At 40.0% G+C, this 72,089-nt stretch overlaps 2 protein-coding genes across 2 annotated transcripts; both read left to right on the top strand.

Moving 5' to 3' along the window:
• Nucleotides 1-18,559: 18,559 nt before the first annotated feature.
• Nucleotides 18,560-48,747, top strand: LOC122617256 (protein bunched, class 2/F/G isoform-like). Its single transcript, XM_043793067.1, has 5 exons — nt 18,560-18,694; nt 23,708-26,907; nt 26,971-27,017; nt 27,209-28,320; nt 47,955-48,747. Exons 2-5 carry the CDS (start codon nt 25,002-25,004, stop codon nt 48,745-48,747), a joined length of 3,858 nt encoding a protein of 1,285 aa, XP_043649002.1. The 5' UTR covers nt 18,560-18,694; nt 23,708-25,001.
• A 20,141-nt stretch (nt 48,748-68,888) lies between these two features.
• Nucleotides 68,889-70,213, top strand: LOC122626046 (membrane steroid-binding protein 2). Its single transcript, XM_043806152.1, has one exon. It carries the CDS (start codon nt 69,381-69,383, stop codon nt 70,050-70,052), a length of 672 nt encoding a protein of 223 aa, XP_043662087.1. The 5' UTR covers nt 68,889-69,380; the 3' UTR covers nt 70,053-70,213.
• Nucleotides 70,214-72,089: the final 1,876 nt, after the last annotated feature.

Below are 72,089 nucleotides of genomic sequence, written 5' to 3' on the forward strand. Positions count from 1 at the left end.
GCGGATATGGTGGAAATGTCTGGGTTTTCCTTCGCATTTCACCTTTTGTGGTGCGCAGAAAGTTTCTGCCAAAAGCGGCAACAATGAATCACAAGCGGAGTCCACCCACAACCCACTCGCAGGCTCCAATGAAGCGTTGGAAGTGCCAAGTTTGCAGAAATCCTTGGATAGAGGGATATAATATGAACGTATATCTCCGTTTGCCTTGCATGCATAATAATAACAATCATAAAAATTGCGGACAGAGTACGAGGGAAGCACATTATGCATACAATAATCATGGTTCATGGCTTCCTTTGCTCGCCAAAGTTTTCTTCGCCATTTGAATTTATGACTAATCAAATGTATATAATTTTTACTAGCCAAAGATTTATGGTTGCTGATTTGGTGAAATACTTGGGTGGACTTCACCCCTATGTAAAATTATGCCACCCTTCATTTAAATGCAAATGAAGCGCCAGAGTGATCGGGGTTAGCCACAAGCTCAATCCCATGGAAGGGTGTTTTGAGTTTAGAATTTGAATGTGAACACATTTTTAAATGGCGTTTGAGTTTAGAATTTGAATGTGAACACATTTTTAAATGGCGAACTCCAAAAATGGATCTACTTTGCGCATGCCTTTTCTTTTTGTGGAGGAAAATATTTATAAAATGGCTGGATATTACATTTAAGTTGGAAGTGCAGTTCAAGTAAGGAGCACAGATTTTTATTATCCTAATAACTTATTATATATTATTTGAATTGATACAATTGTTTATATATAAGTGCTATTTATATATAATTTTTCAATATCGTTTTGGGGTAATCTTACAAGCAATGCAAGCTGAAACCTCTTCATAATGCACACAGTCCAGGAAATATGTATATCCAAATGCTTCTAGACAGGGCAAATAAAATCGATTTTATGTCACTTGCCACGGTGGCTTTTTCCTCCATGTGTGCAGCCGGCAAAAAGATAGACTAAACGAGAAAATACTCTTTGCTCTCGGGGCTTCCCCCTTTCCCCTTTCCCCATTCCCCTTTTCGGAGGTAAAACTTTCCTTTCTGGGGAAGAGTATTGCTTTGCATGTGCGGTGGTATGGGACATTTTCGTGGGGATTGTAGTTGTAGTGGCTGCCTCGGGCAGGAGTTGGAACAGCTTCCAGACTGTGCGTGCAAGATAAGAAGTCGGAAAAGAGGAAAAGTCCTGCGAAAGTACGACAAAAGGGGCGTCTGCCTCGCAGTTTCCTGCTGCAAGTGTACTTGTGTGTGTGGCAACGTGTGTGAGGTCTGTCTGCCCTGCAGCAGGATATCCGGTTTGCAATGTATTCACACAGACAGTCGGGGGAGGGGGTCCTGCGATTGGTTTTGGCCATCAGGCGATTGGAAATGAAGATACGCTATTAAAATAGCCTTAGTTAGAAATGTGGCAGATTAAAACTTGCGACTTTAGGTAGGTAAATTAATTCGAAATAGTTTAATTCATAAATGATCCCTATTGTGGTTTTAAAATGATTTTTTTTAATTAACTAGTAAATTGAAGTTGTTCATTTACCAGCAAAGAGTTAGCATATTAGCATTCAAATACGTTTTACAAATAGAGTTCTTTATCTTATGTTTTTTAAGAAATGTATTAAACTTTTATTAGAGAATAATATATACAGGCATTAGTTAATCACATCATCTAATGTCTGTGATTCAAATGTAAATTCGATTGCCTAAAACCAACCGCCAAAAAATTGTAAACAAAAACATTAGAGACACATAAAAAGTAATTTATGTAGCCCGCTTTTAGGCGAAACTATCAATTTACAAAGAAGTAAAGAAAGCTTATTAAACGTAAAGAGCGCAATTTAGCCATTGAATTTAATGCGCAGAGCAGCGTAAAAATTACACGAAAAATTACCGAGTGATGACATGCTTTTAGTGATAATGCTTCAAATGTCCAAGGATATTTGCTGACCACAGCGAATCCAAAAAAATACAACTCCGCCGGCGAGTGGCGAAAAAACAGGACATAAAATCTACAGCTGCATAAAAGCCGCTTTCGATTAACATAAAATTAGCATTCCAATTCAATTTATTTTTATATACGGCCTGCCATTTCCCCCCTTTCTGGACAAATGGGTTGAAGTTATTTACGCGATTTTGGCTGCCTTGCCACCAACAGCAACAACAACAGGCAAGAGCCAAGGCAACATTTACATTCGCAAAATGTGGCTAAAAAAGAAGAGGGCTAAATTCATGGGAATCCGTGAGGGTGTGTGTGAGAGTGTGGATGTGTGTGATTGTGGGAGGGTGCCGGGAAATGTAAGTGGTCATAATAATAAAAATAATGATGCCAGCAATAAAGCTGATTCAAGTCCTCTCGGCGGGCGTCCAGGAGCGAGCTGGTTATTGGCTCGATAGGCCTGGAGTGCCGGCGACGATTTGCGTAAAAAATGGCAGGGTCCTTGCGCAGATAAAAAAGCAAACACCAGCAAACGAAATGGCAAAGGCCGGAAAAGCAGTCGAAAAGCAGAAGGAGAAGGGGAGGGGAGAGTGAAAATGGTCAAACGGCACGAGCGAAGAAATTTTCCTGCGAATCAGCGTATTTTTCATGCTGCAGCGATTATTCACCACTGTGTCGGAAGGGAAATGCACTGGAAATAAGCTAACTGGTAGTTCATTTGGTAAGGGAAATCAAAAAGCAAGTAGTTATTATCATGCACCATGTATCTTAAGGAAAGTTAGATATATATAATTATTTAATAGTGAGATACAAACAGAAATGTATAAATTATAACTGCATAAATATTGTGTTATTAAACTATAAATCACAATTAAAACTAAAAGAAAATACATACCAAATTAATATTAACATTTTTTGATTAAGGATACATATAATGTCATAAACCAGTCCTGATAAATAGTAATCCTAAGTGAATTTCCTACATTATCTGACCGTTACCTATGATTTTTTTACGTGTAGAGGAAGTACCGCCTCACCCACTCAATCCGCAACCCATGCGCCTCGTACATCTCGGCAAAGTGTCATAAATTCATAATAACGCAAATAAGCACCGGCACTAGAGGAACGCAAAACTTATCGGGGGCATCTAAATCGGTGGCACCAGCAGCGGCGGAATCGGCTAAAGCCGTGGCCAAAGGCATCCTGCCAATAACAACATCGATGGCCTCGTCCTGTGTGTTTGCCAATGTGTGTGTGTACGTATGTGCATGGCGGCGGCAAATACGTTTTTTACGACTTTATGCTAAGCACTTTTTATGCATAAAAAGCAAAAAAAAGGAAGAAAAAAATATCAGCAGGAGGCACAGGAGGAAAACCACCACCGATGGGCCGAAGATGATGGGAAAACCACCACGCAGACTCCACCGCACCACCAGCAACAGACATAACCGTTATTTTCCTCTCGGACGGGTCCTTATTTATGCGTTTTTTAGTATGGAAAGCACAAGGATACACACACACACCCAAAGATATCCTTTCAGCATCGCGTATGTAAAGAACAAGTGCGCTTTCGCCTTTTATGCCTCGGGTAATATATTGAAAATAGCTGTCCAGCGTAATAAAATGTATCTTCACTTGAGTGTTTGTGTGCGCAAGGACCTCTCCCAGTGCCTCTGTATGCGTGTGTTTGTATGCATGCCAATAAAACTGGCAAACGTGGAAAGCAAAAGCAACGGCCACAAACAAAACTCAATTTGCTTACTCAGTCACAGTGGTCGCAGAAGAAAAGAATATACAAAAGTTGTATATAACAATTTATAAAGTATTAATTTTTACTCTCTGAAAATTTTGAGCACAAGCCAAACAAATGGGTTATTTTGTGAAATCTATTTTATAATAGATTTTATTTCAAACCCAATAGATAACAAATAGATTAGTAAGGCTACAAAAAAATATATGTTTCTCCAATAAGTCGCTAGAAGTGTGTCACTGTCCTTCCTCTTGAGACACCCTCCTCTCTTTGGCTTCATCCATTGTCATCATCCATTTGACCATTTGGCAATCTCCCTGTCCGAGGCTATGCTTTTGAATTGCTGCTCAATGAAATTGCATCGATGATTATGTTGATTTTTCTTTTTATTTCCCTCTTTTTGTTCCATTTTGCTTGGCTCTTCAATATTCCTTTTTCTATGGCCTTTCACGATGCAACTGTTTTCATGTTCATAAATAAGAAATGCTCATATGTACGAACTAAAATACGCAAATGGAAATGCGAAGCTTTGAATAATTGATGGCATTGAAACTATCAAGCAGAACAAAGAGATATCTGCACAAAATGCGTCATGAAAGGCGATCAATTTTGTATAAAACATACAAATGAAAATGTTTTAGAGTCTAAAAAAGAAATGGTTCTTTAGAAGTTCTTCATTTTGAATTAATTAAGAACATCTATTTAGTTAATAAAACGGGGCATATTATTTCAGGCAAAGCTTTCGACTGATGTATTTTTCTAAGCCACAACAACAGAATGTTAAATTCACATAAATTCAATACAAACATTTTCTTTGAAAACACCCCCGCTTGTGAAAAGCCCACTCACATATGCCATGTGCACGTAACTAATACAAAATAGATTTAAATTCCATTTGGGTCACAAAAGGGCATTCGGCACTCGGCACAAATCCCCCCAGAGACCGAATTGGGTGTAAACAAAAATTATGCCGTAAGTGTTTTCCATAAAAAAGTGCTCAGCAATGCAAGGAATGTCATGTGGTAAAAATGGCGAGTAATTTGAAACATTTTCCAAATATTTCAAATAAATATTGGTCTGCGAGCGCGTAACGAATGTACAACTTCATTTATGCGAGAGAGTAATTCTATTTTTCTAATGTACAACGAATTCGCAATTCATGCCCAACCCTACGTATGTATTAACAAATAAAAAGGCCAGAGGTCCATGAAGGTGGAAACAATCTAGCCGCAAAAATAAAGTACAAAATTTCAAATGTCCAACATTTTCGAGGGTGTCTGCCTGCAAATCCCACATGAAAGATTACCCAGCGAAAACCCCTAAAACCACTTGATGCCAGACGCACATACTCGAATGTACATACATATGTGGACAAGAGGGTAGAAAAAGATGAATAAAATCTAAAAAATATCCTCAAAAAATGTATAATTTTGATGAGTGTTTATGTGTGTGTGAGTGGCCACGGGCGAGTTTTTCCATGTTAACAGTGTTGTTTTTTCCGGCTTCGCGAACCCAAAGGGGCTGCAAGCAGCGAGAGGGGGAGTTTTGACATGTTATTATGCTGAAATAATTTTATAATTTATTTATTTTTCTTGTGCCCTCATGTGTTGCCGTTGTGTGCGTTGCCTTTGTGCTCAGCTCCGTTTGCCATTCGTTACGCCTGCCATCTTCCAGGGGACTTCCAGCAGATGACATCTGAGTAAGCTGCTCCATTTGGGGAGCCCCTGTTCCTGGTGCCACATCCCGACATATCCGTCGCCTCACAATGTTGCTGCTGAATGGGGAATGCTGATGGCAGCATCGCACTGACATTTCCACAATTCCACATTTCCTGTTTTCCTTGTCTGCAAAAAATCTGAGTGGGTTGAATTACAGAGAAGAACACAAAGCTTTTTTTTTCTGGAAGCAGACAATTTTATAAAGTTACATTCACAAATTCTACATTTATTTAAAATGAGATTTAAAAATATAAGGATTTATAAAACTACTTTCTGTACAAGAAATCAAATGAAGAGTACTGCATTACATCTTGTAATTTTTTCCTTCCACAAACTTGTCTTTATTTAAGTTTTTTCCCAAGAAAAGTGAAATCTTTTATTAAACGCACCCTTCTCAAAGCTTTTGACATACCAAAAGAAGCCATAACTTTTCAAATCAAATTACCAACTCTACGAAGTAAACCAATTCCATACGCAGCATTACGCAATTGAAAATCGAATTGTGTTTTCATTTTCCATTTTCCATTTCAGGCCGACGCAAAATGTTCGCAACAAATTAGATTTTACAATTCCAGATAGGCTGGGCGGCCATAAAAAATTGCATTTATGTGTAAGGAAACGAATCGAACCCCAGAGCACGATAAAAATGAAACTCCCACTGATTAGATTGGCCAGCAACAACAGCAGGATGTTCTGGAGGCTTTGGAAATGGTGGAAGTTTTTTTGGGGGGGAGTTTAAGTGGCCGCTTGTCGCAAATTTACATAAAGTCAATCAATCACGGCCTTCGCCAGAGCCATTTTGCATGTGAGGCAGACACTTGTGAGATTTCATTAATATCAACTCGGTGGTGGATTCTGGACTCTGTTCTCTGGGCTCCAGACTCTTGTCTCTGGACTCTGAACTGGGGGCTCTATACTCTGGACTCCCCTGTCTCGAGATTAGCATTTCGTCGCTCATACGCCCCGGTGGCCCCGGCATGAGCTTGCATAATAAACGAGGACGATGTCCTTCTTTCCCGCCGAAGGGTGTCATGATGAATGACCGGGCTGTCCCCGGGTCTCTTCTGGTGCGCACTTGATCCTCCGCCATTGTCCGGCTCGCAGGACCATCATTTTTCATGCGTTTAAAAAAGGCAAAGGCGGGGGCGAGCCACACAAATAGAAAATAAAGCAACAGTATTCGCAACAGTAGCTGAAAAACTGTTCAAATTTGATTTACTCACTTGATTACACGAACGGCGATGGCGATGGCGATGGCGATGGCAATTCCCCTGTCCATTTTCACTCTGATTTAGCAATGTATCGCATGGATATGGCCCCCAAGGCCGTTGTTTGCCCAATTGTCGAGTGGCGTGTAATTTGCGTAAAAATGTCATATTCATATTCGGCTGGAGCTGCTGATGTTGATTGATGAGCCAGCAGCTCAAGTGGCAAGCGCCTCGAATTATTCCAAGAGCTAAGACACTTTAACGGAGAAGGTTAAAGATTGATTTAGTTTCGGTTACTGCGCAGAAATCTGTGGCACTTTTATGAGTATCATTCTTTAGGTTTAAGTGACTGGATTTAAGTTACAGCTCTGCTTACCAATTTGTAATCCTTTAAAAGTGATTGTAAGGTTTTGTTTAGGCTTACCAGTGTATTACTTCCAATGACATTCTATATACATAAAAAACATCCACAATATACAAACCATAGGCCGCTGGCAAAACAAACACAAGAAAATCAAATGAAAATTTTGCAGCGCAGAAAGCGAAAGTTTGACTGGAGGGTTCTTGTGAATTTGATGTGTGTTTGTGCCAGGAGCAGGAACTTTTGACCCCAAGAGCAGAAGGCCAGGAAAACAGCGCATGGCAAAACTTAATTTAAAATTTAGAAACGAAAGCTACACCCGCAATGCCCATGTAAGTCCTAAAGAGAACACACGCCTGATTGGCACGCACATGACACAGGCAGAAGTATATGTGCCACATACCACCTACCACATACCTCTTGCCACATGCCACATACAATACAAAGTCAAATATTTGATGTTGGCGCATTTCTGTTTCAACTTTCTATTTGGCATTTCGTTCTCCGCACTTTTGTGTTCATTTAAAAAGAAAGCAGCCAGAATTTTGGGCTACTCCTGCCCTCAAAACGAAGTAAAGAAATTGACATATACTCGCATACATGTGCGAAAGTGTGTAAACTGTCTTATCTGCAGGCCAAACATACTCCTCCAGTCCAAAACCATCCTGATCCTGGAAAACTCCCCCTTCATTGCCCCCCTCCCCCTCTCCGCTGCCATTCGACACTCGTGCGTCCATTCAAGTCTGTGCTAATTTCTACGCATTTTCCTCTGCCGTCGACTTTGCGTGGGCATCAAATGAAAAATCCAACTTGATTGCTCGGGCATTCAAAAGGCATTTTGATTAGTCGAAAAGTGGCATGGCTGACAAGTGGAGCTGCTGCCATTTCACTTTTATTTCGAACTTTTGATGGGGGCGATGGCAAATGGAAGAGGTTTTTAGCCACCAGGTTAATACTTCAAAGCTGTTCCAAGGAATTTTCAAGGAATAAACGGAATTTGGCGTGGTCTTTGGCAATGACAAGCCAAAGTTATGCAGTTCTCTTTAAAAAGATAAGATTGCTATATATAATCATTTTCATTATTGAAATGGGTTGAATAAAGTGTCAAAAATCATTATCAATTTCATTTTCAATTTCGGTGCCTTGCTGGCTTTTATTTATTTCCATGAATATTTGTTCCCCATTTGAGTTCCTTCGATATTACAAAGTTTTACTTGTGTTTATCTGCCCCATTTTGGGAACTGTGTATGTACATTTGAAACGTTAAATAAACATGAAAAAAGAAGAAAAGCACCCGAGTCGCCAACTTGAGTTCATCAGCATTGAAATTAAACTGATGTTTCGTTCCCTCTTATTTATCTCGTATTTAAAATGCAGGAGGGCATATATTGGCACAAGACAAATAATCACAGCGCCCATTCCCAACTTTGTCCCGTGTCTCAGTGTAAATAGAATGTTGCAAAATGTAGCCCCTTTTTTCTATTTCGTGTGGAGAATCCGTCGAATTCGAGAGGATGCGATACTGTGGGTCTGGGGCTCTGAGGTTCTTCCCCTGTTTGCCACGGTTCGTTGCACGTTGCCACTGATTGGACACATGTCCGCAGTGAAAAATCTACGGTCAGGTGGGTAGCTCCCAACTAAACCGGAAGGCGGCACGTGTGTGGGCGGCGAGCGGTGGGCGTGGCAGCCATATAATGAGACATTTATTTAAAAAGAACATTCGAACATTCGAACATTTGAACATTTTTGATGGGCCATATCTTGGCTTGTCAAGCTGCAGGGCAGACACATTTTCCTCACCTCCGGCGCTTTTTTTATTTGAATGGAGTCGGTGTATGGCCAAAAACGTGTCCTGCCTTGCTGAGCAGCACGAAGGATATGAGCCATTAAATTAGTTAATCTGGAGTGCATTCCTTTTTAAATAAGTGTTGGAAAGGGCATGGAAAAGCGATTGATGCACAAAATGTTGCAGACACATCATTTGTAGTGTAATGATCATGCAGAGAATGTTAAATTCGGAAATTGGGAATATGCAGTGAATATTTTATATATACACTTATTTTTGTACCTGAGTGATTTATGATATTGAGCAATAAACCCTTTCGTTCATCATGACAAAAACATAATCCTGCAACATTTTCTTTCCCAATCCTCAACCGATTCATAGTATTCGCAGAAACTAATATGAAATCAATCATGTATAATTTCCATTCACGTTATGCCGATTTGGTTTCGTCGATTTGCGGGCTCATCGTCGCCATTGTGTTAATGGAAAAGTTATGCTTTCCGCAAGGAAAAGAGTTGAAAATTCCGATTTTTGTCATGCTCGTCGGGGGAAAGTTTCTCGGTAATTTGAGCCGGCCAAACGTTAACCCCTTATCGCCCCCGCAAGCATTCATTAACTGCCCCCCGAGTGTAATTAATCTCCTGCTCGCAGAATTTGCTTCACTGCCACGTCTTTGGCGAAAGCCACCCCCCAAAGTGGCAGTTGCATGTTGTAAATTAGATTTTCGTCTGTCATGGTGGCAACCCTCGTGCGAGGGTTGCTGCAGCATTTGAATGCAAAACTGCTGTTGGTCATTAACCTGTCTGCGGCACTTTGCTGCAAAACTTCTATTAGAATTCAACTCGACTCGGGATTTCTTCCCCCAAACTCAGCGATGGGTACAGCGAAATGCTTTCAGCTACCGAAGTTTTGCAACCCCAAAGTGCAGAGTTTCCACGTTGTCACGATTCCAAAGCGGCGCCATTTTTGGCTCACGCAAAACTTATTAATGAACTTTAAGCAGACTGCGAGGAATGGGGCATAATGGCCACACAAAAGGGTTAAGCAAGTGTTAAGGGTTAAGCAAGGTGGGCGGGGGAAGTCATCAATCATATTTCCTGCATAGCTGAATCATTTACGCCGATCAGTTGGGGTCACTTAATGGGTTTATTTCGCGAAGGAAGCTGTGGGAAACTGACTTAGGCGAAAGTAAAATGAAAATTTACCTGCAGAAGATTTAGAAAATGTTGAAAAAGTGTTAAGCTTATTAAACTGCAATATATGTTACATATATGCACATATATGTAAGTATAAAATTTTCAAATAATAAGCAAAATGTTAGATTCAAATAAAGTACAAGTTCAAAGTTACTGTATTAATCATGTCATTAATTATTGTAAAAATCACAATAAAAAACACGCTTCTATGCGAAGTCCGACAAATCCCAAGGCGGTAATTTGTGTATTTCCCAGCTCATTGGAAGAATCTTACAAATACATTTCGAATATCCCCAGGCTCAGCGTGCAAATAAATCTTTGGGATCTTTGTAAATGCGAAATGCTTACTTTTATGCGTTTTCAATGCCAATTCCGAGGCGAGACCAACAAAATCACATGGAAATAATGGAAAAGCAATTTCCATTTCTGCCAGGGAGCCGGAGAGACAATTCCCCAGCAGCGATTTGACCATTAAAATTATACCCACAGGACGAGCAGGCATAAAAAGCGAAGGACTTCCGAGGACTGCAGAGGATGCGAGGTGTTCGGGGACCGTCTATATCTCCAACTTGAATATGAAATCGTTTGGAAATGCCCAGCGTCCAAATTGGCATTTGGAAAAGTGCACAACGGCAGAAGAAGATGTTTGAAAAGAGTTTCCTTTATTTTTTTGGTCATATGCTTGGTCACATTTGGGTTCTCGTTAACTGCGTGGGCGGTGGAGCAATGGATGGTGGAGCACTGGGCTACGACGCAACTTCCTTACGTGTTGGTTGGTCATATTTTAGAAACTAATGTGACATTTCGATTATTCGATTGGATTTAATGTGTTTTATGAGCTTTACGCGCTCCAAACGTTTCCCCTTCCCTTTCCTAACGAGTGCGTGTGCCCGTCGAAAGGGATGACAACCCTGGCAGGAGCAGGACGCACAAATGGTTAGGCCTGTCATCGCCTTGACTCAGAGACAAATGTCCTGGGCGTGGAGGACACGACCAATAAGAGAAACGTTGCCTACAGAATGCTCGATATCTTGTTTCCAATTTTAATATATTTTCCCACTATTACCGTTCTATTTTTAAAGGCATAAGGTAAGTCAAGACCAACATCATGTTTAAATATATTTACTTTATGTATTTACAGTATCCCACACTTGTTAAACATATTCGAACAACCAAAATTACGCGATAAGCCAGTTAAAAAGTCTGTGGTTCTTCAATGATAAATCAGATAAGTGGAATAATTATATTATTTTTATAAAAAACTTGTATGAGAAAAGGAAATTTTTAAGAAATTTAATCAAGGATAAATCAGAAAAGTGAACAATTATTATTTTATAAAAAACTTGTAAGGAAAAAAGGAATATATTTTTAAAAAGAATAATCAGTGATAAATCAGTGAAGTGAAACAAATGATATTATTTCTATTAAAAACTTTTATAGAAAAAAGAAATTATTTATTTTTGAGAAAAACATATGCAATACGTCACTTAAGCTTATTAGTTAGTTATAGATTAGAATCTTTTTCAAAACTACATCTTTTTACCTCAAAGAACATAATTTAAAATCAAACGAAATAATTTATTGCACTCTCTATGTTTTTGTTTATTGGCAATAACAATCCCCGCACAGACCGCAAAGTGTGTACTTGCCAGAATTCACTTATGCAGCTCCCCATCATCGTCACGATCTGCGGAGAAGGAACCCCAAAAAAGTGGTCATTTCCCAGAAAGTTCCCCCCTGCCAGCCTCATCCTAGCCACCCCCCCTTCAGCAACTGCCATTCAAAGTTTAACTCATTTGTATGCCAAACAGCAACAGAACTAAAAGTTTTTTCATGTGCCTCCCCCACTTGGATTTATTTATTTTACTTTTTCCCTCATCTCTTTTTGCGCCGCTCGGCACTTATTACTTATTACTGGACACACACACCCACACACACACAGGAAGGCGAGGGAAAAACCCCAGACATGCGAGACATGGAAATTCATCATCAAAAATGAATAATGTCTACACTTAATGCGGCCCTGGACCCTGGACCCATGTAGCAACCAAACCAGGAGAGCCCAAACCCGAATCCGAACTGGAATCCAACTCGAACCCCCAGTAGTTGCTACTTTCTTCCCTCGGACAGCACAACTCCACGGATAAGTCGCATCGCACCCTGCTGAATCGCAATTCGCACCCCATCAAATGGCGGGGCGTGAAGCCAATGGAAGGTCCTGCGAAGGCGAGTAGATCGGAGATGGGTCCTGCGGAAGGTCCTTTTGGGGGGAGGAGTGGGGGAAGCGGTTGCTTGAATATTAATTGTGCATATGTAGACGAGGCCGGGATGAAAGAGATGAAAGAGCCCAGCACACAAAAGGGAAACAAATGCGCAGACTTACGAATGCAGGCGACGTGCATGGGTCCTGCCAGGATTGATGCAGTGTGTCCTGGCACTGGAAATGGAAATGGGAGTGGGAATGGGGACGGGATGTGCTCAGATCTCTGACTCAGAATCTAATAGATTTCTGCCAAGTGTCGAGATAAAAACATAATACGAAGGCGGCGAGCTGTCAAAGGGAAATTACTTATGCGATTTGGAAGGGCCGATTCGGATGACGAGCAAGTCTCTCAAGGGAAAACATGTAGCTATAGACCGATGCATTAAATACCTTTCGAAACTTTAATTAGACGACTGGGATGGAGTTATAGTAACTGTGAGGAAATGAAAATAATTAAAATAACTATTAAAATGGGCTTCCCATTATATACCAAGCCTAAATAAGTTTTTAAATGAATTTTTTGAAAGCATAACAATCATTTCTGCTGTTTCATAACACCTTCATTGTTGTAAATCTTATCCAAAGCACCTATTTCATGTTGATCCCTATGAAACACCATTGGTTGCTGCATTTTCATAGCATAACTTTCATTTTCTGCTGTTTCATAACACTTACATACATTGTTTTTAATCCCATCCAAAGCAACTATTTCATGTCGATCCCTATGAAGCACAATTTGTTGCGCCTTACGTGTTGCAATCATTCAACAACTGCGACACTCGTGATTATGTGCACGCCCTCAGGACCCGTCAACCCCCACCAAGATCAGATGATAGATATCCATAGATTCCATATCCACGAAAAAGTCTGGCTGGTGGACAACCCTCGGGCCAAAGAAGCAGCCAAAAATATTTAGCCATAGTTTGCGACTAGACTTATCCACTTCGAGAATGAAAAAAGTGAGCAATTTAATGAGCTTTGAAATTGTTTTTTTCCTAGGTTTATGTACGCCTAATTTAGTTCTGCAAAGTGAAAAGCATTCTGCGGGGTTTGAAGATAGGTTGGAAAATAGAAGAGAGCACCACACAAATCAGGGAGAGTTGTTGCTCCGTAATGCCAGTCATAAATTATGGGCAATTAATATGTAACACGTTAGATTCGAATTCGATTGAACAGCCTCTAATGGCCAAGTCCGTTGGCCATTTGTCAGCCTGGATTTGGCCATAAAAAAGGGCCTACGCCCCGGAAAACTCCTTCACTTTCGCTTTCGGTTTCGCTTTCGCTTGCGGTGCCTCCAGATAAATCACCATTAAAAAAAGGAACGCGTTTCGCAGCGGACAATCCGCTGGCCAAGGGACATGGGGACATAAAATAAAATTAACTTAAAAAGCAAATTCTCGCAGACATATTTTATGTGGCAATGTCCAATTGGGCTTTGTGGGCTCATAACTCAATGGGCTAATCCTTTAAATAGGACATTCATGTTATCCCGCCTAGACGTTGCGGCCATTAAAATTAAATTTATATCTAAAAAAGCTGCGCAGCTAGTCAACTGTCTCTCATATTGATATTTATGACATTTGCAATGCATTGTAAATCCTATTGGATTGTTATTAATGCGTAATACGCGTATACGATTTTGTTTACTTGGCGCAATTCAGGCAGTTGGATTATCTAAAAAAATATTTGTTTTTTTATTGCTGATACCTCAAGTGTTTAACTGAAGCATAAAATATTTTGTTGCCTCTGTCTGCAGATCATCGCAGCATATTTTAAAAAGTTCATTAGGAAGTAGTAACAGCTAATAAAATATGAACTTTCCCACTTCAAAATTATGTCAAAATTGATAGACTTTTCTACGAAAATTAAACCTCTTTACATCGGTTAATTTTCTTTTTTACATTACTAACTCAATTTACAATTCATTACTTTTCGTAATTTCTGCCTTTTATGCCGAAGGATTTGGCAAGGACTTTCCCTCAAAGCAGCTGCTCAAAAATCCCACGCAGCACAAATTTGTGAGGGTTGATTGGAAAGTTTTTGCAGCCAGGCCAAATCTAATTGGACGCCTTCGCCTTCGTTTGACATTTTGCCCTCTAAAGAAAATGTTTTGCTTAAATTGTTGAAATCCGCTTACGTTTCAAAAAGGACCTCGGCCATTTTGTGTGTGCCCAACACGTTTTCCACTCAGTTTCGAATTTCGCCCGCCATTCGAAAATCAAATTGATCGGTTTAAGTTCTATGCTAAGCTACTTAAATGTCCCTAAGTTTCTATAAATGTAAGATGAGCCTGCTCGCTGTGCTTTAAGGATGTTTCTTCCTTTATCAGAATGGATGTGTACTCCTTACACTATTTCCCCCTCCCAAAATAACCCAAGCACCCAAAATCGATAATATGCAAATATCTTTTGCATCCCCCACTGACACACACTCACACACACACGCGCGTAAAACAAACATAAACGCGACGAGTCCTGTGTCCCCTAGCCACCCCTCCCCCTTCCACCAACCAAGCGCACACACACACACAAACTAAATAACTAAATACGCATTAGCATCCTGTCGGATTTTCCTTTATTATTGCCACGGCCGTCGGCGAAACGAGAAGAAACGAGATGCGTGGGAGGCAGGCAGGCGTGGCACGTTGCACGCGCAGCTCCTGCGGCACAGTGGGGCAAAATCAATTGTATGCCGGACTTTTGGAAAGGTGGAAAATACTACCAAATACCATTCATCAAATGCAGTTTCACGAACAGCATAGGGTTTAAAAGATGCATTCTTACTTTATTAAATTTGGGAGTAAATAAAAACACCTAATCCGTTAAAAAAAAAAGATTTGATTTCTCTACAAAGTTCGAAAAATAGATATGTATATGTATAATATCAATACCATAAACATTCTTTATTAACACATGCACATTGCAAAATGCCAATATTAATAATGGCTCTATTTAATTATATTTTTAACAAATCATGTAGAACATTTCAATAAGTTTGCCCCACTGTTCAGTAGCTAGGAAAATACCAACAGTCCGTTCCGAATGGCAACAAATTCAAACGAACTTGTATGCAGAGTGTGACTGAAAGCATTATTAATAGAGAATGTCGGCGGCTGAACTCAACCACATATACTGAGAGCACTCACACACACGCAAAAGGGATATAAAAGCAATAAGGACATTCATCTTCATAATTACGGGCAGCGAAATGAGGAGAAAGTGCGAGAGGAGAAAGAGGAGACGACGTGGGATGCGCAGGGAGGAAATTCAAATGAAACGCCAAAGTTTTGCATATGCGGTGGGGATGTGTGTGCTTCCAAGGGAGTTGGGCAGTTCCGCCTACACTGAGGAAAATAAGTTGATTTTTAGAGTAACAAATATCGAAAATAAAACTTCACAGGTAAAAAAAGATACTATGAGATACCAAGTAGATCTGAAAGATATAGCGATCAGTGGAAGGCGATTGAAAAATGTACCACAAGAAAACGAATTAAATAGTAAGTTTAGCTTTATCTTAATCCAAAATATGTTTGATTTCTTATCTTTAATACACACAAATGAATACAAAATAAATAAAAAATAGGGTTTATTTGCTGACTGTAAGCCATACATTTTCTTTCGCTCAGGAAAATACTCAGTATGTGCTTGACCAAATGGGCGTCTTATGGAAATGACAGTTAAGCCCGTCGACGTTGGTCACCCTAATGAATGCCGCAGCCAGCATTTCCCCCCACGAATGCAATCAAATGGAAATTGTTAAAGAAGAGCAAGAATGCGGGAAAAGCTGGAGAGAGTGGGTGAAAAGCACGACTGAGTGGATCGCAGGACTTTCGCCATCCGACGAGGGTGCAACGCACACGCATCGGTCTGCACTAATTACGCACGAAACATGTCCGGCAAATCGCAAACCTTTGAATGTCCGGCGCAAAAACGGGGCAGTTTTTGGGGGAAACCCAGGAAAACTGGTGCTCGGCCTCAGGCGTCTGCGTTTGCCAATGTTTTTCCTGCCTGCTGCAATTTAAATGAGACGTCGGCCAAACGCGAGGGTGTCGCCTGCAGTCGGCGGGTGGGTGAAAGTGGGCGGGGCGGCTGGGGTCAGTGGAATTAATTCTAATCCCGAACACGTTTCGCTGCAAACCAAGTGGTCAGCTGGAAAATATAATTATATACATATATTTATATATATATGGATATGTATCTCAACTGGTGGAGGGTGCGTCGATCATTAGCGTGATTTCTTTCCGCTTTGACAAGGAAATCAGAACGCTTCAATGAACTCCACCAGGAAAATAAGTAAAAAAACACAAGGGAATGTTACTCAGGTGAAGGATGTGCGAGGAAGTTGGTTGTATTCAAAAACTAAAGGTAGCTTGCAGCAAAACACGACTATCAGATACCTGTTACTCAGGTATATGTGCTTTAGTTGAAAGGTACAACTTTCGAGCTAGAGCATGAAATACTCAAGTTTTGTAACACATTTGACAATAATTAAATGTTATATTTAGGCTTTAAGTAACAGCAACAACAGCAACAACAGCCACAACAGCAAAAAGTTTTAGAAAGTGACTAGTAATTGTTAGACAGTTCTTACTAGCTGAATTTGTTATTTTATTAGAAAAAAAAGAACCATGTATAGGCAAGGCAAAGAAGCGAAAAAATAAAAAAAATTTTAAAGTATTAATTTTTTAGGACTTTATCAATTATTTAAATATTTTTGAAAACAATCGCATTTTGGTCGAAGTTTGCTTGTCGTTTCAATTCGCTTTTGTTCGTTGGAATTCGCTTCAAAATCATCATCAAGCAAAGAACCAAACCAAGCTTAAATGTATTATACATACATTATGCATGTAAAATATGTAACTTCGTACTTCTACGTAAGTTTTTTCCTCGAGAAACAAAATTTGCATCAATAAATCGTTATTGCAATATTTGAGAATATGCATTACAAGACAAAAAGAAAAAAGTTATTTAAAAGATAATAATTGACTTTTAAAGAATTCAGAATTCGTTCGTTGGTCAGAATTTCAATCAGAACCTTTCGACACTGTGTCGCATGTAAACAATAGTCCGTACTTACTAGAGTGCTCCAAATGTCAAAAAATTGCGGGGTTGTTAGCTTGGCTAGCAGCTCAGGTGGTCATTCTGGATTTTTAATTAAATGTAGGGATACATTATTTCACCCATTATTGCCACCAAGTATAAGAGAAAAATAAGTTCAGTGTCCATTTAACTTTCCAGTCATACAAAGAATAATAAGTAATTATTTCTAATTCAGCCATCAACTTTGTTAGGTTTTGAAAAATAAGAAAACGATTTTTACTCGATATCCGATATCGCACGACAATCGTCTACGTGTAGAACTATCACAACCGATTAATTTGCTTAGCACGGAACCAATCCAAATAATACTAAAAATATCCATTTTAAGCGGCATAGTGTGACCGTTTAAACGGCCAAAAAATCCCGTTTTCGGTATTTGGTATTATTAGTTGATATTATATTTTTATTGGCATTTGAGTTGGGACAAAAACGCAAGGCAAGTTGTTGGTCTTTTTCGCTGTCTGCAGACGGACAAAAAGTAAAAGAACGCAAATCGAAAGCGCCGCGAACGTGTTGCAAAATCGCTTAATTCGCGGCGCCCTTGAAATCGAGGAGGAAAAGCGAAAAAAGGCTGCGAGAGCTAGCGCAAAATCGAAGAAAAAACTGTGTATGTGCGTGCGTGTGAGTGTATGAGTGTGACGTGTGCGTCGCTGTGTGTGTGAGCGAGCTGGCATGCAGATATAGAGATGTGTGTGTCGCTGCTGCTGCGGCTGTGTGTGCGTGTAAATTGAATAAGAAAACGGAGCACAAAAGGCACTGATGGAAAATTTATATGTGCGCTGAAAAATTAATTTATTTGCAAAAAGCCAAAGAGCTGCGAAAAGTAAAGTGACAAGCGGAGAGATGTGCAAAATCGAAAGAACGAAAAAATTGTGGATTGCCGACTCTCTACCGATTTGAAGAGAGTGGGAGAGAGAGAGACACATTGGGAGTTTGTGTATGTGTGGGTGTGAGCCGCCTTTGCCAGGAAAACTAAAAAGAAATAAGTCCCTGGCGTTGAAATTTGCAACAAAAATTGTTGAATTCGATTGTTTGCTTTCCGCTGTTCGGCGTATCGTTTTTTTTTTTTGCACAAAACTTTTTTTGCCAATCTTTCATGCACGCTTTTTCGTTTATTTAATACCTCTCTCTCTTTGGCTCTCTCGCTGTCGCTCTCTTGAACGACTCTCGCGCTCTCCGAATCGGCTCTCTCGCGCTGCTCTCCGCTTTTTGCTTATGCCCAGCCAACTGTCAAAACTGTCATTTACCTTCCTTTTGTCCGATTAGCAAAACGCAACGAAAAACTAATATCCCATCCAAATTTAAATCGTGGCCGTTCGCTTGTTTTTAGTTTATTACTTTATGCCGAGAAACGCAGTACTTTTAATTCGTTTGTCCTACGCGTAAGTGTTGAAAACAGGGGGAGGTGGAGAAAAGAGAGTCCCCTGCCGCAACGGTGCAACAAATCGATCAGAAAATAACCAATAAAAAGGCAAAGCAAATCGAAACATGTTTATAAAAGAAGGAAAAATCAGAGAAATTCAATGAAACAAAAGTGCAAAACAGTCGCGTAATTGTTTGTGTGTGTGCGTGAGTGAGTGTGTGTGTGTCAGCGTGTGTGCCCATCCTTTTGGTCTGCGTCTTCACTTTCGCTCAGTTGTTGTTGCAGCTTGCACTTTGTACCTTAGATTTTCCCATTTCCTCTTCCCGTTCCCTCTTCCCATTTCTCCAAAACAGCTGGCCAAGCATTTGATTAACTCCAATATTCCTTCGTTTTCTACTGTATTCTTTGTGCCATTTGCTTTTGTTTATAATGTCAGCTGGTCCGGCATTGTTGTTTATTTTCTGTTCTGCTTCGCCTTGATTGTTTAGTCAAGTGTTAGTTTTGTTTTTGTGCCATTTTGCAATTTTCTGCTTATTTGCCATCCGATATTATCGGTACTTTTTTTTCAAATGTGATTTTCCGTAGAAATTCAAATACAAAATTGTGTGTTTTGTTTCGTTTAACGGTAACTCGAATTACACACAAGTGTTTAGAATTATGGATACGTATTAAATAACACCGACGTGCAGAAACAAACCAGGCTTTTATAATAACTATTAGGGTTTCGTTCACTTAATGTTCCTCTAAAAGTAATGGCGTTTGTAAACATTTCTGAGAATATTCAGTTAAATATTATATCAAAGAACTAAGAATTATTAACTATAAACTTCACTTGGTATATGAGTCGTTTTTGTACCAACTTGAAACGAATAAATCTGATTAGCTTTGAATGCCCTTGAACCAATCTACAGTATCTTCACGATCATAATGATCATCCCTTTTAACGCATCTCCGATTTCAAAGCAAAACAAAATAAACCTCAGGCCAGATCGCCTTTCTTGTCAAGCCAAGCCGCGTGGCAAATTTTTCTGCTCACCCTGCACCATTTTGTACCTATCACTGGACTATATGTTTGCGGATACACTTCAGACTTATGCCAACTCTTTGGTGCGACCGATGACACAATTGTTAGCCATAAAGGTTTGGATTGTTCTGAAAGATACATTAGTATTGATTGGAAAGAGTTCGAGAAATAAGCTGGGTTTTCTGGAACAGGGATCTATGGGCAAACAATAAATGCGTGTGCAGGCAGTCACGTCTACCAAACCAGAATTCAATCAGTGCAACTTTTTTCTTCTCTTTTGTAATTTGGAATTTCGGGGTTGGTCTTTTAGCAACTGGTTAGCCTTTTCGATTTTTAAGAAAATTGTACTTTTCCATTCAAATGTTTTGAATAAAACCTTAATAAAATGAAAACTAACTAAGATGAAATCTAGGGTATTCCGAGTTTCGGTACATTTAACACCTATTTGCCTAATTTTCGTTGATGTCTTGTTGATTTATTTACATTCTGCGACTCAATTCAATTGAGAAATTATATTCGATTTCAAATTGTATCTGAGTATCTCATGGATGCATTGTCATTGTAATCTCTAGCTTGTTGTTCCTTTTGCAGCCGCCTCCTCCTCATCTTCGTCGCTGCTCTTTTCTCGTTTGATAAACATTTTCATTGCCTTCTCTCGGCATCTCTCTCTCTCGCTCTTTCGGGTTCTTTTACTTCCTCCTACAACGCCTTCGTTTTTCTTTTCCTTTTCCCTTGCCATTTTTTGCATTGTGAATCATTTCCTTGCGAAAAGGAAAAGAGAGAAAGAGGTGGGAAGTGCCTGTGGGTGAAATACAGGAAAGGAAAGTCACTGATTGAAAAGTTATTAATTCGGTTCAATTTTCTTTATGCATTAGTTAACACTCTGGTGTCATTAAAGTTCAGTATTATATTTGTCAGCAAGGTTTAAAAAGGAAATTCATTTCAATCTTAGCAGGATTCTCGAGACCTGAATGTTAAAAATTTAAAAACAATTTGGTTCATCAAAAAGGATTCTAATTCAATCTTTCAATTGATTGCCGATGATTTGGTTCTATTCTTTGCTTCTAAGCATTTGCTATTTGGCTATTAAACCATTACACATATTTTATTTTGAAGTATATTTTAAAGATTTTATTTTCAACCGAAGGTATTCTAGTCTAGTGCAGTTGGGTCAAGTTTTTGTTGCTTTAGCTGAGGAAGCAGCAGTGGGTTTTATGATCATATTGTGTACTAGCAATATGTCCTGGCTTACCTTTGATACACTGCAAACAAGAGGGACACCTTTCCTTTTGGTTTTCATCTTCTTCGGGTGCTGCTATCATCATCAATATTGATTACCGGCAGCTGTCCGCTGCCAGAGAGAGCGAGAGAGGGTTGGCAGCCGCTCTCCTTTTGCGGTTTGTTTGGTATGCGGCCCCCACCCCGTCCCGCCCACTTGTAGGCGCCCACGTTGGAAGGAAGGAGCGTGTGGATGTGGATGGGGATGCGGATGCAGAGAGGTAGGGGGCCAACAGGCTGCTCTCGCTCTTTTGCAGCTCCCGCTCTCCGATTGCAATTTTCTCAACGCGCATTCGCTCGCTCACACTCACTCACTCTCTCTGTGTCGCTCGCTCTAGCCTCTTTCTGTACTATCTGTTGTAGTTGCTTTTCATTACATTTGTTGTTGTTGGCTTGCCATCGATTTTATGCTTTGTCGTTGCAATTAGTTCTTCTTCTGTTGCTCGCTTCTTGTCTGCACTTTTGGTTCTCATTTTCTTTTCACCCCATCTCCCACCTCCTTGTTGTTGCTTTTGCTATTGAGGAAGGCAGTGAGCAGAGGCAGAAATCCTCCTTTCCATTCGCCGATTTGTTTGTGTGTGAAATCTGGTGCCTACAGCGATACTTTGATTATTGACTGCCGGGGGTTAAAAGGGGGCTCCAAGTTTATTGTCCAGAAGATGAGTTACAGGAATGGATACTCCACTTCCAGTGGTCCCTAATGGGTTGGGCCTTTTAACTCGGTTTGTGAGTGCGCTTTTCAATGGATTAATTCCCAATTGCGCCACTTTTGTCTAGTTTATACAGATTTGTAATGCCTAAATAAATTGATGTTGTAGGCTATTGAGTTTTAAATGCGTGTTACAGTCATTTAAAATAACTGATGTCCAATCAACACTCCTTTACTCCCCCATATGATATCCGAAATCTACCCAAGATCGAGAAGAAGAAGCTTTGGACCAACACCTGCGTGGCTCAAGAACAAGGCCAATAGACTCTTAAAGACCCAACAAACAACGTGCAAAAACAAAAACAACAACAAATAAAACCCAAAATATCCACCTTGACAGAGTGCTACGACCACTGTTGACCTATAACTGATTTTTTGTTGCTCAGTTGTTCTTCTGGTTTGCTGGTTTTGTTGCTTGTCTCTTTTCCACGACTAATTCCTCTTCTAGCCGCGGAATAATCAGATTTTTTTGCGTCGTTTATAACTCGATTAGGCAAAAGAAATAAAACAAACTTAAGCGAGAGAGAAAGAATAAAAGAGCAGCGTCAAGGTCTTGACTTTGCCTTCTGGCAGGGCACACGCAGAGTTCAAACGCCACTACAGTAATCACTCACAAGTCTATCTTTGAATCATTAGATAATGCACAAGCTATTAGTATTCAGGTCAAAAAAATCCTACTCCAATGAAAATGTATTTCCTTAGGATTTTAGTTCATATATAGTTTTAATAGCTGAGTATTAAATAGCTAAATATTAAATAGCTAATATTCCATTTTATCTTCTTTTAGTTTAAGAGAAAAACATTAATTTTATAATTATGAAATTTTTGCAAAATACTTTGAGTGATGAATCCTTATCGAGAGCCCACTATACTTACAAATACAAGTACACTCTCTTCCAAACAGTCCACGCAATTTATGAATGATCGTCGAAAAGCTTACGGTTATTAAACAACACAAGTGCGGAAAAAACGGCGCGTGTGCCCGAAAATATTTGCAAAACTTTTTCGGCAAAATGTTTTTGGCGAATCATTTTGTGGGCTGCCTTTTTTATCTCTTTCTCTTTGGTTGGCGGACTCATTTCTGATTTCCGTAAACGAAATCGATTAAATAATGAGTGAGGGCGAAAAAATCAATGCCGAGAGCAAATAAATATTTGTATATTCAACTGCAAATGCAAAAGATAATAAGACAATCAGCTAAAGAGGAAAGGCGACTAAAAAGTATTTAAAAGCAAACATTCGGTTTTTTTTTTCACTGATTCGGAAGGAAACCCCCTCCGCAAAAATCTCCTTCCTCTAATGTATGTAGCACTTAACTAATTCAACAAAACTACGACGTACCCACAACACCGACAACTCGATGAAATCAATAATAAAAAAAGAACGAGGCGAAACAAAAAATAATGAAAAGCACACAAAAGCATCATCAACATCGTCATGATGATAATATACGAACATGAACTACGCAGTTATGAAATTTAACTAGATACTTATAGAAAATCAGTTAATACCCAGTAGCCGAAGGTTGGGCTTAACTTCAGGGGAATACTAAAAAGTAGAATTTAAGCTCCTTTGTTAATTTACTTAGCAGATTTATGTGCTGAAAGTCAGGCTAAAGCCGAATAACCCTTTACCATTAGCCCATCTTACCTTTGAAAAATTTAAATTTAATAATTTCAAATAAATTGAAATGTACCCTTTATTGAGTGGCACATAAATTATTTTTGGTTATAATTAAATGCATTAATTACCCAAACGAACTCATGACAAATGTTATTTCTTTCACATATTACGTATACGTCGCGTTGTTCTGTGCAATTATTTACCTCTTTCGTTTTCCACTTACCCACCTCCCCCCGCGATCTTTGTGCTCGGCGTCGTTTTGTGTGCTTTTAATTTAATAAACAAATAATGGGAAATAATATTCATGTTTGTTCTTAATCGAATTTCGTACCTATTGCACTCATATTAATTGAAATGAATTCTAATGGTATTTCTCGTTCTGCTCTGCCGTTTTGCAGGAATTTCATTTCTACAACTTACTGCAATGTGCTAGTAAAACTGAACCGAAGAAATTGATTAATTCTACGAGATAAAGCTGCAGAAAAACCAACAAATTGAAAACCTATGCGTGAACGCGTGTGACGACAAAGTGGAGAAGTGCAACCAATATATGAATATATGAATAGATATAGAAATAGATGAATAGATAAATAGAAATCCCAAGTTAACCAAGATCACCAAAATATTTTCATAATTTATAAGAAATATTTCAAGTGTGATACCAAGTTCTGAAACCACTCCAAGCCAAGCAAGCCTACTTTCGAAAACGAATCATCCAAGTGCAGAAACTGAATCAAATCGAATTGATTCGATTAACAGCTGTGCTGTACACATGCACCGGTGTGTGTGAGGGGGCGCGCGCGTGTGTGCGTGTACGACGTGAGTGAACCGTGTGTGTGCGGCGCGTATGTGTTAGTGTTAGTGTGTGTCTCGGTGTTGGTGCTGGTGGCGAAAATTGAAACGCCCGCTAAACAAAGTCAAGCGCTAGATGGCGCTGTCGCTGCCGCCTGAGACCAGTGACGTTGTTGTTGTTGTCGTCGGTGTGCCGCACATTGTTGTAGTTGTTGTTGATGCTGATGCTGATTCTGCAGCAGCAAACATAACGCGGAAAGTCAAATTATAACCGCCCACCAGCCCCCCGCAACACGAAAAACCACCTGGCCACCACCCAATAAATTACAATTTATCAGCCCAACAAATCAACAAAATCAACTCCCCCAACAAATAAAATACACAAAAATTAATAAAGGAAAAATAAGTAATAGTCAGTCAAGAGTTTCGCATTACCCATCGTCGGTCGGTTCAAATTGCGTCGCGGCGCGTCGCGAACGGTGCTAGTCCTCGGATCGTATCGTATCGTATCGTAACGGATCGTAACGGATCGGATCGGAACGGAAGCCTATAGTACGGACGGTTACGGATCAGATCGGATCAGTTGGCAGTCGGTGGCACCTGACAACGCAACGCAACGCTAACCGCTATTATGCATCGGCGTCGTCGGTTGGCCAGTGCAACAATCGCATTCGAATTGGCGGGCGAGCAGCAGCAGCTAATGCAACAACTGACAGAACTTAATTAAACTGGCTAATAACTAAGGCTGTAGACAGTGTATCGTAGTCCGTAGTGGATAAACCCCGAAGAAACCGCAAGGTGTAGAGTAACTTTTTTCCGTGACCCCAAATAATCCAAGAATCGTTAGCAATCCTGGATTATTTGCTAAAGACTTTGCGCACGCTGAAATCCAATTCGATTATGGCCGAGAATCAAAGTGCGGCCAGCGAAGATTCCGGTCACCAACAGCAACAGCAACATCAGCAGCAACAGCAACACCAGCAACATCAGCAACCACTAGCCACCACATCAGTCACGGCCGCATCAACCACATCGGTCCTCGCTAACCAATCGCCCACTAACTCGCAGGCCTCATCCCCTGAAAATTCCCAGGAAGCACTGCCCTTGCTGCGACGCCAGCAATCAGCCGCAGCAGCCACAGTAGCAGCCGCCGTCGCAACAGTTGCAGCCACAACCAGCAGCACATCGCAGCAGCAGCATCGCAACAGCATCAGCAACATGTTCGATCGCACGGTGAATGCCAAGTTCAAGCCGGCGTCCTCAAATGCCGGACCAGGAAACAATCCGGGACGCCGGAACTCAATGCTGACACCATCCCGAGGAGTCAGTATCGGTGGCGCTGGCGGAAATATCCGCAAGCTGACCAAGGTCAGCTCGCTGACCAGCAACCATCACTTTGCTGTGTGCTATCCACCCAGCAACATCTATCAGAACAGCAACAATGCCGGCAGCAATTCGGCTCTGCAGCGCACCACCAGCGAAAGTTTGCGTCTGAACTCGCTGAGTCGCGTGGCAGCTGCCGCGACACCCAACACGGTGTCCAGAGCCAGTAGTAACTCCAGCCTGGCCACATCCACCTCCACATCGCTGGCACCCAAGTCCAGCAGCAGCAGTGGTGGCAGCAACTCGACATCGCAGCAGCAACAGCAGCCGGTGAGCAGTAACAACAGCAGCGGCAGCAGCAACAACAGCTTCACCAAGGCCAGTTCGCCCAACAATAATGGAGCACGTTCGGTGGGCGGAGCAGCTGCTGCAGCTGCAACTGGCACAGGCACAGGCACTGGCCCTGCCACTGCCACTGCAGCAGGCAGTCACCACCATCAGCCACATCACCACCATCATCATCATCATCACCACCATCAGCATCACAACCACCAGCAGCAGCAGCAACAGACTAGCCTCAGCCAAGGACACGCCTCGTTAACCGTCGCCGGTGGATCAGCTGCAGCTGGTGGTGGTGTTGGTGGTAGTGGCAGCTCCTCGGGGACCGCCGCTGGTGGCACCAATCGCAAACCAAAGACGACTTCCTCATTCGAGATCACCTCGGTGACGGTGGGCCATCCCAAGCTGAATGCTGCCGGCGATACTGGGGACGAGTCGGCCGACGATCTGGACGAATCTCACACGGATGACAACAGTCGGATAACGGACCTGGAGAACGAGACGCCCTCCATGTCGGAAGACACGTTCTCCAAGGAGGAGGTGTACTATGCCAACAATGCCCTCAGCACCAATGCGCCGGTGATACCGACTAGCTCGCAATACGGCCTCGTCGTGGTGGATCCCATCGCCCCATCGTTGGGCCAGACGATCCAGAACGTCCAGGTCAACGTGTCGGATAACATTATCAATGTGGTGAGCGGTGCCGTCACACCGGGCGGCACAAAGAAGAAGGACGACATCAAGGAGACGCAGCACCGCAGCGAGCGGTTCAAGGTGGTCAAAATTGAGTCCACGGAGCCGTTCAAGCGCGGCCGCTGGATGTGCATGGATTACCTGGATCACTCGAGTGTGGGTAATGGCGGTAATAACAACGAAAAGACTGGCTCTTCTACTTCCGAGGCGCACGCAGCCACAACGGATGGTGCAGCAGGTGTTGCCGTTGGGTCTGAGGCTCCGCCTCCCGCCCACAAGACCACACAGAGTATGATTCTGCCACCCACCCAGAAGCTGAACGAGAACCATTTGGAGGCCAACTCGACCGATGCCAACTGGAACTATGCCGAGCAGCAGCAGCAGCAGCAGCAGCAACAAACAATAGTTGGCAATGCCCTGACCAAGACATTGCCCGTGGCTCTTCGCAACGGTTAGTTTCTATTCGCGAAATGGTCGGTTTCAGTCACTAATTTTCCCTTTTTCGTTTAATCAGTGAGTCGCAGTTCCTCGGTAACCCCAAGTCCTAATGCCTCCGTCGAGGTAAGTTGATCCATTGTTTACTTAATACTTTGATAGCTTCAATAGTTATTAGTAGTAGTTGAGGAAGTAGAAATGTTAAGGGAACTGCTTATTAATCTAAAGAGACTAAACATCAGACCCGCTAACATTATATTTGTGTCTGTTCCCCGCTCGTTTCTTTTCATGCCACCACCTCCACCATCGTGCCACAGTTCTTGTCTCCCAATTTGCTCGCCCAGCAGCAACAGCAGCAGCAGCAGCTCTTCGACAGCGTCAATGCCAATGCTGCCAGTTCACCAAATCCCGCCGGTGACCCCAACAACATGGACTATGCGCGAACGGCGGCGATGCAGCTGCATCAAACGTTGCAGCAGCTCAAGCAGCGCGAAGACGCCATGGACGTGCCGCCAGGGGGTTATACGAACTACCAAAACGGTGGAGATTCCGCTGGTGGGGCGGCCAGCAACAACAACAGCGCCGGAGCAGCAGCTGGAGAGTCGCAGCTGAGCACCAGTTATGTTGAGCAGCAGCAGCCATTATCCCCAGCACCAATAACGCCCCAGGCCGCACCCACATTCGCGGCTGTTGCTGCCGGGCAGTCGCCCAACTTCCAATTGGAGACACAACAACAACAGCAGCAGCAACAGCAGCAAGCTACATCCCAGATAGATGGAATAGTCCCACAGCCATTTAACCCACAACAGCAACAGCAGCAGCAGCAACAGGCCCCACAGCAATCAACAGCTCAGCAAGCAGCAGCAACTGCAACATCTGCAGTGGCTGCCGTACCACCACAACAGACTTCAAACACTTCCAATGCAGCGGTAACCACTGGCCAGGGCCAGACAATGCCGCTTTTATCACACATGACCAGCTACGAGCAGCAGCAGCCTAATCTGGGAGCAGCAGCAACAGGAGGCACAGCAGCAACATCGGTGGCTGCACCGCAAGCGATTCCCACGATGCAATTGCAGAGTGCTCCCTCTACGATTGCCGATCCGCAGCAACTGATGGTGCCACAGCAGCAGCAGCAACAGCAGGAGGAGCAGCAGCAACAGCCAACGCAGCAGCAGCAACAACAACAACAACCGCTTCCGCCAGCAAATATCGCGAGTGCTAGTGCCAATAATAGTAATCTAAACCTAACGAATACGAATGTTGTGGCCAACGCCGAGGCAACAACAAACGCGCTGACCTTGACCGATGAACAGGCGACCGCGACCGCGGCAGTTGCAGCTGCAGTTGCGACCGGCGCAGCAGCAGCCACGCAGCAGCAAATCCAACAGCTACAACAGCAACCAAATGCAGAGTCCGAGACTGAAAGGTGAGTCACAAGCGAAATATGTCACTTACTGAATGGCAAAACAAAGACATTGTAGTTACCTATCTCATCTTTGGAATGTGTAGATCATATAAGTAAAAAAAGCAGAGGTTAAATTGTTCAATTTTCGACGTTTTAAAAGATACAATTATCTCGTCACTTTGGGAAATCAAATAGTATTTAGTTCAATGGGTTAATGTATTTGCCCGCTATCTTATCGACTTTTCCATTTTCCTCTTCAAATTCATTCACAAAAACGGGTGCCTTGGCTTTCCACATTTACGAGAACCTGGCATTTGGCGTCTTATCTCAAATAGTATTGGGCTGATCAAATATTTACACGATTAAACACAAACTGCCGCTCTGTCTACTTTTCTTACCGCGGACGGCGGGGACCTAATCAATTAACTCAAAGACTGAGGTTCCGTTCCGAAAGTTATTTATGGGCAGAGCCGGGGTTTGTCTTTGTTTTGCATTCGACTATATTTAGAACGCATAAACGTTGTTTGAACAAGTTTTGAGAATGTCCGCTGGCCTGACAGCCCCCTGGTGCCCTCCACTGCCCCCCTCCCCTCCCTGGAATACTATCAGCTAGGGCTAGTTTCAGGTTCATTCCGAGCTGCTAAAGTGCCAACACGCGCCGCCTTCTCTTTCTCATTGTGTTTCGGCGTCTCTTTCGGCCGCACGAAATAATTTCGCCACTCAAATAATTTGTTGTTGCCTCTTTATAGTTTTTTTTTTTTTGCTTGGTAGTTTTGTTTGTTTGCAAATTTGCTACGTCCATTTGCTGGAATTGCTTGCTTAGGCGGGAAGCGTTCAAAAAGAAGAGAGGGAAAGACCCCTAGAAGAGGGTAAACCTCATTACAATAATTTATTTAATAAAAATTCATCAATGAAATTAGCCATGGAATGTTTGCGCAGAAAGCGAGCGGTGTAAACTGCTTTTCATTTTTCGGGAACCGATGGGAAAGCTATGGGAAAAGGGGGCATGGGGCGGATGGGTGGGTTTTTGTGGGGGCGGTGGCTTCACGAATACAACAAAATGAACGTGACACAAAAGGTCGCTTTAATTAAGTTCGTTTTAAAGCGTACAACAGTTTACTCAATTGCCATACACTGCGAAAATACGAATCTGCTCTCATGCTGCACTTAATTGAAATCAAGTTTTTTAAAGGCGTTTTAAATTTCAAATTACATAGGAGACTGTACATATATGCAATTAGTATGTTTGAAATTATGTCTTATATTATATTGCAATGCATTTAAATGATGATAAGCTAATTTGTTATTTGTATTCATTCATTGTTCACTCATTGCATTTATCCAACTTCTTCGCCAAACGAAATCGTTTTTATTAAGCTTTTTTTTTTATTGGTAATAGAGTATTTCAAAACTAACTCATTGACCAACTTTTTTCGCGCTAAATGCTAGTGACAGTTTTTGTTTTTATTGGTACCCCCGTAAGGTTGATGACTAATTTGTTTGCCATAGAAAAAGTTTATTGGGTGACTCACTATTTGGGGTTTTGCATGTGATTGAACCAGGGAAATGCATACAGAAATGGGGGATCTTTTTCATTAGTTTATACATTGAGCATATGCCAACAGATTAGAGAGAGACTAAAGTCAAGGCAAATGAAACATGTGTGGATACAGATACCGATACAGATACAGATACGGATACGGATACAGATGCAGATGCAGATACATATACGAAAGATATGTGTACATATTATATTCTTGGCAGATTGCGCATTTGCGTGTGACGAGGAGCTAGTCAAGTGCCCGCCAACCCCTTCCAACCACGCCACCCTTTGGCACTCCCCACATTTCAGAACGATCGTTTCTCCTTTTCGTTGCCCCATGAAATGCAACTGGAAAATGTAAAAAAAAAAAGGGGCAGACTGTGGCAGCAAAAGGCAAATTACAATGAATTATGTGGCTTGGGTATTAAAAATAGCCCGCACCCAGGGCCGTGGGCTGCAGAGGGGGTTTCATGGAGGGGTCGGGGGGCGACAATGCGTCGTATGAGTAATACCTCCCCATATGTGCGCTGTAAGTGGTTTGTTCGTGTTTGCGTTTGTCGGCTTAGCAACAACTTGAAGAACCAACAGGGCCTGCACTTGACAACTTCCCCACAGCCCACAACTCCCCGTTCAATCTTCATTTCACATTTGTTTCCTCTGCAACTCGTCTTCCTCGGCCAGACAATTTGTCCATGCTTTCTTTATTAGAGCAACTGATTGATGCACTGGGCCCCAAGGGCACCTCACCCATGGCTTGCCACATTTTCCTAAGCCCCACTCCCTACTCCTCACTCCCCTGGAGATCCACTTACGTCACTTACTGTGGACAAGTGGCCATAAAGGAAAAGGAGTGAGGAAAACCAGTTTGAGCCCTGTCTAATGAAAAGGAAAGTCTTTGCTGAGTGACACTCAATGTGGTTTGTTGCAACAATGGCAATTGTGTATCACTTTACCTTATAAAACGAAGACGAGGATTTTCTCCGTTGGAAATTGAATAATAAATCAATTACAACTGGTTAAGGGAGTTCAACCGCAATTGGAAGAAGGGTGTTTATAAAGTTAATCATGCAAAAATAAACAGAACTGCAATGTAAGCTAGTAGTTATCTCGTATTATCAACAACTATATAACATATGTTGCAACCACTCCTTGGATATTTATATACATATCAATCTGAAATGTGTATACCCACTGATTAATCATCAATATTCTCTTGAAATCATCGAACGTTAATTGCTAAATATAAATCGCTGCCTGCCTCTGACAAGCATCTGGAATATAAACTAAATTCCCTTCCGTTGAAATTGGCAATACGAGTATGTATTTAAATATCTTTAATGACAAATCTACATACCATTGACTTCTTTTGCCCCACTTGGCCCCATGGTCAAATGTTGTCATCGTCCAAGAGCTGAGCTCATAACTTCTGCTCAACGCACACACTGGAAACTAATTTGCCTTTGTCCAAGCTGCCAATTAGTGGGGCAGAAGTAATCAAACTGTCTGGACAATGTGGAATACTTTATGCAGAATGGCTTAAGGAATTCTTTCATTACAAACCCTTGTGTTTTCTATTACATTCCGCATTTAAGGGATATTGAATAATCCAATAAATCATTGCTACTAACAATTGTCAGTAACTTTCTATTGCTTATTTCAAGCTTTTTAAGCTCTAAGAAAACGATAATTGTTTCAAGCAAAAAAAATTGTCAAAATATTGATTATACCTTGAATACTTTACAATTTCATCTTCCAACGATTGTTGCCATGCGGATTCCTTCTTCTTTTTCGCAGCTTTGCATGAATCTTTTACGCGCTTTGTTGCTATAATTTATATTGAACAATGTTTCACTCAGCCGACTTCTCTGGATATCAAGTGATTGTGTGATTTTGTGGCTGTGTGCTTGTGTGTAGGCAATTGACAGATTTACTGCAATTGGCTTTGGTTTCCCGAAAGGCAACGACCCCATCCGATCGTCGTTTTCAGGCCCAGGAACAGTGAGTCACCCTGCGCCAAGAAGTGGCGATAAGGAGACACCTTTACCTTTGCCTCAATCCGAGTGCCCCTGGAAACATGAAACTATACGGGTATATCACCGAATGTGTGGATGTGATAGTCGATTACCTCATGCGTTGCTTAAATCGCGACCAAGGCAGGGCCCAATATATATGTATATACATATGTATATATATATATATCATTTGTTCACATATATATATCGAAATGGTAACTTGACGCGTGCCTGGCATTGACCGACTTAGAATAATTGAGAAAGCACCGAAACAGGAGCTGGGAATTGGGGAGGTTGGTGGGCCGCTTCTTGGATTCCAATGACCTCGAAAACTGAACTTCCGTAATGGGTGGAACCGAACCGCGACAGAGGCGCCAAGAAATGCTTTGTCAATTACTCACGCTCCTTCGATCGAAGTTGTTGATTCACTTGTGTACTACAATAAACCCGGCGAAATCAACAATAATCAAGTATGCATAAAAAGTGGCCAATGAAGAATCAATATGAGAATTCAACAGTGTTCTTAATGTCATTATTGTTTTGTTTTGCCATTTTCTTCTTTTTTTTATTTGGCTGCCGGCACAGCTACAGTGAAATCTATGTCAAAGTCACAGCGAAAGATATACCTGTCGCGGTTTGTCAGATTTTCGAACTGAACCTTCAGAAAGAAATTAGCAGACACCTGCTCAAGCTTTTTGCTGATCGGATTTCCAATGGCAAATTGAAGCAATTTTGGCACAATGGGAAAACCGTGAAATATTTATTTTAATTTTGAAGAAAGTTGGATATATAGAAGTTAAACAGTGGCTTCAAATCCGTTTATCTAAATAAGCAAAAATATGAAATGGTTTTATTCCGAAGAACACATTTTCATAATATGAAAGTATACCTAAAGTAATAAATCATGTATACGTAGTACCAAAAGAATTTATCCCAATAATTCCAGTTTTCCTTTGCAAAACATTTTTGCGGAGAAGCGAAAATATTGAAAATACTTGTATTTATTTTTTGCCACAAGGTCAAAAACACGCCCGTCTCACATGTGCCAAATTATATATCATTCTTTTGCTAAATACTTTGCCTTGACTAAATCTGCTGCCCGTTTCGCTTATTTTGGGGCCTGTCGTCTTTTGACGCATTTGACCTACTAAGAGGAAACTTTCTGTGCCATTATTTCATGCTTAAAACCCTTTAGACGCGTGTGTCACTTCCGCTGGGGATTCTGCCTTATCGGGTGGCCAAACCACCCGCCATTCCTGCCACTCTTCGCCACTACCATGTGTTTATCTAATTTATCTAGAATTACCCGAACCGCAACTGAACCTCATGCAACACCCACTTGTCAAGCCAACAGATTGTACAAATGTATCTGCATGTCAGGCCATAAAAGCCGAACAGCAGATGAGATTAGAAAGAGTGTATTGGACCGAAAAGGTTTAGAAAATGCTTGTTCATTAAAGCTTTTACCTTTTTCAAATTTAACTTGAATATATCTGTATATCTGTATAAACCGTTTCAAAGCCCTTAGCAACATTGATGGTTAAATACGAAACCATTCTAATCTTGATATAGTGAAACCTCTTAATCATCACTAACAGCTGTCATTCTTTGTGCTTCAATTACTAATTTATTTACTGGGAAAATGGCATGATCGTAAAAATGACTGCCTCAAGTGTTTGTTGAAGGAAAATGTAAACAAATTTGTCAACGCCGATTAAAAAATATTCGGTGGCTGATTAAACACATTTACTGTATGATGGACCTAATAATAGCTTTCCAACTTAAAGCGTTCGTCATAAATATTTGCCAATAAATAAAACAAAACTTAAAACACCTTTTCGCGATAAAATCATCATTCACTTCCTCATAATGCAGTGCCGATTGCATGGAGCTAAGTAAACATGAGCACAGTATACAAACATGCATTTCCATTTTCCATTTATTTTCGTCTCGTTTACATCTAAAAAATACGCCATATTGGGGGCTTGTGGCCCCCGTTCATCCCCCCACCCCCCTTGTGCTTACATAAAAGCCACGCTTAACGCTAAAATGAGCTTCGCCTTATGCGCTGCGCACTTACCCGCTGTCCGCGTGTGCGGGGAAAACTGTGATGTAAAAAGTAACGAAATGTAGTAAAAACTGGAAATAATTCGTTTACATCAGAGTGCGGAAAATGGGAGGAAACCAAAAGCACAGCTTGACCTTCGCTTGGGAAATTCGATGCTCGAGAAAGGTGTCGGGCAGGGGGGAGAAGGGCGAGTGTTTGTGTGCGCATCTAGGCGCCACACAAGTTTCCACTTCGTGGTGAAATAGTTTTTCAGAATTTAATAAAAATATCTATAACGATAAGAATAATTGTTAAATGGAAACAATGTTTTTAAGCGAAAGAAACGATCCTATCATAAATTTTGGAACTTTAAAAACTTTACAAGTTTATGTTTGAAAAATAGCTTTCTTTTAGAAAACTAGCTTGATATTTAGAGGGATCCTGTGGTCTAAACTTGGTGACTAGTAAATATTTAACATTTCAAAATAACTTCCCCTTTATTTAGTTTTTGCCTTTAAATGCGTTGTAGAAATGCTGCATTACAACATTAAATTTAAACTATTTATTAAGCCCCCGAGAAAATACCTATTAAATAAAATATAACTGCATTAGTAAAATATATTACAAGAAGGATAGGAGCAATTTTCTTTTTTACATCTCACTAGTGATGGGTTTTCTTTACCTACTAACTGAAGGAGATTTTCGTATAATGTTGATTACGTTTAGTATGCCCCAGCAAAGAAAATAGTAGGTACTAAAAAAACAACAACAACCTCTCTCTCTCTCTCTGACGTCGCTACGTCTGTCTGGCGTCTCGCACACAGACACACAAACTACGTCCACATATTGGATGAGAGAGACTTTCTGCATTGCTCCTTGGTTTCGCTGTTGTTGCTGTTGTAATTGCAAGTGATCGTTAACCGGTGCATTACAAGAAGCTCTCTCTCTCTCTCGATGACTCCGCGCTCTCTCGCTCTCGCACAACCCACACACTCTCACACACACTCAACGGTCATGCGTTCGTATCGCATCGTTGTGTGTCTAAAAATAGACGCAAATATTGAAGTTGATTTTTATACGGCCATCGTCAGATACCCCGCCCCCCTTTTGCACCCACCCCTTGGGTCGTTTGGTGGGTTCGTTGTTGCTATCAAACATCGCCTATCAGTGTTGTTGTTGTTATTGCCATTATGTTGTTGTTGCTGCCTTCATTATAATGCGTTGTTGTTGTTTAAAAATAAACTCTGCTGCGCGTGGCATTTTTTTTTTTTCCTATTTCAACTCTCTCACGCGCTTTTAGAGCGAGAAGAGCGGTGGGGAGAGAACGCAGTCGCAGTCTTCTCATGCGTTGATTAAACTCAATGAAATAAATTAGATTTAATTCATGTTTTTGCCGCTCTCCAACATGCCCAGTACATTACACTGAGAAAATCTGAAGTCTTGTAAGAATCCAATGGCCACTCTTTTCTTTATTAATGAATCTTAATATGAATTTATACTTTCGACTATAAATACTATTTCGACTTCTTATGTAGAAAAGTTTTTAACAAATTTTGCGCAGCATTTTGCAATATTTGTTTTCTGTTTTTTGCGCGCCAATATTTTTAGCACCTCTTCAATTTTTCTCTGTCGCTGGCATTTTTTGTTTGTTTTTTTACTTAACGCCACGAGCTGTTTTTCTCAGATAAAATTCTAGGGGGTGGAAAGGGGGGCGGCATCTGATGAGTGCAACAATGTTGCCTCCTTTGAAGTGGCTCTTTAACCCACTGAAGCCCCGTAGGATAAAAGTGCATAATGGCAAGAGTGTAAATCTGATTTTCAATAAACCAAAAGAATGGGGAATTTTGCATAAATAATCTTAATTTATACTAATACTTGTTATGAGTATGTTCTATGCAATTTTTATCGTGCGAATTAATTCTTTACACGAAAATGAATAGTAAAATCCATTAGACAAACTAAATGAGCTAAAACGGAAAGTGTGCACGAATAAACAAAAATAGGCTTCACCTAAATAAATATACCTAAACATACATTAGAAACCATCAAGTACTTGCTCATCTATTTATTACCACGTGTACCAAAAATAAACCCCAAATCGAATTCCATTTCCATGCGAAACCGAAAAATTTCCCATTTGTTGCCAGGCAGGAATGCTAACGAGGTGTGTGTGTGGTGTAGTGTGGTGTTCGTTCTTCCTAATCACTATCAAACAAATTTGAAAAGAACAAAAAACCTGACGACTCACAACCTGCCCCACTGTGGTTGCGATGCGAACTGCGAACTGCCAACTGCGAACTGAAATGCTGAACAGGTGTTTCCATGTGACGAGAGCTGAACTTTCATCGCTCGAAATTAAACGCCGGCAGAGGGAATGCCTCAGATTACGACGGCCCCCAGGGTTTTTATTCGTTTTGGTTGCTTTTCTCTGCCATTTGTTGCCTCACAAGTGACACTTCTCCTCCACCCCCCGCTTGTTTTAGGCATTTTGGCTGAAAACTGAAACCTGGCCAGAGCGTGAAACGCCTTTTATTGATTTATGGGCGCCGTTTGCGAACGCTCGAGTCGCCTGATTGATTGACTGATTGATTGATGATTGATGATTGGCTTTGACTTTGGATATTGACTCCTTGCATATTTGCAAGTCAAATTTTGGAGAAAGAAATGGCGAATTAAAAGAGTGCACTGTGGAAAAAAGACGAATCTCCGCCTGCAATCAGTTAAAAGAGACCGAAAATACAGAACGATATAATTGATAGACGTCAGTGGTTGGCTGTTGTGATCTCACATGGGATGGGATGGGTGGGCAATCCGAGGGGCAAAGTGTGGGTCCCAGAGCACATGATTTAAATACTAAAGTCTAGAATAACAAAGAGCCAAGTAAACCGAAAAAGAAAAGGAAAAGAAAAAGAAAAACAACCGACAATATCAGGCATATTTATTTGCTCATAAATTTCTACGGTCCGCGAAAGATAGCATCCCAGCACCACAGATAGAAAGAGAGATACAATGTCCCCATCTCATGCGATTCGCCGTCTCCCTCGCTCGCGCATTCGCCGTCCTTTTCTCCTGCCAAGTGCCAAGTTTCTGGTGCGATTCTTCTCACAGTGGGTCAATAATCGCAATCAATTGAATGAGTTTATGTGCTGCGAATGCAAAATGCAAATTGCCATTTCTTATAACAAAATTCAGACAAATTAAATATATATCAACATTTCGGGGAATTTATTCAATGGATAATTTGTAGGAGGCTTAAAAAGATTTCTTGATTTAACTCTTTCAATAAATTGCTTCGATTTTGATTGTTATTTTTATACATACTCACTGATAATCTGCGAAAATCATTTTAAAATTAAAATTCAGATGCCAAGCTCTTTATATCTCTCCAAAAACTTTAAGTACATCATAAAAACTTAGAGATTGTGCAATGTTTGAAAGGATTTACCAAACTTGGGCTGTATGCTAACACCTAAACTTCCAAATACATAATCTCGTTACGTAAAACTTTTGTAACTTAAATCTGCATCTGCAACTGGCATTGCAAACTGAATCGAATTGCACTTGCGGGGATTGAAAAAAGTTTGTACTCTCGCCCAATGAAAACTTAATTAAATGACTTCAGCACCGACTTCGATTCAAATGCTGGATGGACATGTAGATTAATTAACATTCCCTCTTCATTTAATCATGACAGACATCGTACAATGTCGGAAGTTGTCTGAGTTCGTTTTCGCTTCTTTTTTGCATGTCAAACTCAATTTGATATTTTGCCAAAACAAAGGACTGAATCGAACCCTTCCCCGAGCATTTTTGTGGACAGGAGTTGGGATGTAAACAAAAAGCAACAAAATCGAACTAACAAACGCGGCGAATTGATGGAGATTGGGGATTGCATGGAGAACTGAGGACATTGGGTCGTGTTTATAGGGCTACTAACCTTGTAGAAGTCCTCAGAGTTCAATACTCTGCAAATTAAAAGGTTTATAGTCGGAAGCCATTTGGTTGTTCTAAATTTACTAACTTCAACTTGCATAGAGTAAATAATATACTCTTATTTATATGATTACCTTAAAATGAAGTACCCCAGAGGGATATTAAGTTTATAGAATATTAGATAAAATTGCTTTAAGGAACTGTTATTTTTTCTACTGTAGTTCAGTAGTACGTAAATCAACTTGCACCTGTGCCACCATTTTCACGGGCTTTATTGTCTGATAAAAGTGACCACAAATGGGCGCAAGGAACAACACAATTCATTTGGAAAATAGGGAAATGCCTGCTTAGTTGAATGCCGACTGTTGCCGGAACTGGGAAAAGGGGGCCGGAAGTTGGGAGGCTGGAGGGGGAGCAGGTACCACCGCGGCGAAGAACGACCTTGACAGCGAAAAATAACAGTCGGCACACGGTTGGCTGGGGAAAAGCGAAATTATTACTACTATCGTGTGTGGGTAAACAGACGGACAAACAAGCAAACAAACAAACGAACAAACAGCAAATCGCAGAAAGTTGATTATGGATTTGCATTTTGGGGGAAGGCTCGAAACTGAACTGAAACGCAATTTCCACTTGCTGGCTGGCACAGCACTTGCTGGAAAGTTACTCGAACCGAAAATCAATAAAAAGCGCCGGGAAAATGTCAAACGGTGCTGGGTGGAAAGCGAGCTGCACGTGAAAGTTGCCAGACACGAGAGGTGTAAAAAAGTGTTTACATCTTTTTAGTTGCACCTCTCCGACAATTAGCATCGTTCGCACAAACTGCGAGGGCGTGAGTTCAGGCCGTACTCATTGGAAAAGGTCGTTAAAGCGGTTAACGCGAGCCAGCGGATGGCTTTTCCACTTTTCCCGACTATTTTATGCGCTAAGAGCCTAAGGGCGAAATTTGCGACAAGAAAGGAAAACTTTTCCTTTTTATAGTGGATCATAATATAACATTTTGAGTGCTCGCAATTTGCTCGTTTATTTCTTTTAAATTGGAATTGCATTGCTGCAGTGTATTCAAATTTCAAATCAATACTTTCAGATCTTCAATAATGATAAATCCTCTTTTTATAGTTTTCATACAAGAATTTTAGATTGCCAAATGCACATTTAAGATCCAAATAAATCTATACTTTCTAATAAAATCATATTTGCCCAGAAGTATCTGTATACAAAACTGAATAAACCTTTTGTCTGTTACCACGTTATTGTTATATTGTTATAGACGTGTTCTGTTAGTGACGCACTTTGCTTAGACCCAAATTGGTTGACCTGAAATCCACAAGTGGGCGAGTGGAAAGAAAAACCTAATGAGCATGTCGGCGAATAGAAAACCTAGAAAACCTCCCCATTTTCCTAAACAGAAGGTGATGAACTGGGACTCAAAGCGGTTCCAAAACAAAAATGTGCGTGACACAATGCATTTCTCTTATCAGGCATTTGTTTTGGCCCAATACGGATTTCAACGGGCCCAGTTGGTGGGGCTTTCCGCCCAACTCCCACTATTTTCGCACCTAATTTGCTATTTTCTTACTGTTGGCCAGTCAGGCGGAGGTCGTTGAACTGGGAAGGTGGGGAAAAATATATGTTTTTATTTGTTTTCCACCACTGACACCACTGACTCACACTATTTGTGCGCCTTATTGGAATTCAATTCATTTCCGTTCCACTAAGCTCAAGATGCATTTACAACCGCGTTCTTTCACTTCCATTCATATTTCTTAATCAACTTCTTTGTCTGGCCTTTCGTTCATTAAGAGATTAGTGCTGCCCATTCAGTTAAACTTTCTATCGAAGATTGAATAGTACGAGATAATACAACTAAATCTTTAACATACAAAATACGCAATGACTTGCCGAAAACTGTATTATCAGATTTTGATATTCAAATCTTTGGCGGTTTTATCTTTTTTGTCAAACTCGTTTTCCTTTCACATTCTGCCTCTTATCTTCTATAGGTTTGCATAATTTGTACTAATTAAATATAACATTATCTCGTGTATTATGCAAACTAATTTTTGAGACTTTTAACTCGATTTTAATTAGCTTGGAAATATTTTCTATTTTAATAAATGCCTCGCTTTGTATCTTGTCTGTTTAATTTTCCTTTGAGTGACTAAGAATTTTTCTAGACGGATACATCTGCCCACGCAAATTGCTGGGAATTTTCCCTGAAAATTGCAGTATTTTTATAAATTACTAATTTGTTGTGTCTTTAAATTATACCTACAGATTTTTTTGTGGACTGCAGGTCTTTTAAAATATTTAATTGACAAGCGTTTTCTCCATTTTCACCCTAATTGATTTTGCTGAAAGTAATAAACATGGAAACGAATTTTTCATTTAAATGAAAAAACCCTGTTGCTGCTTTATGATTACAATTTTGGTTTTCTTTTCAATAATTTTAACTCTTCATGTTCGTATAGTTTTAAGCCGGTTTTTTCTTTGTCTGCCTGAGTTTTCATTTTCAGTTATGCATTTTGCCGGCTTTTATTTTTGTTTTTAGTTTCCGTTGCTTGATGTTTTATTGTGTTTTGTTTGTTGTTGTCTGCTTTGCAGAGTGCAGAGTCTCTTTGTTTATTAGTCATCATTCACATCACTCGACCATATACACTGCGATTTCCACTTACAGAAACTCCATAAATGTGCTGGCATTTCGTCTCTCTTTCTGGCGCCCCTTTGTTTGCCAATTTTTACATTTTTACATTTTTTTCTGTATTTTTCGAGTTGATTCACAGCAGCTGTGTGGAGTCGGCAGTCAACAGCTGTTTTTACCGGTTTCTTCTTCTCATGACAACGCCCACACCCACACACGCACAAACACACACACACACCCAAGTAAAGTGACTAATACAAACGCATGGGCAGAGGAAGTTACTTAAAGTTTCGTGGGCAGATTGCAGTTTCCAGATTTCCAAAAAGGAGTTTGGGGATAACGAAAAGTTGTGTCACATCATATCTGAAATAGATAAAAAGATAGAAAGTAAAAAGCTTTCTAAAGAAGTTGTGAATGATATCAGACTACTAGATACTACCAGTATCAGTCTGTTTTGAATGAAGTGCAAGCACTAAAAGAATTTCGTATATATATTATGAGTATGATTATGAATATGATTATGACAAGCAGAAAAGCGCACACCTTAAGATTACAATCATTAAACCCTTTTTTTGAAAAGATTAAGAAAGAAGTAATTAGATTCAAGATGTAACTAGAACTAGTCTAAATAGATCGAGAAAGTAAGGAACACTTTAAGCACTAGTTTTAAATGTAAATAATTTCTTAAATATACGTTCTATAATGAGAACCATAGAAAGAGATCACTTTAAATGCCTATATGTAGTTACAAAATATGCACAGACAATGTTACAAATCTTACAATTTAAATTGGTATTGTTTATATTTTTGTAAATAACAAGAGTCATAAATTGTTAAACATTAGTTTATGCACTACGTTATACTTTCGATCTGCACCCAGACACTTTCGGGTGAATCACTCTTTCACTCTTTCTGCCGTCTGCGCTGCACTGCTGGCCAAAGTGGCAATTAATAAATTGCTAATTAAATTGCAACCAAACACTTGGCAAATTGAATGGACGAGACGAACGTATATCCATGTGTCTATATGTCTATATGTCTGGGGATATGGCTGGGCGATTCAAGTGAGCAGTAGACGCCTTGCCGCTCCATTAATTTCGCATTAATTTTCTTCACGCGCGAAAATGCGAAATTAATTTATTTACTTTGCCTAATTATTGTGTGTCAGTGAGACAACACACACACACAAACTCAAACACAGGGGCGTAGAATTGAAAGAGACACATGCAGTTGTCATGGACACGAGAAACAAATGAAAGACAACAAACTGAGATAAATATAAATTAAATATATAAAATTGTTTGCACGAACGAACGGCTGTGACGCCAAATAATAGAGGGAAATGCAGATTTAATGAACATTTCTTGCAACGTCTCGCTTTATTTATTTTCCTCGTCCGTTGATGGGGTATATTTATTCCGAAGAATTTGTAGAATTATCTAAAGAATTGGTAACTCCTAGTCAAAAATCCAAATATGATTGAACCACTTATTGCCAAGAAGTGGACTAAATGAAAGTGAAAAATTGTATAGTTATATATTTCCAAGGAGTAATATTTTGGTCTAATTCTCGGTCTCTTCCCATGAGTTCTGCACCATTTATTTGCACTTTCTATTTGAATTTACATCGCCTTGTGATCGGTCAATTTGTCATTGCCAAATTTAATTTCCGCACTGAGTGCATTCATTAGCATGAGAGCATTTTTAAAGATACATTTATTTGCGATGGGGAAGCATAAATCAATTGGTGGAAATACGTATTCGATGCGCCGTGCATTTTCCCCCAGCGAAAATCCATTAGAAAATGCAACTTCCAATAAGGTAAATGGAGGCCATCAAACGATCAATCGATTGCATTCTGACGATATTGGTGATTTATTTGTGTGGTTATTGGCGATTTGTGGATAGAAACTCATTACGCTATTTGTAAACTGCATTTTTACAACTGTGTAAATATATTTTATGACAATGCTTCCTGGTTGTCTGCTGCTTTAATGGCATTTCTAAGTGAAAGGTGATTGCTTTTCGAACTGTAGTACTTCATTTATGTATTTTTGGCGCTGGTCAGTGTTTAAAAGTTATTATTAAAACGTAAGCTAATTATCATACAAATAAATTCTTTTAAATATTGTTTTTATGGATCTTAAAAAATTGAATATATGTATTTGTATTTGATGAATACTTTATAAAATTTTTTTGAATTCAAATATTTTTTGAGCTTTTTTTGATTTTAGAAGACATTCAGTCAAGGAAAAAGTAATAAAGCGATATGAAAATAATTTTGCTGTGAATAATTTTTTGGAAGTGTTTCCCGGAAATACAGCAAAACGCACCAAAAAATATATATGTATGTATGTATGTACATCGTTATCAATTGGGGAAATTAAAAATGTGCCGCTGCAGCACGCTCGTGTTTCTTTCTTCACTTTCTTTCCTTTCCTTTCCGCTGTCTTTCGTGTGTGTATATTTGAGTGTATTTCGCCTTATCAAGTATCAAGACAAGTGGGTTCTGTGATAAGAGCCAAGCGGCGGGCAGGCCATCGATTATGCTTGTCTTACGCGAATTCCCCAGTCGTTTGGACGGACATCGGACATATGGCCACAAGTACGGCGAACTTGGTAGTCGGGGGGCTTTAAAGTTAAAACCACATGCAATACATGAACGAAATAGCGAAGAAATGGAAAATAATAGATTTTGTCGTACGTCGCTTGGCGCCAAGGCGCTTAAGCAAATTGTCATGTGTGCACATATGAGTGTATGCATGTATACATGTATAGTACACGGAATACGTATACGTGATATGGAAAGGGGCGTGTGAGGGGCTGTTCTCAGTCGGCGATTCTCTTTCTTTTTTGGCAAATCTTCTATCGTTCTTTCTATTTATACTCTTTCGCAGGGCATTTATATGCTTAAAGGGAAAAACACGTAGTATGCTTCCACAAAACTATACTTAAAGTTGAGTTTTTACTGAAGTCTTGATCATTTGTGGATAAAAAAAGTGCTAAATTAGATATTTGTTCTCTTGACTTTCCTAGGCTATTTCGTGTTTTTTTTGTCGTGTGATTGACAGCAGCAACAAATTGCGAAGAGCAAACAACAAATCGTGTGGAATACAGATTGCAAAAAAAATATAAAACAAATTAAACAATTTCTCAAAACATTTAAAAATAGTGCGCAAATTGCTATTTTTATAATAGACCAAACGAAAAAAGAGAATGCAAAACGAAAACAAAAACAAAACAAATGCGACAAAGTCTCGAAGTCAATCAATTCTGCGCGAGAAAGAGAGGGCATGCGAAGCTTATCACTCGAGTTCTGCGCTCCATCTCGCTCTCGCTGCTCTGCTGCTCTCTTACATCGTTTGTCATTTACACACGTGAATTATTTTGTTTTCCTCTCTCCCTCTCTCTGTCTCTCTCTTTCCCGCTATCTGCGTCTTCTAATTGCATTCTATCGCCGTCTGTTTTGTTTTGTTATTGCTTTCTGGTTTCTCCACCGCCTTCTCGTTGTCTCTGTCTATCTCTCTCTCTTTCTGTCTACTTCCTTTTGCGCTCTCTTCGATTTTGTTATTGATCGCTTTTTGTGCATTGCACATTATCGCCTTGTTTGTATTTGTTGCCTTGTTTCTTAGCAAAAAAAAATACAACAAAATGCGGCCAAACGTAAACACATTTTTTATTGCGTTTCGGTTTTTTACCCATTACATTTTTTATTTCCAATTTTTGCCCCAAATCAAATTTTTTAAACAGGCCTAATTCATTTAAAAGTGTATTATAATTTGGTCTTTACTTTAAATTGCTTGTCTTAATATGTATATCATGTTAAATTGAACTTATTAATTCTACGCAATTTAAAATTTTGAAGGTTTCTATATATTTCTTTCTTACCAATGTGTTATATTGTCTTTGAAATTTCAATTTTGAAAGATTATACAATTATTTTACTTGTATGAAATATTATTCTACATTTTACTGGAAACTTACATTGAATTTCGAAGCACTGCTTCCACTGCTTAAGGGTTTAAAAGCGCACTCTGCTCTTCGTACAGTTTCAGAGTAACTGTGCCCAGCTACATGCTCAAGCAGTGCACTTCGTATTCACCAATTAAAACTGTCGAAACTGTTAAACAACATGTATGTTAGGAAAGTAGTGTTTAGTTTTTAGTAAGTCTAAAACTGTACACTATGTTAAACGGCATAACTGTTAAACGGACTGTTAACAGAGCGGCGTGATGAAGCAGTGTGCATAGCCCTCTATCGGAATGTTGTGGATGTACTCAGTAAGCAGCTTACCCCTTGCACCAATAACAGAACAAGCAGTTCAGTGAAATATTTGAATTTAGGGCGCCAAAAAAAAGTATCTTATTTATTCGGTTTTAATATAATACAATTAAAAATTATTTTATTCGACTATTTACAATATTTACTTAAAACGTTCTTCTTTTCTTTCCAGGTAAGCAAGACAAAATCAAGTGTTAATGCCCTAATATCATTTATGTGCATGTGAGTACAACGAATTCCTTTTTCCCTGCCAACCCATCAAATAAACATTCATTACTTTTTGCTGTTTTGTCTTTCCATTTGACGCATAAAAATAATTTAATCATGCACCAACCAAACTAACTTGTACATAAACTTAGCTTAGTGAAACAGTCAGTAAAACGTGTTTGAAATATTTTCTACTTTAAAACTGTAGTAGTTCTTCTTCTGAATAGATTTGAGTCGCATTTCCTTGATTTACTTGCCATTTTGATATTATCATCTGTAAATTGTAAATAAATTGTAAATAAAACGGGGACTAATTTTCTAGCTGCTGAAATAAAAGCAAATACTTAAATGTTGTAATTGTACCTTGAAATGTTTTTGTCAAAGTCTTAAATTTTTCCAAAGTACTAAAAGTTAAAAGAAGTCCAAGCTGAATGCCTTGCGGATATGTGTCCACGTTTGGGGTTTTAATTTTTGGAGTTGTCCCCCGTTTTCCTTCCCTAATTTCCAATTGGCTGCCAAGCTTACGCAATCCTTTCTGCTGTCCTTTCAAGCTAATTGTGCTGTCCAATCAAACTGCCGAACTGCTAATAAAAACCACAGGCATTGGAAATCGAATTACGTAAATAGAAACGAATGAAAGACAATTCGCAAATAAATTTCGGCTTGGCGGGTAAAAGTGGTCAAAAGCAGAAAAGTGCAGAAAACTACAGAAAACGGCAGCAGCGAGCGATGAAAACTCGCAGATAAACTGCGAAAACAAAACGGTGGAGCGATTAATACACCCCCTTTTCCTCCGAATTTTCTTTGCGCTGACTGCAAATTTCTTTTCAACGATTTTTTGTCTTATCTGAGATCGCAGTTTTCGAGGCTCCCGTTTTGGAGTTTTGGAATTTTCCCTCGCGCTCTCCGCACTTTTCTTTCTTTTTCAGTTTTCAGCCAAGCTCCATTCACCTAATTTTCGTGAACAACAAATGCTTGTTTTGCGAATACACAATTTTGTTGAATACTTTTATTTCCTTGTTGGCTCTGGGGCGACATACTGAACACAACAATAACAACAACAACAAAGCGGGAAAACACAATGGCAAATGAAAATGGCAGTGGAAGGCGGAAAATGCCGCATGTAATGTGCATTTAATTTGTTGCTGCACCAACAACAATGCAGCCATGCAGCCGCAATTTTCCATAGTTTTCAATGGGGTCGTTTCTTCTACTTTTTTCTTGTTTTTTCTCGTTGGCTTGCGCGAGTGTTTCACCCATTTGTGTTGCTCATTTTATGCTAATTTTGCTACTTTGATACTTGGCCATTATGCAAGCTGCAAGTGGCGAAGGAAAGGGCGATGACAGTCCAGATGCCAGGATGACACTGGGATTTGCCAGAGGATGACTCAAGCAGGCAGGCGAAAGTATCGAAATTGGGGGGAGTGAATACGAAACAAAATAAGCACTTAATATCCGCGAAAAAGCTTGTGCCAAAAGAGTAACAAGCGGATTTTTATGAGGATCTTGCTGTGCAGAGGAAACCGTGTTTCTCATGTGAGGCCCATTAAAAAGTTGCCTGCAACTTAAAATTAACAATTAAAATCGCAGCAGGAAAACAAAAATAAAACGTTGCAAGAGCAAAAGTTTTGCTGCAGTAAAAAAAACAGATAACCACAAAGCCGAAAGGAAAAGCAACAACGGGCATGTGAAGCCGCATTTTCCACTGAGAATAATTCCCAGCCCAAAAAGGAAAACTTTAAAAAGGAAAATGTGCCTGGATTGCAGTTAAAAAGCTGTTGTTGCCCACGTTTTTCCTCAATGATGTACTACTTATTTTGCACTAAGTTTTGGGAGATAAAGGTCTTAGTTTTTTTGGAAAACTCCCCTTTCCACGCCCTGTTGCATGTAATTTATGCGCTTAGTTGTGGGGGGAGGGAAAATCAGCTTGACTTGTGCAACGGAAATATGTTTTTCATCCTCAAAGGAAAAGGAAAAGCAAAACTGAGTTGTCGTCACTCTGTCACGAACATCAAACACTTTCCAAAGGAAATGTTCGCTTTTACCCCATTTGAGGAGATTAATTTGCCACAGCGTAATTGACAAATTCTGTGCACTTCCCCGCGCTTTTGCTTTTTGTCAGTTTTATTTGGATGCATAAATTGCATGTGGCACGCCACATCCATCATCTGCTGAAGCTGCTGCTGCTGCAGCCAAAGATTCCATGTTGCATCCTCGGCAGTTGTGGGTTGTTTTGTGTTGTGCTTATGCCGAGAATTGGAGCGCATCGACAAGTTGCAAATGCCGCAAATGTTGCATCACAATGTTTCCCTGTTGCAGTTGCTGTTGTGCTGGCAAATGAAGTGGAAATTGAGTCTGCTCTTGTTGACTGCGGTTGCAGTTTCTCTGTTTGTAGGGGAATATTTTGAATGGACTGAGTGAGAGTGGCCACACTAACAAAGCAAAAACCATTAAAATTTCAAAGAACTTTGCAAACGAATAACGCAAAGTAAACTCATTTATATCATACATATTTTCTTATAATTTCCATGTTGTTTAAGCACACACAAAACAAACTTAATTGGCAGCTCAAGACTTTGCATTTGCAAGGCCAAAAAAAAAAGTTCATTTAATTTGACACAAGCAAATAAAGCAAACAATTTGTCGTTCTGATCAATCAGGCTTCGTTAATCCACGAGACGCGTTCACCTGATTGTCTGGCACCGATCACAGCTCACTTTCGAATCGCCACTCGATCACTTCATTGCAGCAACACCGACTCGACTCCTGTTGCCTGGCACCGAATCCCCTCCTATTCCCTATTCCCCATAAGAACTTACGATTACCTTATGATTTCGATTGGCGTAGAAAAGAAATTGAAATTATGTGAAATCTATACTTATGTCTAAAGCTACTTGCAACCTCTCTTATACCTCTAAACTGTTTATTTTTATTTGAACTGCGTGCGACCTTTTGCTTTGCGTCCATCCAAAATCCAAATTGAAACATCCAGCTCCACCAGCGCCTCGAATGCCGGCGGCAGTCGGAAGAGGGCCTTTAGCAATCCGCACATCGGAGGGCCCAACGACCCGTCCTTCATGCACCGCCTGAATCCGCAGCTCTACTACTACAACAAGTCGCAGTCGGGCAGGAGCTCCTTCTGCGTGGACGAGTCGCTGTGGCCCACGCACAACCCCAACGGCGCGGTCAGCGACACGCACCTCTACATGGGCTCCAGCACGGACGAGGACTACGAGGAGGCCATCGATCAGTTCTCGCCCACGCTGTACACCCGCGCGGCCAGTCGTGCCATCCCCATACCCAGCAGTGCGGGCAGCAGTCCCCAGCACCACATCCAGCATCGTGCGCAGCCGAGGATCGTTGGCTTGCTGGGCATCAACCAAGTGGCGGTGGATCCGGCGAACACGGCTGCTTTCAGCGCCAGTCCCTCGATCTACGCCTACCCGCACTCGCCGTTCTATGCCAGTTCGCCGGAAACGTCGTTCTCCAGCGCCGCCTTGCCAGGACATCCTGCCGCCAGCTCGCGCATATCCTTCAGCTACGATCCTGCCTTCCAGCGCTTGCAAGTGCCCAACGCTTCAGCATCCGCATCCGCATCCCGATCTCCGCTGGAATGCGCCACCGTGTTTGCCGCCGTCGCGGCAGCTGCCACTTGCGGTGGTGCAACTGGTGGTGCAGCTGGTGGTGCAGCGGATACCATTATCAGCAGGTCGGTGTGGGTCGATCAGTCCGCCCTTTTTGGTTGCGGGATTGCTAACTGCCATGTCCTACTACTTGTCGCTTGATTTGTTCCTCCCACTGCTCCCCATTTGTGTGTCCTTCTCTCTCTCTGAATGCTCGGTGTTGCTAATCGCTTGGCCTGTGGTGTTGCACGCTGAATGTTGTACTGTACTCGGATTACGTTCAGTTGCTGGGTGGTTTCTTGTTCAAGCGAATGTCCCTGGTGATCATTAACACGTAACAACTTACAAGTTGATAAACAACAATATAACACAATTTATTTGGATTTTATATATTTATTTTTAAGAAGTTGAAACATTAAAGAGCACCAATTAACTGAGTAAAATACTAGATAGTTAACACATGCTAACACTTCAGTCATAGATGTTATAATAAACACATTTCCCCTAATGAAAAATGAAAATATTTTAGCAGTACTTATACCATTGCCTTCGATGTTTAATTCCTTTTATGTCAAATATTATTGTTTTGTTTGTTTCAATGTGTATTTATAAATGAGGCATGTTTTAACCCTCGTGGTGCGTAAAGCATGTTCTCTTGTTCCCAAAATCAAAATCCAAATTAACTACAATTTCGCACGTTATGTTAATACATTTTAATTTGATTTAGTGTTCACCCTTTAACTCCAGCTTTCAACCAAGTGACGTCACTCCGCAGGTGACTCATGTGGCAATCAGAAATCAGAAAATGCATCCTTTTCGTGGTCCAACGCAATTTGTAATCCAGTCGCGAGCCCTTGAGGCTTCTTCGCCTCTTTTATTTCGCCTTTTGCTTAATTATAAAAAGGCAGCAAGGCGGGAGGAGGAAGTTTCCTGCGTTTTTCAATCAACATTTAAAAGTTGTGCAAATTGCCTCATGGATTTGGTTTGGTTTGGTTTCTGGCTTTGGTTCTGACTTGGAATGATGTCATTCCTAAACTTGGGCTCTCTTGTAACATTTGCCTCGTGTTTCGTGCATTCATTTCCCGATGATGATAATGATGATGATGCGTTAGCATTTGCTGGCTTGGCTCATAAGCAATAAAAAAGCAATTCCTTTGAGGTGGTTGGTGGCGGTGGCCTGGCCGCAACGCAATTTCTCGCCAGCGAACTGCGCAAAAAGTGAAAAGGGTCTCCCGATCCCCCAAGGTTCCCCATCCACCCCAAAAAAAGAAAAAAAAAAAAAATGAAACTTGGGGCTCCACAAAGGCGAGGCTTTGTTGCGGAATGGCGCACTAAATTAGCTATCCATGGGACTCCGGTTCATATGTTTTCGAGCACAAATTACACTTCATGGTGCGAAAACATTCCACAAATGACAAAATTGCCTTAGAATATGTCTTTCAAAAAATAGAACCCAGCTGACGCAATTGTTGTACTTTAACTGCGAGTTTCCGTTTGAGTTGGAGATGATCACGCCAGTTTTGAAAACTATTTGAAAGTCTTGCTGTGATTGCCTTCAGTGATTCACTTGTGAGTCAGCTGTAAAGTTCGCAGATAGCGTTTAATTAATGCGTGCTGTACATATAAGGAGCGAGTACTTTGGCGGGTGATTAGTCAGGAAACATTTACTCTTCCACCAAGTTGAATGAGTTCTGGTATTTCCCCCACCAAAATAACTCTGAAGCGGTGTACTTGCGATCCTATCTATTCTAAGTTGTCTTCCCCTGCTTTCAACTGGCTAAGAGGTGTGGTGTTAATGTAGAGATAGTACACATAATTTGTACTTTTCATGAACTTACTGCTAGGAATCGGAAATCATAAAGACCTATATCTATTTATTTATTGTACACTGTATGCTTAATTTGTGAACTAAGCTACAGGATGACTATCAGCCATAGCTGCAGTGGCTTTCGGCTGGATCTAAATTTATATACTTATACTAACAGTATACTTATTTGCTAGTTCTTAACTTGATTGTCTAGAAGTCTGGGTAACATGGTAGTTCTGGAAATAAAAAATGTATTCTATATTACGCGAAATATTGTACTTTATAGCTCATGTATAATGTTGTATTGTTTGAGGAACGATAGAACGGTTATTATGTTATCGGGTGTAATATTGCTTAGGAGAGGGATGAAATTGGTATCTGGAAATCGCATATTAATCATATATAATCACTTTATGTGTATAAAATGGGAGTTATTATAAAAAATCCAAGAATGATAAACCTGAGAGGAAGTTTATAAACCAAGAGATATGGTAAATCATTGCAAACCCTGTGAAAGCTTGCATCCCCTTGCACAGCAGTACAGTGCCGTCAAAAGGCTGCCAAAGATCTCGATCTTTCTGCCGAAATGCAGCTCAAATGCACTCAAAAAGCGCAGAAAATGATATTCAGAAAAGAAAACACAAAAACCATCGACTTGAGCGCCATAAATAATGTTTTATCAAGGAGCGGAGCCAACCGCCTCAAGTTCAAGGTCAGTAATCCCAGGGAACCGAGCCGGGTGCTCCGTCATTTCATTTGGTTTCTTCGGTGGATTTTTGGTGAGGATGTGCCCATGGGATGGAATGTAAGCTGCTGGCTGAAGGCGACTCCCCAGACCAATTAGAATTTCAATTAGGCATCATCTTCAGTTGTGCCATACTCCGCGATACTCTGGCTTTATCTCACTCAAGAGAGGCGCATGAAGTGTGGTGTTTGTTGCTGCCACTCTCCTTATCGAGGGGCTCTGCTCCCCAAAATCCCCTTCTCCTTTCCCCGCCCGTGGCCCATAAATAAAAGTGAGCTCGATTTTTGTGTGGCTGCGGCTGAATGGTTTGCTTGGGATGATGTCAGCGGTTATTTTTGGCACAAATGCTTGCAGCCAGCCGAGCAAAACACAATGGCCAAAAAACCAGCAGACAACAAAACCAGCAAAACAAAACAGAAATCCCGAAAAAATGAGTGAAAAAACGAAGCAGAAGCAGCAGCAGCAGACGAACCAAAAAAGCCGCAAAACATGCCAAAAATAATATTCAAGTAGGGAAAAATAAGAGGAGAAAATAAATAAAAATAAAAGCAAGAGCAAGAGCAAAAGCAAAAAAGACGAGCCGCACATAAACAATTATCTTATGGAAATGTATAGGGAGTCTGGGTGATGAAGTGTAGGCCAGATGCGAGTCTTTTATGGCCAAGAGTAATGTTCAATGTATGTTGGCCCAGAAGAGGTAGAGATCTCTGAAAACGATTCTTCTTGTTTACTTTGCTGTCTGGCTTGAAGATTTCTCTCCCATTCTTCTGCTCGACGGCTTTGTTTGGCTTGCGGGCCTGTCTAAGAGGCATTCTTAACCCTTTCTTCGCCTGCCACCAAAGATCATTTGTCGTCGCCCACTTGTATCTGCGAGATACCAAATATATGCCGATTTATATATTGGTTTTTTTCCACAAGTATGTCTGGTCATGTCACTTCGCTTTATTGCCTACTCGATGAGTCGTGGTTATTTATTTATTTACCTTTTTCTATTTCTATTCACATTTATATTTATTTAGTTTGTTGATTGTGGATTATTGTCTGGGCGCTAACCAACTGTATTTAGGCCTTTTAAAAAGTGTTTATTCATTGTATTTTTATTGCGAATATGTTATGCAACATTTTATTTTTACTTTTGGTGGTAAGTCATAATTAGGGGCCATCAATCATTTTCTTCATTGTTAATGAAACTTCATCTTAATAAGTGCCGAACTTTTGCACTTTTTGAGTCGTATAAAAGTCAACAATAATATGTTTCTTATTTCAACATTCACTTGTCTAAAACCATACTATAAATATTGAAATCACTTCGGATATTTTGCAAGAGCTATAATTAAAAGCGCATCAATCACAAGTTGTATTACACAAAGCATAACATTAATGCGAATTTTGGCTTCTGAATTATGTAAAAAGGTCAATCCAATAAAAAGGAAATCCAACAGCGATAAATCTATTTTATGATAACCTAAATCAAAATGCGAATAAATTGAAAAATGCCCAGTATATGAACTATATAACTGGTCTCTGGACTTTTTGCAGATAGTTCATGAACCGCAATAGCCGTAAATCTAGTTCATAAGGAAGTGGTCGAGGAACCTTAACTGCCTAGGCCAACTCCTAACCAACTCCTACCAACACTAATCGATGTGATTACATTAGCATTAGTCGCGGGACATGGAAAATACAGGGGAATAGACACAGACACAGAGAAATGGGTATGGGCACTGCGAAGACTAACGAGCTACAACAATGGCGAGCGATGGCGACGCCATCATGTCTGCCACATTCGCTCGTTCACTGGAAATCGTTAATTCCCCACCCTTTCATCACCTCCCAGCCCCCCCTTCCACATCCGAGGGGGCCACGAGCCAGTGACAAACCGACAGATATAGACACACTTTTCTATAGTTCACATTATTTCCCATTGCAATGCGCGGCAAATTACATTTAAATGGCGGCCACTTTAAATGTCTATTAATGGGGCAGAGATGGGAAGTTGGGTGGTGAAAGGGTTGTTTATTAGAAAAATGTCCCAGGAGGAGGAAACTGCCACCACAAATGACTCAGCACAAAATGCAATTTTTAATAAACATCATAAAAAAATTCAATTAAAAAAGATTATCTTAAACTATTGAAAGAGTGCCAATTTACATTGCAGTTTTTAGTGTCTAAGTAACATTTTAAGTGGCTATATCTTCATGCATCTCGCGTGGCCGTTTCGAATATCTTTTCTTTGAGATTTTCCGAGTCGATTAACGCTTTTCGTTGATTAATTGCCACTGGCTTTGTTTTCCACGAAATTATTCGCGCTGAGAAACTGTTGCATAAATGAAAACGAACAATTAACTGGGCATGGCCGCATCTGATAGATGGCGATTGAACTCTAGAACTCATTGATAATTCGCAGCCAGCTGCCACTTTGTAGTCCGCAATGGCGTGAGCAGAATAATTCAGGCTGTCAGGTGTCGTAAGTCCAGGTGGGCGTCACAACCTGCGGCTCATGCTGATGTGAAACGTCATTGATGCACTTCATCGATGTGCTCAGAAGCTATGACTTGTGGTAGTAGAGGGAAAGAACCTCCTTTATATACATACATATGTAGTTATATTAACTGAGTGTAATTGTTTTGTTACGAGACTTGCGTGCTGTAAGATTCGACTATTTTGGCATCATTGTTTTGCCTAGTTACGATAATTGGCAGCACTGATTTTGATTTGTCAGCATTAAAGGGATTTTAATACATTGTGCTTAAAAATGTAGGATATTAAAATACAGCAGCAAGTATTGTAACATTCATTAATTACAGCAACCGAGTTAAGCAAACTTTAGCAATCATTCAAATAATGAATCCCAATATTTGACTTCCACTTGATGCCAGACATTTTGGCCAGACCCCCGCTGTCCGTGATAAACTGAAGTTTTAATTATTTTTCCCAGAAGCAGCGGCCACGTGGCAAATGTTAAACAGAATGCCGAATGCTAAACACAAACACAGACGCATGGAAAAGCAATTCTGCTCGCCATTTACCGCGTCTATTTGGCCAAGCTAATGAGTCGATAATGGTGGAAGGTGGAAGGTAGAAGGGTTACAGGGGAACGGAACGTTGGTGGGACAGTTTAACCACAAAATAAGGCAGAATACAAATGTACATATAAACATATTTATACTGACATACTCGTGTTGGCACATGGTGCGCTTCATTAGTTTGCCAGAGGGAAAAAACAAAAGGCAAGCAGCAATCAGCAACCTGAGATGAAAAGTCTTTGGGGGAGGAAAAGAACATTTTTAGAATGCTTAAGTTCGTTATGGTTTCGGGTTACAGAAACGCACTGGGAAAAAGACGTCAAGAGATGGCTAATAACGTGGCAGACATTCTGGCGGCATTCAAACAAACTGAGGCAGTGAAAAACGAGGCGAAAAACAAACTGTTGACTAAGCCAAGCCACAAGTTTTCACTTAATGGTCATTTTCATTTTTGCATAATGCAAAGAAATTCTTACGAAACCTCGGGCCACGCAATGTTATGCTTGCGAAATGGGGAAAATAATGGAATAGCTCGGCTTGAATTATGGTATATCAATTATCAATTATTATGCAAGCAGAGCTGGAAAAAGCTGGTGAAATTATACAGAGAATCGAAATGCAGTTGTGCATACACTTTTTTTTGCAGAAATACCACTTGCTTTCGCGTTAAGCCTGAGTTTATACACTTTCTTTTGCAGAAATACCACTTGCTTTCGAGTTAAGCCTGAGTTTATGATCGTAATAATTCACCAGCACATTACTATTGCTTTATTGTATTTATTAAGTCGTAAAAGCTAAATGCTCAGCCGTTTGGCGGCAATTTCCCGGCAGGCTTCGTTCCACCCACCGAGGAAAATTGCAAGGCAACCGAAGGAGGTCATGTTTCGCCCTGCAGTCGTCATCATCGGCACAATCACAAGCTCCATGACAAGCCCAAAATGCCTCAAGTCAAGTTACTGCTATATAGAGAAAAAAAAACGCTGAAAACTGAAGGAAAAGTGTTACCGCCCAGCTGGAATAATTGCATAGGCAAGTTCCTTCCAGTCAATCCCAAAATAAAAGTGCAACAATCCAACCGGCGGCCACAAAACCGTCAAACTTCAAAGCACCTCCAACCGCAACAAAGAAAAAGAAAAACATGAGTATGGAAAACAAGCTGAAATTATGATTAGTTGTAATTTGATTTTAGCCAGCTTTTTTGCCATTTGCCTTGCGGTTGAGTTTTCCTCGCTGCCATTTTGCATTTAATTATGTGCGAAATTTGTGATTTTATGGGCAGCGATAAAAACAACTTTGCTGCAGTCCAAACAAAAGCATGAAGAACTCGTATTGAATGGCTGAGACTGTGGCATACCCTATGCGCAAGTTTTAAGTGTTCTAAGATAAAAAAAAGGTGGAAAATCGTAGGATTTAATTAGTTGTTCTGTTACTTACAAATTATACCACTCTGGTACTTTCGTTTTAAAGATACGAATGCCTTAGGTCATTTTGCATTTGCCTAACATGCCAGAGGTAGCCATGAGGCTACAGGATATTAAGGAAAATAATATCTCAGAACGTGCCGCACTTTGGGATTCGAATAGTTCGCTCAACGCATACGATATTATGCGATATTACTCGCTGCTCCTGCTTTTTGCTATAGCTGCTATTGTTGGTGTTATTGCTGGGGAATTAGAGCAATGAACTGTGGCCACGCTGACTTGTCTCAGCCGGAACTATGAGTTCAAAGTGCCCATTGCGAGAAATGCAAACTACGAGGAGGCAAAATGCAAAAGGCAAAAGGCTAAAGGCCCAGAGACCACACACTCGCATGCAGACAAACCGATTTGAGCACGAAATTGCACGGGTAAACATTCAAAATTTATAGTAACAACAATGGGCAGCACCCCAACTGCAGTCCTGCTGACCCACAAAAGGGTCTTGTTCCGGAGGTGATTGCACTACAACCACAACTAACCACTACTACTACTACTACTACTACTACTAGCATGTGGCACCCACCTTGGTTACACCCCACGAAACATTACAGCAATTGCCTTCGAAGGCGGACGAGCGGCACGCGATGGTGTCTCAAATGTCTCTGCTTTGCAGGCCTCTTTTCCACGAATGGAAATTGTTGCTTTTGAATGAAAATGCATTTGGTTTATTTGGCCCAAACAGTCGTGCATAAGTAAATACACCCCAAAAGTCCGTCGCTGTTTGCCACAGTGGAATTAGACCAAGTTGACTTCAGCGCAGCCAGTCATCGATGGGTCAATATTTGCCATTATTTGTTCAGTCAACAAAAGACGGCTCATAATATTTGTCCATTTGCAAACGAAGACGATTGGAATGCGACCAAAACAAAGGGCAGTGAAGTAAAAAAGCTCAAGTAAATCAAAGTCAGACGTGCTATCCCTTAGATCCCTTAGAAATTTTGAAAGCAAAAAAAAATGTTCTCAAATCACACATATTTCGGTCAATATTTGACTTGTTACTCTGCCCACTTGCTCCATTGTTCTTAATTTGCTAATAAGAATGAGGTTCATTGACATTGCCAAGCACACGCAGAAAAAACCACAAAGGAGAAACTACCTTGTTTACTTACCAGCAACCACAAAATATACATTTCAAAAACATGCTATTTATAATGGTGCTATTTTTAATTTGATTTGCCATTGTAACTAATGGCTTGCTTCATTTATTATTTATACAACAAAGTTTTGCCTTACGATTTGGATATATAGACACAGTCTACACGTGTAATTGCCTTTACACTTATACCTTATTACGCTTATGTGACAAACTTTCACTTTTTAACGCGTACTTGTGGAGTGATTTTGAATTCGAGGAATGGCGTATTTAAAATTATATCTAGCCCAAGAAATAGATTTGCTTTTCTAGGAGAATAGGTGTGTGAATATTTGAGACAAGAGGAGTGTAGTGTCAGTTGTGAATGAAATAGTTGAAGTCATGTCCCAATTTAACTCTTATCAAATGCAGATACGCAAGAGTAGCAGATAACCAGACTTTTTATATATGACAGTTGCTCGGTTTCGAAAGACATACATTTATGGCGCACAATAAAAGTGATTGATCGAAAATGCTGATATGAAGTTGGGAAATACACATATGGGTAACTCATATTGGGGCAACACTGTATTTAATATATATTAATGCATATATTGAATGCATATAATTGTTGGCAATAGATATGGAACCAAATTCAGCCATTTTCCAGTACAAGTAGTTGCTTTGGCCCTCAAGTTTTTACCCCCACTTATTTTCCAAGTCGTTAGCTAACAACAACTCGGATTAGAGGCCTGCCAGTTGAGCGAAACCAAGTTGATTTAATCGCTCAGGAAACTGGTTTTCGTTCCTAAATTAAAAAAAAGACAGTTAACAATGGATTGGTGTGTAGGCCAGTAAACCATGCCCAGCTAGCAAGAAACCTTTGGTTTGCTTATTTCTTTGTAGTTTATTTTCCAAGCTTAGAGGCTAACTTAGACTAAATACGCAAAAGGTGCGATTTGCGATTGCTTACATAATAGGATCTTTAATTTAAATCACATTGCACTCTCGTGCGGTCAACAAACAACAAACGAACGATGGGATAATAAAAACAATCAAAGCACATTTTTATAGGAATATTTGGGTGGCGCAAGAGGCATCTTCTGTTAATTTCCTTCGATGATTATTTGGGCACACTGCCAGCGGATGTGTTGCAATTCGTGTGCCCATTCCTCTTCGTTTTTTTTCCGCTCAGCTTGTGTTTACATCTTTACATCAAGCAGTTTCTAGTGCTAGAGTACAGTCATGGCGATGAACATGAGCAGCACGAGTATGAGCCAAGGGCAGATGAACATCAGGCAGGCGACTTCAAACATTTTGCTCAGCTTTCCTCCGCCGATCTGCTGCTGCTACTGCTGCTGCTGCCAACTGTTGCTTTTGTTTGCGATATGCAGGACTTTTTCGCACAGCTCTTTGTTTTCGCCTGGCGCTTTTCGGTGAACAAACCGAAACAGAAACGTGGAAACACACACACAACAGGTACGACGTTCGCCGTCACACTGAGCCCGCCAGTCAGTCGAACCTTTTTTCCTCGTGTTTGTCCACGATGTTGCTGATGGGCAGCGCTGTGTTGCTGTTGTTGCTTCTGTCGTTCGGTTTCTTGTCGCTTCGGCTCTTTGTTTGCTTGTGCCGGTTTCTGGGTCTCTCTCTCTCTCTTCCATCTCTGCTCTACTCTCTCTCTGAATCGTTGTCTCTCTCGCGATTATCTCTGCCGCTCTTTGTTTTCGATCGGCTTAAGCTTTTGTTTGGCTTTAGCTCCACGCTGCTTACCTTTCGCGTTCGCGCCGCGTTTGAAAAGCTTCTGACAATTGCACTTCAATTCCATTGACCCCACACATCAGCGATGCGACTTGCCCTCTGCGCTGCTCGTAGTTTTCTTCTTGGCTTTCCTGCGCGTCGTTCTTATCGTTTTCCTGTGGGTTATCATGCTTAACCTCGATTCTCTCAGGTGAGCCCTACGTTCCCACGTGTTTGCAGGTCTGAGTGGAAATACAAAGTTGCAGATGTGACTTTTAACTCTAACACTAAAACTTAAGCAGGAATTGGAATGCTTTTGCTTAGCTTAATTCCTTTTCTGATAGATATTTAGATTTCATATGCTGCAGTGAGTTATGATTCGAAAACACTCCCTAATATCTTTCCTAAACAACCCCTTCTCATTCTCTGACTCGCACACTTTTGAGCCCCCTTCTCGACTGGCCCACATAAATCGCAATCATACTATCAGCAGCATGACTAGCTTTTCGGCTCTGCTGCCGAATGAGAAGCATAATTTGAGAGTGGAGCTGATCGTGACCATCGACCATCGAGGTGGCGACCTTTTACAGAACTGGTCTGGTAACTGCACCCATTGCCATGTGGAAAATTACAGGCAACCAGTTTTGTTTACTTTGGGCTCCTTAAGACCCAGACAGCGTCGATGATTGCTTTATAAAGTACTTTTCGATGTGTGCTTACCGCCAATTAATCAATATAAAAAGTGGACAAAGCGTGGCATTCAAGCCTCGTCATCTAATCAGTTTTTCACTACCAACAACTACACCTCAGCTTATCTTATCAAATGTTTACTTCTCAAAAATGGTCTTCAATGATGATTGAGTTGTGTTAAAAATAGCAATGAACTGCACTGCATGATAATAACTTAGGTATATAATTACATTTTAATAAATTCATTTAATCTAATAAAGAATTAGTTCAACTTGAATTTCAATTAATATATTTTCTCTTTTATTTTCAGGTATGTAAAAGATCTCCGTTTTTCTACCGTTCTATTAGTAAGTATAAGTACATTTATATGCAAGTATGTTTAAACCAAATAGAGAGGAAAAACTATTTGCATACCTAAATTATATTAGTTTATTTACTAATTAATTTATGGCGGAATGTAGTTTAGTATGTGGAGTCTTGATCGCTGGACGTTGATAGCAATATTCTACTAAGTATGCTACACAAAATATAATACTGCTATTTAAAATCGGGTTGACTTAATGATTACCTATTTGGTACCATTTAGTATTTCACTTTAATATCTTGTTACATTAAAGATAAAATCAATTTCGGTATAATTTTGGTGCAGTTACCCATTAAAAATATAAGCGTATACGTAATGTCTTCTGTTGCACGTTACGTATACGCCTAGTAGACCAAGTATTTTAAGGAATTAATTCTTATAGCATTATTTTCACCCTCTTATTCAAGAGCCTTGCATTGTGCTATTAAATAAGTTGTATTACACTTTATTGAACTTTGTTTTTATGACAAGAATCAGTCTAAGATTTGCCCTTTTCTGGTTCTTTTGTCCCATTTTCCCTGCTAACTTTTCGGATTTGCAGGACTCGCACGCACCGAAATTCTATTGTTTTGTTAGGACTCTGCCCTGCTCGTTGTGAACATATATTCGCATAGCTGATTTTATGCTTTGTTTACTCAAGTATGTGGGTCATGCTCCACTTGCAATCAGGACAGCGAGAATGGAATGGAATGGTAAGGGGCAAGCCCACATATAACCAATTAATGTTGGGATGTCCCTACAGTGGTGCCCACTAGTACACAAAAAAAAAAGAAAATACACGAGCTATTCATTTCGAAAACAAAGGAAATTCCTTGAAATTCCAGCACTGCCGTTGATTTACCTTGTCATTGAAATTCGTTCGCTGGCATTTCATTCCTTCATGCGATGTTACACAGGTTTCTGTGGCATTTCTCTGCCATTGCCTTTCCCGGAAGCCTTGAGGAAGGACCTTTCAAATGGTTTCGCCTCGTTGATAATTTATAAATTGGTGTAATTATTTTGGCCAGCGGAGAACTTACAAAAATGGGGACAGCTGAGAGGCACTCCTCTCTCTCTCTCTCTCTCTGTCTCTCTCTTACTCTCTCCCTCTGGTTTTTTGTCTATTGTGCAGTGTTCATTTCTGCACAGACACATGCAATTGCTTCCTATCTCCCTTGCACTCACTGCACATGATAACGATGAATTTATGTTTTTTCTTGTTTGTTGTATTTATTTATATGTATGTATGTGTATATGGTTGGGTTAGCACGTTTTCCTGGCCGATTTGCGCAGGCGTAGGAAAATTGAGAGCCCCCAAAACAGGAGCAGGTGTTATTTATGCTTCACTCAAATCCATATATATTCTATATTTATGTATACATCAACAGAGAGAGAGAGCGTGCAGAAGAGAGAGATGGAAAGAAAGGGCCAGTGCAACACCGAGCTAATAAGACAGAAAAGATATTCGATTTGGAAGGGAAAATGCTGAGGAAAAGCCAGATACAAAGTTTCCTCTTGGCGAGAGAGCGCGAAATTCACTTTCTTTGCGAATACGAAAATCTAGCTCTCACGTGGCTCTCGCTCTCGCACTTTCTGGCGAAAATGAACTCGCGCGTGCTCTCTTTCCGCCTGGCGCTCTCTCATCTGCATGTTTGGGCGATGAACGCGCCACAAAATGCTAGCAACAAAAAAAATCCTACCCTCAGTCAGTCAATCTACACTTTGGCTTCTTGCTAAACCAAACACAAAAACAAGCTGGCAAAATATAACATTTTCTAGCACTAAAAATTACTATTATTACATTAAAAATCGCTTCAGTTAAGTTTAGCCAAAGTAATTGCGAAACTTAGTTCGGGAACCTTTTCGCTGTGCAGAAAAAGAGCCGTTTTTGTGTGTGTGGTGTGGCTTGTTTTTGTGGCAAACGCGGAAGTTTTCGCTGCTGTCGTCAGTCAGTCGTATTCGGACATCATCGCCGAGCGTTTGTGTGCGTTGAGTGTGCTGGGTGTGCGTGTATGTGTATGTGTGCGTGCAACCGAATAAAGTTTACAACAATTGAAAAGTTGTAACGAAATTAGCAAGAAAAATTAATGAAAATTCAAACGCAAACGGCATCAAAGTGCTTCGGTTGATTACATAAAATCAGCGAATAAAACGAATGCAGATTTGCATCTGGCCTTAAAAAATAAAGTGAAAGAAAAGCGAGCTACCAAAAAATCTTTCATTCAAAACGCCTCGGTTGATTTCAATGTGTGCGTGTGTGTCGGCCCCTCTCTCTCGCTCTTACATTTCGCTCTCGCTCGCTCTTACTGCATAGATAATTTCTAGAATTTCGCGCCCATTTGTTATTTCTCTTGTTTGTTCAACGCAAAAAATAATCAAAAAGAAAATATATAAAAATATTCACCGAAATTATTATATTCTGCAACAGTGATTAACAAAAATTTCATTCATGGAAAACAAAAACAATTTAGAAATCGCTTTTAATAACGGAAATATTTTTATTAAAAGGTAATGTCACCCAATTCTAAATTGTAATTATTTGTGTTCGTATTGTTGGTTAATTCGTTTCGGTTTATGATTTCATTGTGTTAAACAGTACAAAATAAATGGCAAATTATCCAAATAAAATATTCCTCACCTCACATCTGATTAACATCAACGAACATCAAACATTAAAGAGCATTTTCGACTATTGTTAAGAATTTAAAGGCGGATTTTCCCAGTCACGGCTGGTTGAGATATTATTAAATTTAGAATATGTGCAACTAACTAGTAACAAATAATTAGAACTGGCAACGCACAGAAATTAATTATGTTTGGTTTAAAATTAATTCTTCAAAAACTGGTTTGTAGGCCATACTTTAATCGATATCAAGACACGAATTAATTGTCTATTCAAGTAATTATTCTAATAATTATATGTCTGCTAGTATTTTTATACACGTGGATAGCGAACTACACAAGTTTTTCAATGGCATACTTGTGCTAGCCTAAATATTGGAATAATACCAAAGTCCACATACGCCCAAAAACAGGTCCTTGTGGAGAAACCAACCCCAAATGGTTCCAAGCATGCAATATCTACGCCCTCTATTTCCCACTAGTTCAGTACACTTGAAATCAATACAAGGAAAGACAAGTCATTGAAAAGGCAAACATTTAATCGCCTTGACTGGCACTTTGCCTTCAATGTCACGGCGTCCTTAATGGGACAATGAAAGTGTCCTTCTCCCCGAAGGCGAACGGGCATTAATCAGAAATCGATAAATGGTGGAAACCGAACGGCTAATTCCCACAGAAGTTAAGCGCGCAAGAAGTTTAATTGTGCAAACATGATTGAGGGCATTTCCACGAAAGACAACAAGACCATTGATTTTTCTCTATCTTATGCTATTTTCCCATTTTCTTGCGCTTTCCTTAACGAATCGCTGTTGTTCTTTTGCCCACACAAACCATTTGAGGTTGTCAGCTTATTTGTGTTTGCTGTAGCCTTTCCCACGCATTGGCCTGGCTAAAACCATAGAAAGAGCACCACCCCCTTTGATTACGCAACTCTTACTTGAAAGTTGATTTTCATTCATTTCCTTGACGCTATTCGGTGGAATACCCTTGGGTTTTGGCTTAGTTTGGTTATCGTTCTACCAGCCACAATGGCGTCACGTCAACGCTGCGAATACGCAATATTTTGACTGGTGACCTCAGCAAATGGGAGGTGGAGGCTACAAACCGAAAAAACAGAGAAAAAACGATAATACACACCCCAAAAAAATTATCAACTTCGATTTGCGAGAGTGATCTTTTTCGCTTGAATGCAACTTTGCCTATAATTTGCCCATTTTGGTCGTTTGAACAAAACAATTTAATTTGAGATCTTTTCGTGCTGATAATTTGATTTAAACAGCTTAACAAAATCGTCGGCTGGTGTACGTCATTTTATCGGGAGATAGAACATCTGGCTGGTTCATTTAATCGACGTTTGCCATTTTAGCGGATCGCATTTGTGCATCTCTCTTAAATTTTGTTCGATTTCCAGTAAATGAATCTTGATGAACTCAGCTGGCATAGAGCGGTTCAAGCCGGTATTTTTATCGGCTTTTGAGAGACTTTAATGATTGAATTCAATATTGATGTTTCTTTATGTATTTATTGATCTATAAATCAATTAAATTGAAATATCATCAAAGGAATTGAGCGATTAATTACTTTTACGGAACCTAATTGAGCAGAAACTTGAATGAACCTTTGTGTTAAGTCATCGGTAGTTAAGAGCTTACTTCTGTCAGATCATTATGGTTTCCCTGGCATAATTAAAATACTAAAATGAAAGTACTTCTTTGTTAGTACTACCAAAACCCCTTCCTCATATCAAACCATTTACTTTTTTTATATCCCACCCATTAAAATGGAAATTTATGACCCGAATGCAAGGGTATTTTGTGGATGCAAAACTCTCGGACTTCTGAAATGCAACTTACGTGAGGAAATCGCTTTGGAAATGTTGCCGTCCTTGGCAGCATTTGGCGCCAATTGTCAGTCGCTCAACTGCAGCTGAGCGGCAACTGGAGATGCCATAAAGTCAGGCGAAGTTGGGGCAAACAATAATAAAATGCTATCATTAAAGTCCAGGGGTGACTGGTGGGGCAGCAGAACATAGCGAAGCATCCGCCACGACCCACATTTGCAACCCACACAATGAATGCAAGCACTTTATGCTGTACGCTGTATCTGTGCGAATGTATCTGACGCTGCTGCCGATTGTGGGCTGTATCTGTGTGTGCGCCAGCATCTGCATCTGTATTTGTATCGGTATATCTGTATCTGTGCGAAGCAGTTGCAGCAAAGAACTGAACTGAACCGAACTGAGCTGAACTAAACTCAAATAACAACATGTTCAGGTTTCGTATTTTTCTGTTGGCCCATTCACAGGGAGATAGAAAGAGGAGGCGAGCGCAGCCCACCCATCCCTCGATTGCTCCACATGGCGCAGTTTCCAGGTCAAGGTCGGCCTGCTACTATGCATCTGTGTGTGTGTGCCTGCCTTTGTGGCAAAAACGATTGCGTTATATGTATGTTTTTTTTTATTATTTTCTCTTGTTCCCAAAGCAAGTAATGCGCTTTTGGAAAGTTGACGAGTCCTTCGCCCGATCCTTGCCGTTACTTGTTTGGTTCTTTCTTTTTGTTTTCCTTGCCAAAGCTCAATGACGCGCACACACACACACACTCAGTAGCAGATACCCCCACACAGATACTTTGCATAATTCCATTACACACTGCGTGCGTTGCGCTGAAATACGCATAAGGATACCAAATGTGGGGGGATTGAAGGCTAGAAGGGGGAGATTTTGACTCCTTGCTGACATTGTTTCAGAAGTGCATAAATTTCAGGCTTAAATGATTTTTATTGAACGCTTGGCAGAGCAGTGATTTTAATTTGCGAGAGTATTTACTGAAAGGGAAAATGTAATCAAACAAAAGTGTTTTACATCTCAATAAAAAACTTCTAATATGTATTTTAAATATACCAAATATAAAAATAATATAACAATAAAATACATATACCCATAAAAATCACAAAATGAGAAAGGGAATTTCAAAGTAGTGCACTTTTTTAAAGCTACAACAACCATTGAGATATTAGCGCTGTTTATATAAACAGAGCAGAGTTCTTTAATCTGAACATTACCCAGGCCCATTTATTGTGTCCCCTGATTACCTAGCCTGAGCCTCATAAACTGGGCATCCCATCACATTACTTCCGTGGATTCCCTCTGATGTGCCAAAGCCCACTGGCCCCCGCACGTGTCTAACTGAACAAGAAAAGATCCTTGGCAAACAAACATTCAGCCATTGTGTTGACTAGCTCTGAAATGATGCCCTTATAGTAGTACAATGGGACCCGAGCATTAGACATGTAGTTCATTTTCAAACAGAGATTTTATTTTCTTGTTTCGCGCTGTGTTTAGTGTCGAGTTGGGTTCCATTATGAATTCGTTTTCAAGGCGAAATGGCTTTGTGTTGTTTCATGCTGGGCGCCGTGTGTCAGTTTCAATTGAGTGTGGGGGTTGTGAACGAGAATGTGAATGAGTTCGTTCTTTGGCATAGCATCTCAAGGTTTTCCACCAACTCGTTGCATGAAAATACTTGGCATGCTGGTGCCCCAAACCCCAAACACCCAACCCGACCCCCTCATTCCTTCGAGGGCTTAGAAGTGTAGACCCTTGACAAAAAAAAGTACTCGTACTGCCGCTTTGGTACGTGACTGGTCCGCTGGTTTGTTGGTTGATTTGCTTGTTGTTGGTTGGTTGTGTGGGCAGAGGGAAGTCAAAGTCAGGGTCGAGTAACATCATCGTTAGGGCCTCGCCACTTGACAATATTAAAAAGCAAAACATGTGATACCTCAAAAAAATATATATAAATAATTCTGCCGAGTACTACCTGCTTGCCTTGTGGTCCTCGGTTCCAGTGATTAAAAATGCTAATTAATGTCTGTAGCACATCAATTGTTACATTTTTTCTTTCGGCCAGCTCATGTAACGCGTCCCAGGGGAAACATCTCTCATACTTTATTATTGCTGTGCAATAATGTCTGGGCTTTTTGCTTATCGCATCTTAAACAAGTTGCTGCACAGTTGTTGACACACAAGTGCCTCCAGCCGAAGCTGTCATATTTCTAGCCGCACTGTCAACTAGCTGTCAACAGGCGCCATTTGTTGCCACAAGCTGGATAAAATGGGAAACCAGCAACCCAGTGCTCGACTAACTTGTGCTCCAGAGACATATTACATTTTTGTGCCACTTGACAGGCGGTCGAAGCAATTTCTATTGCGGTGGTGCCACACAACTCATTTGAAAGCAAACACTTCCTTACTAAGGGAAGATCACATTTCCCGCATTATTCATTTATTCTTGTCATCGTCTGTAAAATACATTATTTTTAATATATCCAGCTGATCGACTCTGCTTTGAAAACTTTCAACGGAGTCATAGAAAACTTTACAGCTCTCGAAATAGGCACCATAACACAAAGCTGTAGGATTTTGTCAGAACAATTTGTAATTTGGCATAATTTTACAACAATTAAAGATTAAAAACTCTTGAAAAGTTTGTTTAAGATGGCAGGCAGAAGTAGGATTCTATGGTCCATAATGGATAACCTTGCGAAATATATAATTCTTAAAGATAATTCATATATAAAAACTTAGTTTGTTGAAATATTTAAATTAAACAGTACTAGTAGCATTTGAAAGTTAATTTATACATCAAAAATGATATGATATGATATGATAATCAAAAATCCTCTTGCTGAATACATTGGGTAACCCAGTTGTTGTTACTGCATCTCGCATGCTCGTTCATCCGCTTCATGTGTGTTATGTAAGCGCTGTTCATCTCCCCATTTGTACGTGTGTTTTTTTTTTCGTGCGGGGCATGCAACAAAATGCCTTGTGGCGGCATGTCAGTGCTCTGTGAATGTTAATTAAATACTTTACTCCACACGCTGCAACTTTGCTTTTAATGAAGACACATGCAAGAACACCCACACACACACACACGATCACCAGAAAACACCACAAAATGGAAGCTGAAACAGAAATTAATGGAAATTGGCAATGTTTCAAATGAAAGCAAAATACAATTTGCCAATTGCTTTTGTGATTTGAATTTAAATTTTCCTTTTTGGTTCACATCATTTTTGTATAACTATTGCAGAAAAACCAAAATTTAGCAATGTATTTTCTAATTCTACAACATTAAATTACAAATGATGTGATTTATTTTGAATTGGTATGCAGAAAGTGTTTGCAATGGTTATTTGCCGAAGTTAGACTTTTGTATTTAAATTTTATGGTCAATTTCATTTGAATTAAATACGAATTTGGCTCAAAGCAAGACAATGCAATGCGGTGCGCTACTGAACAGCAATACTAACTCTGATTAAACAACAACGATAATTGATAAACAACAACAACAACAACGAGAAAACAACAATAGTTGCATGAACATAAGCGTTGCCAGCATGGCGGCAACAGTAGCAACAAAATGGCGGCGTTAGCCAACAAAATGGCTGCCAATATGGCGACGACCAGCAGCAGTGGCAGCAACAACATCGGCGGCAGCGAGTCCACGCTGCAGCAACAACAAATGCTCCACCACCAACAGCAACAACAACAGCAGCAACCACAATCCAATCTCATAATGCCCGCTGCAGTCATACAGCCCGAATATTTACTCAATAATGATCGCGGCTTATTTAAGGTTTATTGTTTTATCAAAGACTTCATCGGGTAAGTAAATGAGAAGCGACAGGTGGCAAAACACAAGACAAATTTCTCTTGGTAGTCTACAGATTTGAATTTTCCGCTTTGCTAAAAATTATATTTCACTATGACCAATTTAAATAATACATATATAAATATGCGTTAGTTATGTATTTAAATTAAGTGCCAATTATAGAACAAACGTGACCACATAGTATCATAAATAATGACAATTGATGCCATTCATTTCATATACACAGTGAACAAAATTGAACATGTGTTCATATTATATTCTAAAATTTTAATTTTCTGCATTGAATCAGAACAAATGGTTTCAAGCAATTTGACTTTAATAATTAACACTTCTTCAGTGGCACAAACAAAACACAAAAAATATTTAGCATTCATTTTATGGAATCAAATTTTGTTAACACCCTTTAACAACATCAAACGTCAGACATTTCTGTAATTAATGCAAAGACTTTTGTAAACAAATATTGATTAACACCCCCCTGCATTAAAAGTTTATTATTTCTTAGGCATATTTTCGTATGCCTCTTGATTCTCAACAGATCACCCTGTATCGGAAATATTGTTTTAAACTTTTTGTTTGCATGTCGGCGCTTATCGTTTTTCGTGGCACACACACTTGTGCAACGCTGTGTTTGCGCCTTTATTTGTTCATATAATTCATATTTAATCAACTGATAATATAAGAAAACTGTTCAACCTGCTTTTGTGCTGACTGCCCGCCTCTGGGGCTCTGCTCCAATTTCTGTGCTCCTGATACACTTGCTGACACTATCACCTGCCCTGGCACCGCGAATGATACGGCTACGAGTATTCGTTTGCTTGATAACAGCCAGCCCGCCCAGCCACTTGATATTTCCCAAGGCAGCGGCTGAATAACGAAATACACTTCAGCTATCGCTCTGAGGTATTGACAGATAAAATACAGCAGGCGAATAGCAGCTAGATGGGAGTAAAAAACGACCTTCTTGGGCCTATTTTTCTATAATAATTTTATAATCAGGCAGAGGCTTTAATTGATAGACTTTGCATTTCTATGAATTCAAAAACACTTCCATCACAGAAGGCTTTTTACTCACCATACCATTTCGTTTAAAGCCAAGTTAGCCTCGAAAGTTACTTCCAATCACAAGTTCACCCAAAATTCGTCAACTTCTGAGCTGAGAAATAAATTAATATTTTTCTATAAGAATTTTGAAATCGGGCACAAGCTGTAAATAATAGATTTTGGATTTTCTATGAATTCAAAAACACTTCCATCACAGAAGGCTTTTGACTCACCATTAAAGCCAAGTTAGCCTCGAAAGTTACTTCCAATCACAAGTTCACTCAAAATTCGTCAACTTCTGAGCTGAGAAATAAATTAATATTTTTCTATAAGAATTTTGAAATCGGGCAGAAACTGTAAATAATAGATTTTGGATTTTCTATGAATTCAAAAACACTTCCATCAAAGAAGGCTTTTGACTCACCATACCATTTCGTTTAAAGCCGAGTTAGCCTCGAAAGTTACTTCCAATCACAAGTTCACTCAAAATTCGTCAACTTCTGAGCTGAGAAATAAATTCCGAATTGTGATCACTAAACTTCGTCTAAATCACAGATAAAAATGTACAATATGGAGGAGTTAAGTGGTTTAAGCTTCACGGTTACCATAGTGTTGACGATCTGTGCCGCCGCCTTGGGTTATTTGTACGCCTATTACCGTCAGTGTAGTAGTAAGAAGAATCAACTGACTGTTGCAAAATGTCCTGCTACCAAACTTCCTGATTTGCCAACAATCAAATTGACCCTGGATCAGTTGTTGGAATTCGACGGGACGCGCAGTGATGGCAGAATCCTGGTGGCGCTCAAGGGAAAGATTTACGATGTATCCAGTGATTTCGAGGAATACGGCCCAAAGGGAACCATACGTCATATAGCTGGCAGGGACTTTACGAATTATCTCAAGTGGATAATGGACTCGCATACTAACGAGGTCAACTATGTGGCTCGTTGGGAAGGCATACTGGTAACGAATTATTCATGCGTTGGTTATGTCATCGATGAGCTGGGCAATCCTCTTGTTCCACAATTTGAGAATCATATTGCTGATGTGGTCGAGGAAACTCAGGAAGACATGGTGGAACCAATCAAAGCCAATGAGAAGTCAGTGAAGACACTAAACGAGGATCTAACTGCCGAAACATTGCCATCGGATACCAAATCAAAGAAGAAGAAGAACCAATTAGAAGAAACCAATTCCGAAATCCGTATCAGTGCGGAAGTTTCCGAATGTTAGAAATGAAAATTCATATTTAGTTTTGAGGCCCATTTTTGTAAGATGCTGGTTAGCTAAACTATTTAAATATGTTAGTAGTATACAGAGATGATGAAAATGCAATCATTTTATAAGTAAAACGCACTAACGCTGTTCTAATAAAAATTTAATTAGCACTTTAACCGTTTCAAGTTGCATTCAAATTGCTTAGCACGCAAACTTGGCTAGGAATACATGTAAACTAAAAACGTTCGTAGATATGTATATTGCATGAAATTTCTCTATAATTCATTGAATTTCTAAGAAATGCGCCTGTTGCTCGCACTGAAGCAGTCTGCCTACAACCTCTTCACCTATTTTCTGTGGTACTTGACGCTGAGTGCCAAATTAGGCAAAGCGTTTCAATTAAAAGGCGGAACCTATTCCGCATTTGACTCATCCTTGGGCTGTCCACCTGCCGACAGACTGACAAAAGAATATTCCGAGTCGAGAAAAGGGCGATAGAATTGTGTGCTTATATGTTGGCCATCAACACCCACTCGCTTGGTGACACACGTCGTGCAGTTTTTGCCAAAATTGGCCAAGCACACGCGAAAATTGATGCCATTTCCCTTTTCATTTTCTTGGTGGACACTGGGGTCTGTGTTGGCCAACAAATTACACTCGTGTGACGTCTTTTGGCAGGAAGCTAGCTCTTTAAAATTGCTGAAATTTATTTTTACAGATACCCATTTTACCCCCATACCCATGCACTTAATTTGTTGCTATACCTGATTACGACAATTAATTAAATCAATTTTTTTCACATTTTGCTTGATTTTATTTTCGCCTCATTGTCGACTGCGGCGACGACCTTTTGCGTCGTTTGCGAATGGACAGCTCTTTCAATCAGTTAAAAATTAATTATTTGCCTAGGCATAAGTACTTGAAATTGATTGGAATTGGATTTCACCCTAATTAATTGATATTTATTTTTGCATTTTCTTTTCAGGTAAGCGTTTTCATTTCAACCCATCTCACAAGTCAGTAAGTTAAACGGGGTGGGATAATTGGAGTACAGGGCTAATTAAGCTGGGGAACGTGAGGCGATTAATAATCCGAAACAGCCTAGTATCAACAAATTGATGAGGGGGTTTTAACTGGTTTGTATAAATATGGAATTAAAAGTAGACATATGTAGTTACATCAGAATTAACAAGAAAGGAAGATTTGCAGTGATTATATATTTAAAATAACGACTTATGTTTAGCAAATTAGAAAAAAAAACAACGAAATCCTTTAATAGTAGCAGTAGCTAGTAAATTTCCGACTTTTCCTGTGGCAGTTATATGTAAAAGTGGTACGGATCGACTTATATACTAACTGCAATAGAAGACTATTGATAATAAAGCTATTAGCAACCGAGCTAGAATAATTCTAAACAGTTCTAACAGCCCTTTTTAATTGGGCAAACAGTAATTGAAGTAACTGGATCCTAATGTTAAATTGTAAGTTTTATAGTGATAATTCTGCGATTATACGTGATAGCATTTTATAAAGAATTTACCTCGAAATAAAACCTATTTATGCGTCCGGCTATTGGCATTATTGACTTCGTCAAGTAGTTTCTCTGACTAGTCCACTTTATAACTCCGTACACAATCATTTAAGTATTTGCACAACTTAAAATGGTGTTATAGGCAATATAGAGATCCAGACAGATGGTCTAGTTCTAGTTGTGCTCGAAATGTTGACTGTTAATTAGAAAACTCCAGTCAAATATTGACTTAGTGCTGCTGTAAGTGCTGTAAAAACAATGACCATGTAAGAAAATGTGGCTGGAACCCCTGGCAAATTTGTCTTAGTTAGCCTTCATGATTAAACACATATGAGTTTAGAAAACTTAAATATGATATAAGCTATATCTCAAGAAAAAAAATAGTTAAAATTATTATTAACCAGTGACAATCCGGTAATCATTCTTTACCAAAGTGAAATCTTTATTTTTTAAATTTCGGAAAATTATCAGTAAGACTTTCGGAAATACTTCCCGTGTCCGGAGTCATCTCATATGGCCCA

The sequence above is a fragment of the Drosophila teissieri genome, chromosome 2L (assembly GCF_016746235.2).
Source record: "Drosophila teissieri strain GT53w chromosome 2L, Prin_Dtei_1.1, whole genome shotgun sequence".
Lineage (NCBI taxonomy): Eukaryota > Metazoa > Arthropoda > Insecta > Diptera > Drosophilidae > Drosophila > Drosophila teissieri.

Bases quoted from the DNA above. Each gene is read 5' to 3' on its own strand.
- LOC122617256 (XM_043793067.1), top strand. From the start codon at position 25,002: ATGGCCGAGAATCAAAGTGCGGCCAGCGAAGATTCCGGTCACCAACAG. The intron at 27,018-27,208 runs GTAAGTTGATCC...ATCGTGCCACAG, and splicing joins GTCCTAATGCCTCCGTCGAG to TTCTTGTCTCCCAATTTGCT. The intron at 28,321-47,954 runs GTGAGTCACAAG...TGAAACATCCAG, and splicing joins GCAGAGTCCGAGACTGAAAG to CTCCACCAGCGCCTCGAATG.
- LOC122626046 (XM_043806152.1), top strand. From the start codon at position 69,381: ATGTACAATATGGAGGAGTTAAGTGGTTTAAGCTTCACGGTTACCATA.